At 47.5% G+C, this 71,723-nt stretch overlaps 1 protein-coding gene across 1 annotated transcript; it reads left to right on the top strand.

Moving 5' to 3' along the window:
* Positions 1 to 56,010: 56,010 nt before the first annotated feature.
* Positions 56,011 to 71,013, top strand: LSM6 (LSM6 homolog, U6 small nuclear RNA and mRNA degradation associated). The gene is made up of 4 exons (XM_006268528.4): positions 56,011 to 56,118; positions 62,272 to 62,375; positions 68,751 to 68,864; positions 70,760 to 71,013. Exons 2-4 carry the CDS (start codon positions 62,282 to 62,284, stop codon positions 70,792 to 70,794), a joined length of 243 nt encoding a protein of 80 aa, XP_006268590.1. The 5' UTR covers positions 56,011 to 56,118; positions 62,272 to 62,281; the 3' UTR covers positions 70,795 to 71,013.
* Positions 71,014 to 71,723: the final 710 nt, after the last annotated feature.

Here is a 71,723-nt window from a genome sequence, read left to right as displayed (position 1 = left end):
AGCACAAAATATAATCAAAATCAGTCTGTATATATAAGGTGCAAACGTCTAATATTTCTCAGATGGCAAAAGCAGAAGGTCCCCAATTCAACAAAGCACTTAAATGCATGCCAAACTTCAAGGGTCTAAGTAGTCCCACTGAAGTAAACTTATCGGTTAGCTAATTTGGGGTTATATGAACTTTATATGCAAGTGCCCATTGGCAATTTTCTGTGTCATATATGCTCATTAACAAGTAGGCAGAGGGATTACTTGTGCTTGTAGTTAAGTATTTCTCCGAATCGAGGCCTGAGTAAACAAATGAGTTTAGCGTTGTGCCCTAAAGGTCGATGAACCAATCACAGCTGAATACAATTTGCCTCCGCAGAAAAAGTGCTGTGTTCTCAAACTAACTAGGCTTGATTAAACATACTGAGAGCTTTGTGTTATCTACATAGTGATGGCTCTACAAGTCACATTACCTTACTATCCCTGTGTGGCTTCCCATACTTGTGGTAATTGCCACAGGGCTCTCGTGTGATCACAAATGTGAAAGACAATAGGAGTTAATTCATGAGGCAATGCATCATGGTATGAAAATGGTTTTGAACCAAGTTCTTGTGCAAGAAGATCCTTCTGATAGGCTACATAAAAACCTATTGATGATCTTACATTAGAGACTGAGCATCGTGTCATCCACGAATGCCTATTTCCTGAATCTTTTTCTACTCTTTTTAAATTGTCTCAAATCTTACACATGGAGAAAGAAAAACAAGTTCCCTTCGTTAGAAAGGGTCTGTCACAAGCCTTTTATCAATTCAATTTGTTCCCTAACTTCTCACCCAATGATGTTAGTCAATAAGGTGGTAAGGTTTCAGAGCTTCTCCTGTCTACCAACTTGTCCCCCTATAGTCTTTGCATCTTCAGGAATGTATTATTTTTTGAGACGTGTCAGTCTACTTTCTGAAACTGGCCTCTGCCAAACTCCATAGCCAGTTCATTAATGGATACAATATGGGCAGATCTAGGATTTTGAAAAGGGAGGGGCAGATGGTGTGCACATCATCACATATAACACAGCACACATTTTTCTTCAGTTAAAATGAAACTAGAACTTAAGTAATATGCTAGGGGGCTACCACTGTATTATTCAATTTAAAATTAAAGGAAAAACAAATATAAAAAAATACCACAACCTAGGCAAAAACAGTCAAAATACTAGTAGTGAAAAGATACTTTCTCTTTAGTCCTGTAGTCATTATAATTAAATATAAATCTCTTATTCAGATTCATAAAACAAAATCTAGTCTTCTTGAGCATCTTGACAGTGCCTCCAATACTTAACTGTCAGTCATTCCTATACCTGTGTTAATATTACCAATTCTAAGTTAAGGTTTTTAGCCCAAGCTAAAAACAAGTCTTCAGGGCTGGGAAATAGAAGAGAGGCATTACCAGGAATGGGTAACAGGACAGCAAAATTGCAGTAGAAAGGATAGTTTGGATAGTGAAACATCAAAACTATTAAAAAGCAAAGGGGGAAGTTAACACCTATGGAATGAAAAAAGATAACCAGGAATCAGGGAGGTGATAATAAGCCATGAAATCAATTGATTCCTTTAGTGCTGCCATCTCAGGCAGTTGTTTTTAAAGTCTGGGTAGAATAGGAGTCAAAGGGGGAAGGGTGCAACTGCACACTATACACACCCCTCTCTCCCCACCTTGGATCTACCCTGGATACAAGTTATCGGGAAAAGGGAAGATAGTTTAGGACTTGCTATAGTTTGTAAAAATGGTTTAATCCCTTACGTTCCTAGACACAGGATCTTTAAAAGCTAGGAGACTATTCAAACTAATATGTGACAATACTGGCTTCTGAATTTTTGCAGGAATCTATGAAACTACAGGAATGTCATAATACTTCATTCCTCAACCCTGTATTTCTGGGGGGGTTATTTTTGGCATAATAGAACTATGATATCTCCAACCACACACAGAATAATCTCTGAAACATTTCTGCACTGTCAGAATACTTTTACAGGCTTATAATGGAGAGAGAAAAATTGCTACCCCATAATTTTTTTCTGGTATTACCATTGTAATCTGGGTTGATTATGTCTATCTGCAAACTATATATTGCAGCTTTTCTCCTTACATTTTAAAGACAGCTGAAGTGAGTCAGCTTTTTCAAGGGAAAGAATCTATAAGGCCAGCTCCATGTCTACAAATACCTGTAAAAACTAAATTAAAATAGTGTGGTGGCATGGGCGGATCTAGGATTTTGGAAAGTGGGATGCAGATGGTGTGGCACATTGTCACATATAAAACAACACATATTTTCTTCCAGTTAAAGAGAAACTAGAACAGGGGCAGGCAATTATTTTGGGTGGAGGGCTGCTTACTGGGTTTTGGCAAGCCATTGAGGGCTGCATGACAGGCAGCCAGGGGCAGATTAATAAATGTTTTCTAAATTTTTTTAGGGGTCCTGTGGGTTGGATAGAATGTCCTGGCAGGCTGCATCTGGCCCGTGGGCCGCATTTTGCCCACCCCTGAACTAGAAGCTTTACTAATACGGTGGGGGCTAGCACTATGCATTATTCAGTTTAGGATCAAAGCAAAAAACAAATATAACTATTGGAATATGCACTAATTTGCTAGGGCATATTTAGGGACTGTCAAGACACTCCAGAAGCTAGATTTTGTTTTATGAATCTGAATAAGAGGCATACATATAATTATAGTGATTACAGGACTAATGATACAATAGCCCTTGACTATTTTTTGCCTAGTTTGTTGTGTTTTATATATGTATATATGCATTATATATATAAAACACAATAAACTAGGGAAAAATAGTTAAGGGCTATTGTATCATTAGTCCTGTGGTCATTATAATTAAATGTATGCCTCCTATTCAGATTTATAAAACAAAATCTAGCTTCTTGAGTGTCTTGACGGTCCGTCCAATACTTCACTGTCAATCATTTCTACACTTGAGTTACTCTTACTACACCTGAGTTAAAGTTTTACCTAGGGCTAAAACCAGGCTGGGTACTGACAGAAGTGATATTTGTCATGTGACCAGCCCCTTGAAAGTGCTCTACAGCCATGCCATAACAGAAGAGCACAGCTGCAGAGCACTTTAAAAGTGGCTGATTGTACGACAAATTAATCCTCATGTAACAAGTGATCAGATGAAGGTGCTCTAAAGCAGAACAGCATCTAATTTTTATCAGTCCCTGTGTACAATTGAGGCTGGGCTGATGCAGCCCAGCCCACCCCCAGTGGTGTATGTAGGAAGGCACAGGGGGTGTTGAGTGGGGAGGAGTGTGCTATGGGCTGGGGTTTGCCCAATCTGAGCTGGAGGGCGAGGGATAGGCACAGCTGGTGAACTCAGACTGGTGGGGTGGGTGGAACGTCACACAGGAGCAGGGAGGAAGGGGGTTTCCAGGTGGCTGGGAGTGGGGTGAAGTTTGCTGCTGACTGGGAGCAGGCTAGGGTTTGCAGCTGGATGTGCAGTCCGGCTGGGAGTGGGGAGGCAAATCCCACTTCACTCCCAGGAGGTTACAACCCCCACCCCCCTCCGCTCCCACGTGCTGCTCCACCTGCCCTACCAGTCTGAGTTCACCAGCTGCGCCTTGCGGGGGGCACATGGATTGGAGTTCACACACCTCATGGCCCCTTCCAGTCCCCTCTCCTCCACCAGCTCAGGCTGGGCAAATGCCAGCCCACAGTGTGCTTCTTCTCTCTCATCCCCACTCCCTTCTTGCAGATAGCACCAGAGCTGGTGTGTGTGTGTGTAGGGGGGGCTATGGGAGAGAGACTATAGGTAGGCAGCTCCTCCCCTGGATCGGTTTCAAAGTGGAACTCGATTTTCCCCTGCCTCTCCCCCCCCCCCCCCCGGCTCCCCCCCCTGGCGCAACCAAATAGCAAACATCTGTTGGGTTGCAGGGGTTGCTTTAACTCATGGTGCTTTCTGTGATGTACAATGAGTTAGAGTGGGGAGCTGCACGTCTGTTAGTGCCCACTGTAATGCTGTAAAATAGAGGAGAGACATTACCAGGAATGGCTGACAGCAAAATTGCAGAAGAAAGGATAGTTTGAGTCCTGAAACATTAAGACCATTCAAAAAAATAGAGGGTCATTAACAACTGTGGAGTGGAGGGAGATTAACAGCAATCAGGGAGACGATAATGAACCATGAAGTCAATTGACTGTCTGAGTGCAGCCTGAATAAAAATGCAGTTGCCCCTCTAAAGCACTTGGTTTTAAAGTTTGCATGGACCAGGAATCAAAGCGGGTGCAACTGCACCACTGCAACCACCCTAGGTCCAGCCCATATGGTGGTAACTATGAAATCTTCAGAGTAATTCCATGACACCAGTAATAACTTGTGGTACCACAGGAAACTGGCATATGTGAGTATATTGGCCTCAATACTCTCTCTAAGGATAATACTATGAAGGCTGACCAATAAATTGGCTTTTTGCCTTGTTTCTCCAGCCTGAACATTACTATTTTATGGTGGGGCTTAAGATGTTAGCACAGCCCCACATTAGGAGAATATGCTGGCTCATATCATGCAGAAAAATTGGGTCCAGTGCTCCTGCATCATGCATGCTGGATCTTTTCTTCTGAAAACTAAATAATCCCAGTTCTCCAAACCTTTTCTTGTAAATCATAGTTCCTTGAACTCCAATAATTTTTGTTGCTCTCTGCTGGATTCTTTCCAAATCACGCATGTCCAGAAGGGGAAGTAAACATCGCGGTGAATGTGCTATAAGTTCTCTGAACTTACTGGCTGGCCAGTCTGGCTGGTTCCGACACCAGTTGAAAACCATTTTTTTTCCTTTTTCTTCCAATAATAACAAGCATGTCTTGCATCTATGAAGGGGGTTGGACTAGATGATCTTTGAGGTCCCCTCCAATCCTATGAATCTCTGATTCTATATTCTATATTGATAATTTAATCTTCTGGAATTTTAGTTTAAATGCTTGGGATTTATCTGAAGGTATTTTGCCTAGATAGCTTATTTCCCCTGACTACCTGTTAGTTACTCTACTCACCAATTGATAACTAACTAATAAGAAAATACATATTTGGCATTGAGTCTAGTAGCTGTCCTAAGGCCTTTTGAGCTTGCTTCCATGTCTACAAGATATAAGAATATTTCAGCTTCGGGAGTATCTGATAAGAACCTATGCAGCTCAGTCAGAAGCAGGTAGCAGGTGTGAGTAGGAACTTAAAAGAAGACTATGTGAAATCAGACTCCATGAATGTAAAGCTGCCTCCAAATCACTGGCAATATTTCCTGAACAAAATACTAGACCAGCATATCTAATTCATACATTTGAAAACCCAGATTTTGGTATTTGCTTGCTGTTCTTTCTGTCAATGAAATAATCATTCACTCAGCTAATGACTGATTGTATTGCTGTCAATATTACTTTCAAGTTATTAGGTCCAATCAATGTGGGATAAAAGGAGAAGGGATGGACAACAGGCAATCCAGCCTTCATTTTAACACTCCCGTGAGGATTTTCATTATCCTTTCCTTTTCTGTTCTCAAGGTTAGCTCTAGCTAGACTGTTTCTAGCTTCAACTTCCTGCAGCTAATGCACATCCACAATGGGCTTACTACTCTAACCTCAGAGTGTGCCCTTCTACCTGAGTAAGCAGAGTCCCTTCTTTTCTCTATTATTTGTGACCTTTCCCTGGGTTAAAAGGTGACTCCTGCAGCAGGCAGGTTTCACTTGTTATGGTGATTGCAGTGCAAAAAGCTGCTTCTACCTTGTTAGAAGTGACATCACTGTACATTAAAGACATCATATCTCCTTTCATATTAAAATGCCTGTCAGTTCTCTTGCTCAAAGGCTGTAAATCTGCCACACTAGCCTGTACTTGGGGAGCTTTCATTATGAAAATACGAAGATAAGGACTCTGCTTTACTGTCAAAGGAAAAAGGTAGCCTGCAGGTAATGAGGTTACTTTAGAAAATAAATACACATTTTCTTAACTGTGGACTATATTATGTAGGGCAATTTTGAAAAGAAAACCTTTTATTTCAGTTCTTTAAAAATCCAGGCTTAAAAGCCATATGAGTGTAGCATGAATGTACAGTACGATAAAATGTATTAATGCATACATTTTACACTTGCTCATACAGTAAATCATTAGATTTTCCCTTTGACTTTAGCTCTCCAGCCTCAGGAGAAATGATATACAAAAATTTAACCTGTTTTTCATCCTTAAATCATATACATAGCAAAAGACCTATGCGTTTTGTAAGAAACACTGTAAGAGCCGCAAGCTATTATGTACACTATTTTTGAAAAAGTCTGGTAGAAAAACACCTCCTAAAGAGCAAGGAAAAATATAAATAATTATTGATTTCTTTGTCTCGTGGCATCTCTGAGATATTAATAATACTTAGCTGCTATCTAGTGCATTTCTTGCATTGATCTGAAAGCACTTTAGATATATCATTATCCTCATTTTACAGAAGGGAAATTGAGTCACATGGAAGTGAAGTGACTGGGCTAGTCACAGAGCAAATCAGTTGCAAAGTTAGGCATGGAACACCCTTTTCTTCGTTCTCCGCCTGGTAGTCCATCTATTACCTGACTCTGTTATTCTATAGTTACCATTTGCCCCCATTTGTGGAGTACATCTGAACTGTCCCTATGTTTTATAAGGACCCCATATCACAAAGATGGAATAATACTTTTCTTTAAAAGTGTCTTCCATTTTGACACAGATTACCAGTCTCATTGCTATTGTATGCAATATATGGGCTCTCTCTCAACCAGATAGAATTTTTTACAGAGGAAGAAATTTCTAATGTGACCTCTATATATACATTTTCAAATATAATCATCCCCTTGAAATATTCCATTGATCCTGCTCCATTTACAGAATTGAAATGAACAGCTCAGGGGGTTATTAACGGATTATGAAACCTTTTACCTCCAAGCCATTGGTTCTAGTATCTGAACCCCAGATTAGTAAGAAGAAAAATGTCCATGTTTTTTACTGTCTACTGTACTGTGTAGAGAGCTTGAATTCAGTTGGAGCTCTCAGTCCATTTCCAAGTGGGCCAATGTCCGGAGTAACTAACTTGTGTAAGACAGACTGTACCAGGGAATTCTTACCCTGTTATGGGGAAATGAAACAGGCCGTTTAAGAGAAGATTTTTTGTGAACCAGACAAAGGCAGCCAGCAAGGCTGGAGTTAATAAACAGCCCTGCGGTCAGACCAGCCAATTGATCACCTGACTGGAAGGCGGCAGGGCTTGGGAGGGATATAAGCCCAGAGCCTGAGCCAAGAAGGAAGTCTGTCCCAGGAAACTGAAGGGTGAAGAGATCTACAGACAGAGGGCCATGACAGGAAGACTGTTGCTATGGGGGACTACGGGCAAAGAGGAGAAGGTGTGCAGGGAGCCAGGACTTAGGATAAAGAGATTTCGGTACAGCTGGTGAGTATAGAGCTTTGTTAAAGGTAGAACATTTATATTTTGGTTTGTAGTGTAATCTGGTGGATTGGGTGGGACTAAAAAAGGAGAGATGTGGAGGTTGCATTGGTGCCCTGCTAAGGGTCAGGCTTGAGGTGCTGAGAGAACCAGAGGTTCTGTGGTGTTACAGAGGCATGGAGCTGTGTGGATACCTTTAAGAGTGTTATGTATAAGTTGTTACATTTGCCTGGGGATTACAAGAGGGAACAGGAGAACTGTAGGTAAGGTACTAGTCCCTGAATAAATAAGCTTTATGTTTCTATAAACTTAATTACTTGGTCTTTTGAGAATAATACATGGTACTGGGAGTGGGGTATAAAGAAGAAAAATGGAGCATCTCAGAATTCCAGAGGAGTTAAAGCTGCCCAGTACTGCAGCAGAAAACTAGAAGAAATTTAAGTGTCACCATATATGATAGCCAGTGGAGAAGGAAGATTCATTTAAGGCAGCTATTTTTGTAAATATAGCAGACCCAGAAGCTATGTCTCTTTATTATAGCCTACAACTGTCAGAAGCAGAACAGTGACGCTATGGCACAGTAATAAAAAAGTTTCATAGATTCATAGATGTTAGGGTCAGAAGGGACCTCAACAGATCATCGAGTCCGACCCCCTGCATAGGCAGGAAAGAGTGCTGGGTCTAGATGACCCCAGCTAGATGCATATCCAACCTCCTCTTGAAGACCCCCAGGGTAGGGGAGAGCACCACCTCCCTTGGGAGCCCGTTCCAGACCTTGGCCACTCAAACTGTGAAGAAGTTCTTCCTAATGTCCAGTCTAAATCTGCTCTCCGCTAGTTTGAGGATTATAGCAAACCCGAATAAAATGAAACCTTTGAATGGTATAATTTCTACATGAGACAACAGAAAGAATGCGAGACAATAGAGGATTTTGTCGAAGACCTCAACTGCTGAGCCAGACATGCAATTTTGGAGACCTAAAAGAGTCCATGATCAGAGAACAAATAGTATTGGGTATAAGGGATACTAGCCTTGGGAAAAGACTGCTAGAGGATGGATCCTAAGCTTAATTTGAAAAAAGGTGGTTAAAATGTGTGAAGCGGCTGAGATAACAAATGCCAGGCTGCAGAACCTGGAGGAAAAATCAGAAAAGCTGAACTAGACAGGATTACAAGACTGCAAAAACCTAAGGCAATACACACACAATACAGAAAGGAGGACCTCACTATGAAGCAGGCAAGTGGAAGCCAAAAAAAACTGCTCAAAGAAACAGTGGTCAGCTGTAGATGCTGTGGGGGTTACCACAAACCCGTGCAATGTCCTGCATTTGGTAAGCACTGCAGCAAATGCAAAAGATTCAATCACTTTGCGAGAGTTTGCAGAAAGAAGCAGGATGTAACACACAAGAAACAGCAGGTGCATGCTCTGTCCAATGAGGAAAAGGAAGAATTCCTCCTCCTCATTGTCACGATGCAAAAAGAAGTTCATTCTTCTGAGGATTGGACAATCACCCTGGACACCAATGGACTACTGGTAACTTTTAAATTAGATACAGGGGCACAGGTCAGTGTAATACCAGAATATATTATTCAAAAAATGAAAACTAAACCTGTGTACTATGAGAATAAGAAAGTGAGACTTAGAGCATATAATAGGAACATGATTGCAACCAAGAGTGTTTGTGCATTGCATGATAGATACAAGCGTAATATAGTAAAAATTCAGTTTGTAACAGTCCCAGGAAAACTAGTGCCAATTATTGAGTTGTGAACATGTAAAACTCTAGGTTTGATTAAGAAAATGGATGACATTGAGGGACTAGAAAGCAAGAACATTGAAGAAGAGTTTTATTATATATTACAAGGCATAGGGAAACTGTCAACTTCAGTACAAGATAGAATTAAGACAACCAAATACTCCTACCATACATGCTCCAAGAAGTGTTCCTCTTGTACTCAGGGAGAAACTGAAAAAAGGAATTAGAGAGATTAGTTAACATGAGCATAATAGAAAAAGTAGAGCAATCAAATGCTTGGTTCTTTCACTGGTCATAATAGAAAAAAAAAGATGGATTGTTGAGATTGTCTGGATCCTAAGCAAATGAACGGGTACATCAAAAGGGAGCATTTTCCCATTCGCACCAGGGAAGAGGTTTTTGGCAACATGGCAGAACCTAAATATTTCTCCACTTTGGGGTTTGGCAATTTCCCCTAGAAACTTCTGGGGTTTGGCAAGTTCCCCTAGAAAAACATAGCATTATATTATGTACCTGTACCTTTCAAGACCCGGCTAGACAAAGCTTTGGCTGGGATAATGGGATAATCTAGTTGCGGGTAGTCCCACTTTGAGCAGGGGATTGGACTAGATGACCTCCTGAGGTCCCTTCCAACTCTCATTTTCTATGATTCTACCTTCAATACATCCTTTGGAAGGTATTGCTTTTGTAGGCTTCCTTTTGGAGTATGTTCTGCATCTGAAGTATTTCACAGAAAGGCACAACACATTTTTAAAGGTCTTGATGGAACTATGGCTTATACTGATGATGTATTAGTTTGGGGAAATACTATGGAAGAACCTGACTTGAGTCTAAGAAAGGCACTAGAAAGAGCTCACAGAGCAAGTTTGAGACTAAACAAACAAAAATGCAAATTCAGGGTCAAAGAAAAGCTGGGAGAAATGCTCTCTGAGAAAGAGGTACAAATTGACCCTGCAAGCATTAAAGCCATTACAAACATGCCACCCCCTACAGATAAGGAAGGAATGCAAAGATTACTGGGAATGATCAGTTTTGTAAGGAAATATCTACCTAAGTTAGCAGAGCAGACCAAACACTGTAGATCAGTCCAGCAGAAAAATGCTCAGTGGATATGGGAACATGAAGATGAAGCTGAATTTAAAAACTTGAAGGAAAAAATAATGAAAGCTCCAGTACTAAAATACTATGACCCTAAAAGACCCATTAAATTGTCAACAGATGCTTCTAAAGAAGGCACTGGAGCAGCTTTGCTTCAAAAACATGGAGCTAGCTGGAGACCAGTAGCATATGCATCTAAAGCATTCTCTAAGTCAGAATGCCTATATACACAACTTAAGTAAGTTTAGCTCTGGTATATGGCTGTAAGAAATGTCATATATTCATCTATGGGAAGCCCATGATAGCTAAAACTGATCATAAACCTTTGGGCTAGGAACAGGCATTCAAAAAACTGAGCCTGAATTGATTCAATCTTTGCAGTTTAGCCTAACCTGCAAAGCTTGAGCCAGTTTGGAGGTGGATAGACATTCCCTTTTCATTCCAGAAATGCAGGCACATGCCTGCAGTGGCCCAGGCGAGAAGCCGGGAGGCACTAGAACAGCCCTCCCTTCCCTTTCGTAGTGCTGAGCAGGGGGTGGGGGGTGGAATGTGCAGAATGCAGCTCATTTATCAGCTCTGTTATCAGTATTTAGCATCCCATCAGAAAACAAAGTCTCTCTCATTAGTTCAAGCTCTTCTCAAACAGCTTTTTCCAAGGAAGGAACATTACCAATAGGGCTGTGCAAAATTTTGCTGGGTGTTTTGTTTCAAAGGTGTTTTGATGTGTTTCAAGCTCAAAACAGTGAAATTAAAATGAAACAAAAGCCTTTGAAGCAGTTTTGATACAAAACAAGGGCACTCAAACTGTTTCGAAAGTTTCAAAATGTTTTGAGTTTCAAAGCCAGGCTTAGTTGGCTTCAGTTGGCAACAGCAGCCTCCTGTCATCTGGCGGGCAGATCTGGGGGCCATGACCCCTGGGACAAGTCTGGCACAGCCCCACAGCCCTCCCAGGGGTGCAGGCCCCCAGATCTGCGCGCGGGATGACAGCTTGCTGTGGCTGCCAGCTGGGATCAGCTGCAGCAGCAGTCTTTCTGGCGCTCGGCACAGGCTGCATCCAGCCCCAGTCCCAGCCAGCAGCAGCAGCCTCCTGTCATCCAGTGCACAGATTGGGGGCCCACCCACACCCCCAGGAGGCCCCCAGATCTGTGTGCCAGATGACAGGAGGCTGTCACTGCCAGCTGTGGCCAGTGGCAGCACCAATCTTTCTGGTGCTCAGCATGGGCTGCGCCCAGTGCTGGTCCCAGCCAGCAGCAGCCTCTTGTCATCTGGCATGCAGATCAGGGGCCTGCACCCCTGGGAAGAGTCCAGAACAGCCCCACAGCACCCCAGGGGTGTGGGCAAGCCCCCAATCTGCGCTGCCAGCTGCGATCAGTGCTGGGTGCAGCCTGTGCTGAGCACCAGGAAGATTGGTGCTGCCACTGACCTCAACCGGCAGCAACAGCATGCTGTCATCCCGTGCACAGATCCAGGGGCTGCACCCCCAGCAGGGCTGTGGGGCTGTGCCAGACCCCTCCTGGGGGGTGCAGGCCACCAGATCTGCATGCCAGATGACAGGAGGCTGCTGCTGTTGCCTTGAGACAGCAGCAGCACCAATCGCCCTGGTGATGGGCACAGGCTGTGCCCAGCAATGGTCCCAGGCAGCAGCAGCAGCCTTCTGTCATCTGGCATGAAAACTGGGGCCTGCATCCCCGGAAGGGTTGTGGGGCTGTGCCAGACTCCTCCTGGGGTGTGGGCCCCCAATCTGTGTGCTGGATGACAGGAGGTATCCACTGCTGCCTGGGGCCAGCAGCAGCACCAATCTTCCTGGTACAGAAGTGGCCTGGCCGGATGGCGTAGGGCTCATGCACGCAGGACCCAGGCCGGTGTGGCTGGTGGTCCCCGTAAGCGGTGCGCAGCTCCGGAGCTGCCTGAAAGCACATGGCCCCACACCATGCTGCACTGAGCTGGGCTGCAGCAGTGCACTGTGGTAGAGGCTACATGGATTCCTGGTGACTTGGGGCAAGCCGTGCTGCCCCCTGCTGTGCAGGGGGGCTGTGCCACAAGGCCAAAAGCATGGTTGTTGTTGCTGGTAAGCTGTGTGTGGGAGGAACTGGATCTTCACTGGGAACAAGTGGGGGGGTTCCAGCAGGGTGGGGAGGTGCATGGGGGGGCTGAAGTTGGGCAGGAGCCATGCGGGGGGGTGGGGGTGGCTGGAGCTGGGCAGGGAGCATGTGGGGGGGTGGGGATGGAGCTGGCCGCAGGCTGAGTGGGAGGGCTGGAGCTAGTCGTGGGCTGAGTGGGGGGCTTTAGCTGAGCAGGGAGGTGAGCAGGGGTCCCTGGTGGGAGAGACAGCCTGAGCCTCCTCTTATCTGGGGTGCAGATCCGGGGGCTGGCACCCCTGGGAGGGCTGCCAGGCTGTGCCAGACTCCTCCTGGGGGTGTAAGCCCCCAGATCTGTGCTGGATGAGAGGAAGCTCAGGCTGTGGCAGCAGCAATCTTGTCTGGTGCTGGGCACAGTGAAACTCCAAACAGTTTCAATGAAATGAAATGGGAAAATGCTTTGAAACAAAACAAAACGATTAAACAAAATGCTGTCCCTTTGAAACGGTGAAACAGATATCAAAATGAAACGATGGTGCTTCACACAGCCCTAATTACCAGCTACCTGTTGCTTAGCTCCAAAAGGCCCAAAGTGGGCACTGTCCTGTCTGCCTTTGTCCTGTCTGCCTTACACAGACACCTCTCAGCATTAGCTAGCATACCACATGCTGGCTACGGTCCATGCTATGGGAAGGGTGGGGGGGAACCTCTGCTTGAGCAGTGAGCAGTGGCAGGGATGGAAGGGGGCAGGGGTAGCCAGGCAGACACTGCCAGGCTGCAAAACAGTCTATGCCAGAGCTCCAGCAAGGGAGCAGAGGGGAGGGGTCAGCCCAGCTCTCTGGAGCAGGCAGCCCCACCCAGCCCAGAGACCATGCTGGGATGCTGGGGTACTCTGGTTTAACTTAAACCAGGAAGGGGTCTGGGACAGACATTGCATAAACCGGTTTGACCCAAATCAGTAAAGTCTGATAGTACATTCAACCAGGTTTATCTCATACCGAGTTCAGCCATTTTCAGACTGGTTTATGTATACTGAATGTCTGTTCTGTTACAGGTTTAAATCAGTTTCTGATAACTATAGCAAAGAAAGGGTTATCAAACATGCCACCCAGATTACAGAGACTTTTCTTTCAACTGCAGATATATGATCTAGACATACAGTACACGCCAGGAAAACATTTACTTATTGCAGATACACTGTCCAGAGCATATGACACAATGGGAAATGACAGAATTCTAGACGCAGACATAGAACATATTAATCTAATTAAAAGGGTGCGTCTTGTCACAGATAAAATGTGGGCACTAATTGCAGAAGCTACTGCTGAGGACACCACATTGCAAAAAGTGAAGCTATTTGTGGTGGTTGGCCTGGAAAACATATACCTAGCCCCTGCTTTTAGTTCAAAGAAGAGCTGTCAATACTGGATGGCATTTTGTTCAAAGGCTCACAACTTGTTGTTCCAGCAGTGCTAAAGAAAGACATGCTAAACAGAATACATGAGGGGCATCTAGGCACTGAAAAATGCAAAAGGAGAGCAAGAGTTGTTCTATGTTGGCCCAACATAAATAATGACATAGAAGATGCTATAAAGGCTTGTACAACATGCCTAAAGTACAGCTCAGCACAAAGAAAAAAGCCCATGATGGTCATGGAGGAGCCTATAGGTCCGTGGTATCAAGTGGGCATTGACTTATTCATATATGCAGGAAAAAATATGTGTAAGTGTTGGATTATTATTTTCACTATCCTGAAATTGAATTGCTTAAAAGCACAACAGCAAACTGTCATAACTCACACCAAATCAATTTTTGCTAGACATGGGATTCCACAAATTGTGAGAACAGACAATGTACCTCAATTCAAAAGTCTTGAGTTTAAAGAGTTTGCAAACAAATATGGATTCCATCACAACACTTCAGGTTCTAAATACCCACAATCCAACACTCTGGTGGAAAATGGAGTACAAATAGCGAAGAAATTGTTGAATAAAGCTATGGATTTACACACCGATGTTTACCTGTCACTCTTAAATTATAGGGCAACACCCATGAAACATGGATTGTCCGCAGCAGAAATGCCATTTTAACAGGAACTCAAAACCAGGTTGCCCAATTGTGGAGGATGCTCATCAGAATGAAAAGCAAGATGTACAAACATTAAAAAAATTAAACAAACTCAAACACAAATGGTACTATGTCTAGGGTTTCAGGGAGTTACCAAAACTGCAGAACAAAGATATGGTGCTTATTTCAGATGGACAAACATGGAAACAAAAAGCACTAATCATGGGCGACTGGTGCCTCCTGGGTCAGAGGGGGCATGTGCCCCCTCAGTGGCCAGTCAATGACTGGGTGGGGGTCCCCCCATGGCCGATCGCACTGACCCAGAAGTGCAAGTGGAGCTCCCGGAAGTGCCAGCGGTGCTTCTCCTGGTTTGTACTCACAGGTTGGTTGCTTCTCCTGGTTGGTTCTCCTGGTTGGCATTCCCTGGCTGGTACTCATAGGGGGGCACTGGCGCTCCCTCCTGCCGTCCTGCCCCCCTGCCTATCACCTCACTGGGGAGTGCTGGCTGTCAGGGTTGCACCAGCACTCTCAGGGGGTGCATGTGCACCCCCGTACACCTCCTATGCATCGCCACTGGCACTAGTTTCCCATCAAGTAGCTCCCAGATCCTATAAAGTAGTCACACCGGAAGGACAGATGTTAAGAAGGAACAGACATCACTTGCAGCTCATAAAGGGGAAAAAAGAAGCAGCATCATCAGATTCATCAAAGGAAACAGAGTTAACATCAAAGGAACAAGAAACAACAGAGGAGACTGAAAATGACACAGAAGTAGAGACACCTGAACAAGGAAACCAAACAAGAACTGAACAAAATGACACAGAAGTAGAGACATTTGAACAAGGAAACCAGACAAGAACTGAACCAATAAGGATTGAGAATGGAGAGAAACTGAAAAGATCATTTAGAATTAAAAAGCCAACATACAGACTAATACAGACCTGTTAAAATGTGCTTTAACTATGGGTTGAACTAAACTGCCAATGTTAGGGGATATGTTACATGTAAAGGGGGAAGATGTGTGGATACCTTTAAATTGTTACATTTGCCCAGGGATTGTAGGAGGGAACAGCAGAACTGTAGGCAAGGTACTAGTCCCTGAATAAACAAGCTTTATGGTTCTATAAGATTAACTCCTTGGTCTTTTGAAAATAACACAGAAGCTTGGGCCTTCCAGGGCAGGGCACAAGCTGTTGCAGCCCAAGAGGGGCAGAGACAAGGGCCATGGACACAGCAGCCCAAAAAGTGTCTGGGACCCCGTCTCTGAAGGGGTGAGATCAGGTTTGGGGCATGGAAGCCAGGTTCAACATAGCAGACCTAGGCTGAGAGGCACCCAAATAGATAAGAAGGGCTGAAGCTAGAAAGTAGACACCCCAACAAGGCCATGTTGGCTTCAAGTGGCCTAACGGGGTGATAATAGGTAACATCTACAAGGCATAGGCATAGCTAAAGGGGTGGAGGAGGCCACAAAGTGAGCCTTTGAGGCAACAAAGACCTTAAGGTGTGGATGGGCCTGGAAGGCTCACTTAGCTCTTGAGAGGTGTGACCAGGAACTGTGGGGTCCAAGAGGGATGAACTATCTGAAAGAAGGGCAAGGGCATAACCTGGGGCTTGGGGGCAGCCTCCTTTTTTCATACATTAGTTGATGATATCAAGGCATGGCGGGAAAGAGAAAAGGAAGGGTATCCAGGAAGCATGTAGCTCAGGAGCTAGTACGTGACATAGCTACCCCCAGGGGATATGATCCTGTTGCACAGACCATCTCCCTTTCTAGCCAGTCTTGTGAGATTCTCCTATTTCCTTCCCCTTATGGTTCTGTAGAACATTGAACTGGTGGGGGTTGGGTGCTGGGTTTATTTCTTACCTGCTTCTACCTGTCAACCTTGAATTGTAGGTCCTTGACTGCTACAACAGAACCTTCCAGCCTCCCCATTGATGTTTCAGTAGCCTCCTGGCTCACCTTTTCTTTGTTTTTCATTGTTGCCCTATGATTTCCCTTTCCACTTCCAATGCCCTTTCTGAAAAGGAAATTAAGTTAAACTATAGACTTAGTGATTTTTTAACTAAAAAAAATTGTAACTTTATATAGCATTTTGTGTGTGTGTGTGTGTGTGTGTGTGTGTGAGGGTAAATTATACATATAGTATATATGTATGTAATGTTATACATATTACATATATCCTACTATTCATGCTGTACTTGATTCTACACACTCTTTTTACTAAATACCAACCTGGTATTAATATTTAGTGTTGCTGTCTTAACATTAGAAGTAATGATTTTGTGGTAACTGACCATGAATTTGGTCCCCTTAAAACAGTGGTCTCCAAACTTTTTCAGGAGTAGATCACTTTTGGAATTTAAAAGCAACCCAAGATCTACCCCCACCCCTCCCAGTGGGTTAATCTGTGGGGGAAGGGGCAGGGGGAGGAGAAAGGGCCAAGGTGGGGGGGGGGCATATCAAGGCCCCAGACCTAGCTCCACTCCTTCTCTCACCGCTGGGGCCTCGATCTGCACCCCCCCCACAGCAGTGAGGTAGAGAGTGAGGCAGGGGCAGGTCCTGCAGCCGAGCTGGGGAGGGACAGAACCATGAGCAGCTTGTCCAGGGACCTGGGGAGGGTGGTGCAGGGAGGGGGACATGCACCCCATGAGGGCACTGGGGCTGTGTGCCCATGGATCTGCACGTGTGTGCAGGGTGGGTGGGGCAGGCTGTAGCTGCAGGCTGGAACCAGGCTCTTCTCAGTGGGGGGCAGGGGCTGGGCCACTGGGAAGAGCCTGGCCCGTGGCTGTGGCGCTGGGAACAGGGCTATGGGAGTGGGGCATGTAGCCCCCCAACTCCCCCTCCCAACGCTGCAACTGCCTGCCCTGAGGGCAGCACAGCCTGGCATAGCCTTCCAGCCCCAGCCTGCAGCAGCAGTTCCCTGTCGCATGCAGATCCCAGGCACATGGCCCCTGTGGCCTCAGGGGTGGGAGGGACAGGGGGAGGGGAAGACTGAGCCAGAGTGTTCCCAGCAGAGGCTGGGCTGCGCTGCACTCAGGGGGGGTGGCCGGTGGTACTGGGAGGGGGGATGAGAGGGGGGCTACTGCGAATTTTCAGGAGGCTACAGCCCCCCTCCCCCACCATGTGGCCCTGCTCCCAGCACTGCCGCTGTTGCCGCAGGCCAGGTTCTTCCCAATGGGCCAGCCCCCCTGCTGGGAAGAGCCTGGCCTCGGCCCTCAGCTACAGCCCACTCTGCCCCATGTTCAGATCTGGAGGCACACGCCCCCTGTGCCTTCCTGGGGTGCATGTCCCACCTCCCTGCACCCCCTGGATGACCCGCTTGCCGCTCTGTCCTACCCTGGCTGCAGGGCCTCCTGCTGCTCCATCCCCATTCCCTCCCTCACTGCTGCTGCAGCTGCCTGCACTGCCCCATGTTGGGTGGGGGCACATGCCCCCCCAATCTGTGCACAGGGTGAGGGGGCTGCCACTGCATGCTGGGCTTTGCTCCCTGGGCAAAGTCCAGTATGCAGTGGCAGCAGCCTTGCCCTGCACACAGATTGGGGGTGGGGGGGCATGTGCCCCCCCCCACTGAGTTCAACTGTCAGGGGCTCCCCAATCAACAAGTCAATCGGGATCAACCAGTTGGTGACCACTGCCTTAAAATCTATGCTCATAAGTGACCTAACCCTGACACTAAATATAATTTCCTTTCTAAACAAACTGAACTATCTAGCACTTCAGGTAATAAAGGCACTGCAAGAACAGAAGGATTGTATTACAGTATCTGAGATTTTGAGTATTTAGTAGATTACATTTTTTACTTCCTGGTGTATCACTGGATTAAGTCTTTACATTTAAACATACTGCAACTAGGAATATAAAGATTTTCCACATATTTTTAATCCATATTTTCCCATAACCCTAATAAATGTTAATCCTAATACTAATGCTAATATTGACCTCTGTTAGATGAGTATTATACTGATTTTACAGTGGAGAAACTGAGGTAAGTTCCTTAACCAAGGTCACATATAAGTCTATAGAAAGACAGGCAAGAACATAGGCATTTAAAGTCCCAGCCCTTGTACTTTTCAATAGACACCATACTTCCTGCCCATTTTCAGTTCTTTACTCACTATTTTCCCCAGCAGTTGAGCAGCTACTTTGCAGCTACTGCCTGTGGCGGGTGGGCTGGCTGATCTCCAGAAAAGCTGTCTCTAAACACAGACAGACTCAATATCATCCTCATGCACTTTTCTCTTCTAACATATTGTTGCAGGGCACTGGCATGTGCCTGCTCCTTTAAGAGAACAACCAGCCTGAGATGCTGTATGCTGGTGTCAAGGGGGAACTAATGAGGGACTCACCTGACCTGAAGAGGGCTCAGGCTTGACCTATATAAGCCCAGAGACTATATGGGTCAGGTAGTCTCTCCCCCAGGAACTACAAGGTGAGGAGCTTCTGGCTGCAGGGCAGCAGGGCTGCCGGATTGAGCTAAACAACTCTGCAGGCCTGGAACAGAGGCAAGTTTCCTGGGCAGAGAAAGACTGGCTTGCAGGCAAATGTAGGGTTACCATACGTCCCGGTTTACCCAGACATGTCCTCTTTTTAGATCTTCTGATCTTATAGATTCATAGATGTTAGGGTCAGAAGGGACCTCAATAGATCGAGTCCAACCCCCTGCATAGGCAGGAAAGAGTGCTGGGTCTAGATGACCCCAGCTAGATGCATATCCAACCTCCTCTTGAAGACCCCCAGGGTAGGCGAGAGCACCACCTTCCTTGGGAGCCCGTTCCAGACCTTGGCCACTCGAACGGTGAAGAAGTTCTTCCTAATGTCCAATCTAAATCTGCTCTCTGCTAGCTTGTGGCCATTATTTCTTGTGACCCCCGGGGGCACCTTGGTGAATAAAACCTCACCAATTCCCTTCTGTGCCCCCGTGATGAACTTATAAGCAGCCACAAGGTCGCCTCTCAACCTTCTCTTGCGGAGGCTGAAGAGGTCCAGGTGCCCCAGTCTCTCCTCATAGGGCTTGGTCTGCAAGCCCTTAACCATACGAGTGGCCCTTCTCTGGACCCTCTCCAGGTTATCCGCATCCCTCTTGAAGTGTGGTGCCCAGAATTGCACGCAGTACTCCAACTGCGGTCTGACCAGCGCCCGATAGAGGGGAAGTATCACCTCTTTGGATCTATTCGTCATGCATCTGCTGATGCATGATAAAGTGCCATTGGCTTTTCTGATGGCTTTGTCACACTGCCGACTCATGTTCATCTTGGAGTCCACTAGGACTCCAAGATCCCTTTCCATTTCCGTGCCACCCAGCAGGTCATTTCCTAGGCAGTAGGTGCGCTGGACATTTTTCCTCCCTAGGTGCAGCACTGCATTTCTCCTTCTTGAACTGCATCCTGGTCCAGGTGTTTTGGGTATTTTTTAATATGATCAAATGTCTGGGATTTTGGCCAGCACAGCTTCAAAGTTTTTCCCAACACTTGCTGTCTTGGCCTAGCAAGGAGCTGCCTGGGACTGGGGACAGTGTTATTAGAGACAGGGTGCACGCACATGTAGCTGGCATGTAGCCAGGCAGGGGGTGGGAGCAGCTTGGCAGCTGGATACAGGTAAGTCTGTGGGGGGTGGGGGTTGTGTGTGTGTAGGGGATAGGTATGTGGGGGGGGGTGCTTGCCAGCAGTGGGAGAAGGTATCTGAGTGCTGAGGCTGCAGCAGGGAAGGCCCTCCAGTGGGGGTAGAAGGGACCTTCAGGGGCAGCAGGGAGATGTGGGGACAGCCTGCTGGCACTGGGACCAGTGCCTGTGCTTGCAGGGGCAGGGCTGGAGGGATCAGGGGGCTGAGCGTTGGGAGTGAGTAGCACTGGCAGGGCTGGGGGAGCTATGGCTTGGGAGTAAGGGGCACCAGGGTGGTGGGGCACTGGCAGCACCAGGGAGCTGTGGGTCAGGAGTGAGAGGCACCAGCATGGCTCAGGAAGGCAGGGTACTGTGGTTTGAGAGTGAGGAGCACTGACAGATCTTGGGTCTGTGGGTCAGGAGTGAAGGGCAGAAGAAGGGTTGTGGGGGCTGTGGCTTTGGAGTGAGGGACAACAGAATGGGTAGGGGCAGGACACTGGCATATCACTGCCCCCTGTCCCCCAGTCATATACCCTCCCTGTGCAGCAGGCTTTCTCTTTTTTTGGGACTGGAAATATGGTAAGCCTAAAAGTGGTCTTTGTTTTATGTTAGCCTCTAGAAGGTTTGAGGTGCCTACCAGTGGTCCATGTGCCCAGGGAAGGGCTGAACAAGGACCAGGGGGTCTGAGAGCCCAAGGAGTCTGAGTGTATAGGCTAGGGTATAGCCCCAGGCTGGAAGGTATACCCACTGGGAGATAAGGAAGGTTTGTTTTCTTAAAAGGACAGAGAGATGCTTCTGCCATATGAGTTTCTGTTATAGCCCAGGGGCCTATGGCTTATATTATTGTTTAATCTGGTGGTTTGGGTGTCACAGGCTGGCTGGGCACTGTGAGTGTATCAATTTGGTCGCAAGCCAACTGGGCCAACAATCGGCCCTGTGCCGGAGGAAGCCCCATGCAGCAAGCCTTCAGTCAGGGCGGGCCCTGTGAGCCGGCAGTGGAACGGCAAAGGGGTGGCCGGGGGAAACTCCAGGCGGAGGATCAGGTAGTAGTTAGGCATCCACAGGGGGACAAATGGGAAGGGGTGTTAATGGCATGGGAAATGCATCACTCATGGTGGGTATCAAAGTCAGATCCATCTAATGGGAGCCAGACTCCATTTTTCCTTGTTCCTGCAGATTGGGTTCATCCGCGGGTGCAGCCATAGCGGCCTTGAGGCGGCCTGGAGTCATCACCCTGCTCCAGAGCAACACCATCACCCTTGTCTAACAATGAAGGGGTGGAATGCCATTATGATGGAACTGCTGGTCGTTTGTTACTGCTTGACTGATGTGGGGCATTCCAATGCTCCCATGCCCCGGATTGCACCCGCTGCCAAGGCCTCAGACATGCTGGGATACTGGGAGTGCCCAGCTACAATTGAAGAAGTGAGGAACTGGCCTTTCAGTCGCCAGTGGTGGATTGTGGACTGGCAAGGGGGAATCTGTCAATGTTACTGTGGGACAGGGTGGTTGCTCGGTTTCCTCCCGTATGCTAGGATCGGGGAAAACGAGTGTGGAACAGGAGGGGTTTGTTGTGGTTTCTTCCAATGGTCCTGGTGTTGTTATATTCTGCCTGCAGGTACCTTACCCACCCCGAGCCCTGACGTAACCACTGCCGCTGCCACGCCTGCAGCCCACAATTCTACAACAACCCAGAGCCCAAGGAGGCAACTAAACCCTCCAACCCCACCTCCATGGGAGATGATAGCTCCAGCGGTTCCCCTGCCCGATGACACTTTAGGACAATGGTGTGCAGCTCATCAAATACACTGGTCCTCCAGCATTTCCTAACTGCTCTGCCGGCGCTTGGTTGGCAGAAAATATGTTGTGCTGGGCTTGGCCAACTGTTTTCCAACCTGCAGCCCAGCAGCCTCCAATTGCCTGGGAAAAAAGAGGTGTCCTAGACCACTTATGGAATGGGCTCAATTCATCCATGGGAGTTTGGAACATAGATAAATCTCAGAAAAACACCCAAGGAATCATGGATATATGGGTAACAACTGTAGGGTAAGACTGTGAGTGGCTCTAAAGCCAATAGATCAGCATAAGATAAGATATAAAAGAACATGCACGTCAGGTGACCAGTAGGAAGGATGGAACAGAACGGTCATTGCTGTTCCAAGCCTAGACTCCAGACGCCTGGTGTGAGTGAGGACCAGATCCTGACCAGGGACTTTCCCCAGTGCTCCCTCCGACACCATGGATTGGGGATGCCTGACTTCGCTGGAACAACTTGACGTGCACCTGGCACTGAGGGACTGTTGATAAGTTGCCAACCAAGTGGGAACTATTTTTCAATTTGTCTGTCTGTTGTTGTTATTATCAGCTTTGTATTGTTGTATTATCTGCTTATTAGATTAACCTTTTGTTAACTGCTATATGTGTGTGTGGCAGCAAAGCACCCCCACAGGCTAGTGAGGGAGAGAAGAGGGGACCCACAGACCCCAGACCCCAAGAGCAAGCCCCCAGAAGGGCATACGTACCGGCTGAGGAGCAGCGGGAGGAAGAGCCGCATCCGCGGCTGCAGCCGCGCAAGCCGCCATTACACCGGCTCTGGCAACAGCTGTTCCCCGCGCGGCGAACAGCTGAGCCAATCCCAGCGGCCGGAGCGGCCGCTGCGGGAAGGTTTAAAAACGCCGGCAGGACAGGGAGGGGAGGAGAGCCAGGGAGAGAGAGTATGGGTGTGCTGCCACTGCTACAGGCTCTCGCACAGAGCGGAGAGGACCCCGCCTGCGGGTCTCAAGCAGGCAGCTTAGGCAAGAGCTGGAAGCCTTTCGCAAACAGCAAAGTGAAAGGCAGTCAGAGAGTGCAAGCCGAGGCACTCTCTCTGCATCCTGAAGCGGCAGACGCCCAGGAGGCAGGGGAGCGCTCTGCGGACGAGAGGAAAGGGGAGACAGCGGAGGCCCCAGGAGGGGGCTGGAACCAGGGGGAGAACCCACCAGCTCCCCCTGATTTGGAGGAGTATTATCTGTAAGAGAGGAGAAAGGAGGAACCCCTCCCAGCAGGAAGGAGGGCGACCGGGAACCGGGGAACCAGTCAGAGGCTATCATACTGGGCCTGGCAACATCTGGAACGCATCGCCCAGCGGTTGGCGTGTGGACGGGGTGTAGGGGAGGCGGAGCCCCGTGGATCACCGCATCCGATAACCGTGAGTAACACCGTCTATCGGGAGGCCCCACCCAAGATAAAGATCTCCACTGTAGACCCCTCTGAAGGTAATTGAGTACATCCAAGTCATGGCAGGCGAGTTGAGGGGAGGGGCAACACCCCGATAGGCCAGGCGGAGTGAGGCGCAGGCTCCACAGTGGTGCATTGGCCGGGAAATGGCGTCATTCTCGTACGGTGGTAAAGGGACAGTGTCCCGACCCGGGACCCGATAGCGATGCAGCAGCCAGCCCTCGCGCCCACGGAGCTGCTTACGCAGGCTATCCAGGCCATAGGGCAGGTGCTGGCAGTGCAGCAACAACAGGGCGCACACCAGCAGGAGTGGATACAGCGAAATGCTGCTTTATTTAAAATGTCCCAGATGACTAGGGAGGATGACCCAGAAGCTTATATCGAGGCATTCGAGAGGACAGCCATCCAGACAGGGTTGGACCGTGGTCAGTGGGGCCACCACCTGGGGGCGCTGGTGATAGATCAGGCCCAAGCGGCCTACCGAGCGCTATCAAGGGACGAAGCTCGTGATTACGAGACAGTGAAAGCAGCAATCCTCTACAGGCTTGAGATTTCACCAGAAAGTCATTGTCAGGCCTTTAGAGCCCGAAAGTCCAAGGAGGCCAGGCGACCCCGGGGGTTGTTGCAAGCTTTAAGGGACTCACTCTACAAATGGTTGCCAGCCGGCAAGTTCGACCGGGCGGGCGTGATGGACCAGATCCTGTTAGAACAATTCCTATGGGATTTGGAAGAGGATGTCCAGAGATGGGTACGCAGACACCAGCTGCAAAGTAGCAAAGAGGCACTTCGCTTGGCTGAGGCCTTTGCGAATTCGGAAAGGGAACGGGGATACGGACGAGGCTCCTGAGGCACGAAAGAGGGACCCACAAGCGAAGGGGAAAGGCGAACGGTCTCCAGACAAGGGCCACCGAAAGGGGTAGTGTGTTACCGCTGTGGGCAAACCGGACACATCTCCCGTGAATGTGGGGAAGGCCTGAGCGAGCTGAGTCGCACCCCTACAGGATATCCACCCTCCCGGGATAGAGGCAAAGAGGCGGAGAGGGGGGAACCCATGGATTGCAGTTTCGGGTCGGCAACCCAGAACGAGGGATGGAACCGGCCCGTAGTAACCGCATGGGTTGGAGACAGGGTGGTTAAGGCCACATTGGACACGGGGTGTTCCCACTCCCTACTTCAGGCAGACCTCGCTCCGCAGAGGGAACGGAAGAGTGAGGGGCCCCTGACGATGACTTGCATACTAGGGGGGGAGATGCGGTTCCAGACTTGCTATGTTCCGCTTAGGGTGATGGAGATTAGCGGAGAGCTACGAGTTGGAATTGCCCCGACCCTGGCATGTGAGATGATACTAGGCCGAGAATGGGGCCCATTCTATACAGTCCTTGAGCGAGTGAGGGCTACGCAGGAGGCGAGGAACCGGATCAAGGGGGGCGATGGATGGGCCGGCGAGGGCCCAGCCTGTCGCAACGAAACAATGACAGGCGACATCGACCTAGAACAGTTCGTGAGTGCGGCCCAATTTCGTAGGGCACAACATGAGGACCCGGAACTGCAGCGGATGTGGGACGCCGACCCCGGGGAAGGACCCTCACAGGGGCGTCCCGGCTTCGAGGTAACAGGGGGGCTATTATATCGGGTCCAATGGGGTGAGGAGGGTACCATACGGGGGAGACAATTAGTGGTCCCGACCTCACTTGGCCAAGTGGTGTGGAGACTGGCCCATGACTCACCCCTGGGTGGCCATCTGGGATGTAACAAGACCCGGGCGAGGCTGGCCCAAGAATTCTTTTGGCCTTGTCTCCAAGAGGATGTGGAAAGGTGGGGGGCCACATGCCCAGAGTGTCAGAGGGCCCAGGAATGGAAGCCCCCAAGGGCACCCCTGAAGCCCATGCCAATAGTAGAGACACCATTCTCGCGGGTCGCCCTGGATATAGTAGGACCCCTCCCCAGGTCTCATAACGGATACCAATATATCCTGGTGATGGTAGATTATGCCACCCGTTTCCCAGACGCTGTGCCCCTAAGGTCCATAACTGCCACTCGAGTAGCGGAAGAACTTCTTAAGTGGATAGCACGGGTGGGCATACCTCGGGAGATACTCACAGACCAGGGAACAAACTTTATGTCTGGGGTAATGAAAGCTTTATGTAAAACCCTCGGCATCACCCAGCTAAAGACCTCGGTCTACCATCCCCAAACTAACGGTTTGGTAGAAAGGTTAAATGGGACCATCAAGCGGATGCTCAGGCGGTGTGCCCAGGAAGACCCATGGAGGTGGGATACTATCTTGACACCCTTGTTGTTCGCCATAAGGGACGCGCCGCAAGAGTCAACCCAGTACTCCCCATTTCAGTTGGTGTATGGCCATAGCCCTCGGGGACTGCTACAAATCATAAGGGAAGAATGGGAGAAGCCAATAGGCTTAGGGGTGTCAGCAGAGAGGTACCGGGAGGAGCTACAAGACCGAATCTCCATGGCCCAACGGCTTGCCAGGCAAAACCTGAGGGACGCCCAAGGCATACAGGAAAGGCGTTACAATCAGAAGGCGAAAACACGGACGTTTCAGTCGGAGGACAAAGTTTTGGTATCGCTGCCAACCTCCTCCAGCAAACAGCTGGCTATGTGGCAGGGGCCATTTACCATGGTGAGACTAGTAGGGCCCGTGGATTACGAATTGCTTAAACCAGGTCACCGCCGGGAACGACAGATTTACCACGTGAATCTGCTCAAGGAGTGGAAAACTCCTCAGGGCTGGTTGGCCCTAGACGAGGATACAAAGGAGGACCTGAGACCGCTGTGTCCTGGGTTAGGGAGACCCGGGAAGGAGGGGTCAGTACAGATGGGTAAGGAGGGGAGGGGCAACCTTTGATAGAGGAATTTAGGGCAGTGTTCCAAGAGATCCCGGGACAAGTAACGGGAGTAGAACATGAGATCAGGACCCCTCAGGGAGCACTGGTGAGGGAGAGATGGAGGCCGATACCTCAGCAGTGGCAACAGGAAATACGGCAAGAGATCATGAGAATGCAAGAACAAGGGATTATACGACCGTCCCGCAGTCCATGGCGGAGCCCCATAGTCCCCGTCGTCAAACTGGATGGGTCATTGCGCATATGTATAGACTACAGGAAGCTCAATGCCCTGACTACGTTTGATGCCTTTCCGATGCCCCATGTCACTCATCTCGTTGAGAAAATCGGGGAAGCACAGTATATAACCACGCTTGATTTGGCAAAGGGATATTGGCAGATCCCGATGCGACCCATGGATTGTGCCAAAACAACCTTTGGGACCCCATGGGGCCTATTCGAATTCACGCGGATGCCCTTCGGCCTCAACGGAGCAGCTGCGACGTTTCAGAGGTTGATGGACAACCTATTGGCACCCCATGCAGCATACGCAGCGGCATACATTGATGACATCATTATATTTTCTGCCAGCTGGCGACAACACCTCCAAGACCTCAGAGCAGTCCTGGGGGAACTCCGAGCAGCAGGGCTGACTGCCAACCCGAAGAAATGTAAACTGGCGGGGAAAGAAACAGCATACCTAGGATTTCGAGTAGGCCGAGGGACAGTTCGGCCACTCACAGATAAGATTGAGGCTATAAGGCAGTTCCAGGAACCGAGAACCCGCAAACAACTGCGTTCCGTCTTGGGACTCGTTAACTATTATCGGCGATTTATACCCTGCTTCGCGACGCTCGCCACACCTGGGAAATCTGTGATGCCACTGAAATGGACACCAGGGATGCGAAAGAGCTTCCAGAATTTGAAAGAAGCAATGCGCCATGACGTTGCCGTGCACACGCCTAACTTTAACGCCCCTTTCGTTTTACAGACGGATGCATCAGGACGGGCGCTGGGAGCAGTGTTACTGCGGAAACACGGGCAGGAGGAGCGCCCAATTGCCTTTGCCAGCAGGAAACTCAGTCATGCAGAAACCAGGTATGCCACCATCGAGAGGGAGTGCCTGGCAATACGCTGGGCAATAGAATACTTTAAGTATTACCTGATGGGGAGGGAATTCGTGGTAGTAACAGATCACGCACCACTACAGTGGTTAACACAGAAACAGAGCATGAACACCAGGATCACCCGCTGGGCTTTGGCTTTACAGCCATTCAAATTCACGGTGATACACCGTCCGGGCCGAGATAACTTTGTGGCTGACTTCTTGTCCAGGTGGGGAGGCGCAGACGACGCAAAGGAAGGTACAGGCCACATCCATAGGGAGGAGCCGCAGGTGACACATGCCGTCACGAGAGAAAATCAGCCGCCACAAGGCAACTTAAGGGGGGAGGTCTGTGGCGGCGAAGCGCCCCCACAGGTTAGTGAGGGAGAGAAGAGGGGACCCACAGACCCCAGACCCCGAGAGCAAGCCCCCAGAAGGGCATACGTACCAGCTGAGGAGCAGCGGGAGGAAGAGCCGCATCCGTGGCTGCAGCCGCGCGAGCCGCCATTACGCCGGCTCTGGCAACAGCTGTTCCCCACGCGGCGAACAGCTGAGCCAATCCCAGCGGCCGGAGCGGCCGCTGCGGGAAGGTTTAAAAACGCCGGCAGGACAGGGAGGGGAGGAGAGCCAGGGAAAGAGAGTACGGGTGTGCTGCCCGTGCTACAGGCTCTCGCATGGAGCGGAGAGGACCCCACCTGCGGGTCTCAAGCAGGCAGCTTAGGCAAGAGCTGGAAGCCTTTCGCAAACAGCAAAGCGAAAGGCAGTCAGAGAGTGCAAGCCGAGGCACTCTCTCTGCATCCTGAAGCGGCAGACGCCCAGGAGGCAGGGGAGCGCTCTGCAGACGAGAGGAAAGGGGAGACAGCGGAGGCCCCAGGAGGGGGCTGGGACCAGGGGGAGCACCCACCAGCTCCCCCTGATTTGGAGGAGTATTATCTGTAAGAGAGGAGAAAGGAGGAACCCCTCCCAGCAGGAGGGAGGGCGACCGGGAACCGGGGAACCGGTCAGAGGCCATCATACTGGACCTGGCAACATCTGGAACGCATCGCCCAGTGGTTGGCGTGTGGACGGGGTGTAGGGGAGGCGGAGCCCCGTGGATCACCGCGTCCGATAACCGTGAGTAACACCGTCTATCGGGAGGCCCCACCCAGGATAAAGATCTCCACTGTAGACCCCTCTGAAGGTAATTGAGTACATCCAAGTCATGGCAGGCGAGTTGAGGGGAGGGGCAACACCCCGATAGGCCAGGCGGAGCGAGGCGCAGGCTCCACAGTGTGAACCATATTTTTGCTGCTATAAGTAAAATTTACCTTTGCTGCTATAAATGAAACTTGTCTTTGCTTCGCTCCCAACTTTGCCTCCTCGATCCCAAACCAAACAGCCCAGTGGCTGATACATTCGCAGCGCCCAGTTGGCTTGCGACCAAATTGATACACTAACAGTGCCCAGCCAGACTGTGACATTTGGGTTGGGACTGTAAAGGGAAGTTATGGAGGTCCCATTAGTGCCCAGGAGGCACACGACTGCCTTGAGCTGTGCCAGGGTCAGGCTCAAGGCCTGAGCTGTTGTTGGGCCCAGAGAGGGGGAGAGTGCAGGAGCCCAATGAGACAGGGGCCAGGGGCTGGGTGCCAGACAGGTGCAACCACACGGGGGCTGAGGGCCTGACAGACAAAGGTCAGGGGCATAGTGAGTGAAGCTGATAGATTGAAGCTAGTGCCTCCAAGCCAGGTCCGATGCAGTGGGCTTAGACTAGAAGGCCTAGCAAGATTAAAGGGGAGGAGGCCAAGAAGGCCAAGGCTCCAGAAGAGGCAATAATGTTATTGTACACCCATGAGGCATGGGATGTTGTATAGGGGAGGATTTACAGTCATGCAATTAGCACATAAGTCTTGAGGTGCTCTGCGTGGCATAGTTATGAAGTGAGGCCCAGTGAGGGGCCTGAGGACCAGTGAGGACTAGTGGGGGTTCAGCGGGACTGGGGCCATGCAAAGGCCCATGGGCAGCCTCCTGATTTATCGTTTTACCATCAAGGTGTCTCAGACAAGAGAGGAAGGCGCCCAGGGCCAACTCACAATTTTTTGGGGACCTCGTGCAAGATATAGTTTTGGGGCCCCCTGATCCATCGGCAGAGATGACCATAGCAGGGTGCAGGGCCTGGGGCAAATCAGCCTGTGTGGGGCTCCCTTTCTCTTCCCACAGCACACTTACACTGGTAAATGAATGTCCCGGCACACTGAATGCACAGGGAGGGGTGGTGGCTGGAATTTCCAGCTGGAACAGAGTTAAACAAACATCCAACTGACTGGGTGCATGGGTGGGCTACAACACAAACACAGCGGCCACCACCAAACACGGGAGGGGTTTTCCATCCGGCTCTGCAGGGCCCCTTGGCTGTGGACCCTGCCTGCGGCCACAGGTTCCACAGGATAGGATGGGCTGGCCCTGAAGGTGCCCTAGGGGGTGGAGTGGGAATGGTCGTGGAGCCACCAGGTGGTGTCACGGCATAGACAGTGGAAGGCCGGGGCTAATGTAGGACAGTGGTGGCAGCACAGAGGATTACAGGGCAGCCTGGGTACAGGTTCCGAGCAGCTGCAGCAGGGTGGAGAGGGGTAGACACAGACATATGGCTGCAGCCTGCTGCAGGCTGCCAGAAATGGTCTGGTGGCATGTGGAGCAGTGCCCAACAGGTAAGTGTGTGAAGGGGTAGGAGCATAGGGGAGGGAAGGGGCATGGGGGACAGACTGAGGCCCCCATGGTGAGGGAGGGAGTGGGGCTGAGGCAGTGGCAGGAGATGGGGTGAATGGTGCCCTGGGGCAGGTCGTGGGATGGTCGGAGACCCAGGTGGTTCATCCAAGGGCACAGTGGGGGGCTGCCACCACTCTGGGGGAGGTATGGGGGGCATGTATGGGGGGCACCCCTGGGGGAGGTATGGGGGGCATGTTTCCCTAGGATTTGTGCACAGGGTGGAACAGAGGTGGGCTGCTGCTGTAGGCTGGGACTCTGCACCTTGCTGCCTTTGCCCTGGAGCCACGCGATGCCATGTCCCTCCCACTGTATGGCAGGCAGGCAGGGGATGCGGTGCAGCCAGGGCCCGGCTCCCAGGACAAAGGTAGCAGAGTGCAGAGCCCAGTGCGCAGCCCACCACCACTCCACACACAAATCTGGGGCAACATGCCCCCCATGCCTCCCCTGGGGGTACATGCAGGAGCCCCCCCTCACCACTAGATGAGCTGCTTGGGGTTCCAACTGTCTCATGACTCACCCTGGGGCCCCATTCACCTCAGCCCCTGCCCCTGCCTATGCTCCACTCCCTCCCTTATCGTGGGAGGCCTCAATCTGCCCCCTCACATCCCTTCCCTCCCCCATGCCCCTTCCCCCCGACAGACTTACCTGCTGGGTGATGTCTGTGTAGGAGCACAGTAGAAGTATCTTTTAAGTTTTACTTAGTCGTCCCATCCCTGCCCAAATAATATTTTCTCCCTCCACCCATGGCCACCCCTGGGACCCTGATGTTACACATATGAATATGATATTTGCACTGCAGATTTGCCCAGAGATTCCAGTTTCATTGTGCTAGGGATTGTGCATGTATATACATGTATGCACAAAGAGGTGGTCCCAGCCCTGAAGATCTTACAATTTGTGGTCTTGCCCTTTCCACTTCTTCACTTTCCTGTATTTTTTCTTGACATTTTTCAGGTACACTTTTGCAATATCACTTAGCTGCTCTGCTCATGATGTATTCTGTCAATACAATTCAGTTCACAAGTTCTAAAGCTAGTATTTATCTAAGTTGTAGTAACTCCTCTAACCAAAGAAATAACACCATTGAGTTTAGGCTTACATTTCCCAGTCTCTAGAGACAGGAACTTTAAGGATGAAAGGAAGCTATTTACACCTTATTTTAGGCCTCTTCCCTGCTCTCCAGCTTAGTTAGGGTGGCTTTGTCTTGTTATATGTTATTAATTAACATTTGTTGAACCCACATTGAATACACTGCTTCAACTGCTGGGCTGGGAATTCAGTTTACACAAACTAATTATCCTATAAGTAAATAAGTCTAAATTCCCCATATGTTTAGTTTTGGACATATTCTGTTGTTATCTGTATCTCCATTTTTAAAATTTGTTATAAAGAAAGCAGGTGACAGATAACTGTGTGCTCTGCTCTAGCTCTAACACAGTGGTCTCTAACCTTTTTAAGTAGATCACCTTTGGCATGAAAAGCAACCCAAGGTCTACCATGAACCCCCACAACCTAGCAGGTAAGTCTGTGGGACAGGAATGGGGGGGGGGGGGCAGATTGAGGCAGAGGGAGAAAAAATGGTTTGGGGGCATATCCCCCAGCAGGTAAATCTGTGGGAGAAAGGGCCATGGCAGGGCAGGGCAGGTCAAGGCCCCAGCCCTAACCTCACTTCCTCCCTCACTGCTGGGGCCTTGATCTACCACTCCCCATCCCCAATGGCGGTGAGTGAGAGAGTGGGGCTGGAGCAGGGGCATGTCCTGCACATCCAGGGTGTGGGACAGAGCCATAAGCAGCTCACCTGGGGGGCGTGCGGACAGGGGGCACACACTCCGGAAGGGTGTTGGGGGTGTGTGCCCCCGGATCTGTATGCTAGCCAGGCCAGCTGCCACTGCAACTTGGGGCTAAGGCTGAGCTTGGGCTGGGTGGCTCTGGCAGTGGGAGCGGGGCTATGTAGGGGGGAGCTTCAGGCACCTGAAAATTCACTGTAGCACCCCCCATAGCCCCCACTCCCAGCGTCACCACTTCCACTCAGCCTCAGCACAGCCCCACACCGTGAAGAGCATGGTGCTGCCTTCTAGGCCTGTGCGATGTAGCCAGTATTTGATTTGTGTCACAGGGAGAGACAAACGGGGGAAACCCCAAAGCCTAAGGGGGGAACCCTGGGTCCAGAAAATGGGGAAAGAACAGAAAAAGCAAAAGTAAAAAAAGAACGCTTACTTGCAGCAAGACCTGCGGCAAAGCAGGAACACCGGGAAGAACCCACACAAGCCATTAGCCGCGCTTTCATTCAGTTGCGGCTGGCTGGTGATGTCAGCAGCAATTGCCGGCCGGCAGGGATAAAAAGGACGGCCCACAAAGAGGCGAGGGATCGGATGCTGGGAGAAATTCCAGCCAGAGGGGTCAACCAGAAGTCCAGAGCAGAGCAGGAGACGGCAATCTCCAACAGAAGCGGATCTGACGCCTCATGCGGTGAGGGAGAAGCCGTCGACAGCGGTAAAGGCAAACCTGTGCTCGAGGCAGGAGCTCCGGTGCAGGGAAAGCTGGGTGAGGAAGACAGAAGCTGGAGAAACCCCGAGCCTAACAGCCTCTGCAGAGAAGGGGGAGGCACTGGCCCTCCCTACAGCTTCCAAACAGGTGGGATGGTGGAGGGACCCAGGGGACCTGAGGAGACGCCCCAGAGAGAGGGGCAATATTGAAAGGCCCCGAGAGAGGGCAGCCTTACTGCGAAGCCCCAGAGAGAGGGCAGCATTACTGAGGAGCCCCAGGGAAGGGGAGCAGCATTACTGTGAAAGCCCAGAGAGAGGGCGATGACACTGTGAAGGCCCAGAGAGAGGGCAACGACATTGTGAAGGCCCGGAGAGAGGGCAACGATAGCCAGGGCTGTAGGGGCCAAGCCAGGGGGCTAGGTGAACAAGAAAGGTCCCTAGCGGCCAGATAGGAGCACGGGGTGTATCTTGGGCGCATGCAGAGCGTACAGTGTCGGTGGTGGTTTTCTTGCGTTTTTCTTTTGCCGTAGAGTATTTTGTGTTTCCCCGTGCTGGAAGGGGTTGAGTTGGAGGGAAGTGAGGAGAACCGAACGAGGAGCGGTATGCTTATGGATTGAAAGACACTTGTGGTGCACAAGATTGGCCGCAGGATCAACAGTGACCCGCCAGGCTGGGTATAGGGCGAGGTAGAGGGGAAGTGGAGCCTTGCAGAAGACCACAGAAGGAATGAGTGGCCAGCGAGGGAGACTGCGTAGTACTGAACCCCACCACTGAAGAAGATTCAAAGTCATGGCAGGCGAGAAAGGGGTGGTCTGCATCATGTGTAAAGACCTCCTCGAAAGACCACCTGCGACAGCAGGTCGGATTCCGGTGGGCACTTGAACCAAAGAGGTATGGAGCAAAATGTTTGAGGCCAGGAGGGCACAATTTGGAGTTGGCCAATTTGGGGGACAGCGATTCGATTCAGTGATTCGGATCACTGTCCTGAATTGATTTGGCTGAATTGGATTTGAAAAATTTGGTGGTGATTCGGCCATAGACTATAACGGGGAATCACTAAAATACCTATAACTTTGTCATTTTTTTGCAGAATTTGATGAAAACAGCAGGCATGGTAGCCCATTCTGAGGGCATGAAGCCTGCCAAGTTTCAAGATGCAGGGGTTTCTGTGAAAGTGCACCTCAAACTGTTGAAAGTGAAACTCGTGTTGTGTGTATGTTAAGGCAGAGTGAGATGAATGCAGTAGGGATGGTAGCCCCTTCTGAGGGCATGAAGCCTGCCAGGTTTCAAAGAGATCGGGGCAGGGGCTAATGTGAAAGTGCACCTCAAATTGTTGAAAACAAAACTCATGTCACTTGTGTGTGTTAAGTGGGTTTCTGCTTGTAGCCTGTTAGTCTAAGGAACAGGCAGGCAAGGTTCTTTGAGTAGATGTGATATCTTTTATTAGACCAACTAAATAGTTGGAGAAATATATCTTGACAAGCTCTCAGGTTTAAAACCCCTTTGTCAGGCTGAGGAAGCATCTGCAGTTTGTGTGTGTGCTCTTCCTGTACGGAATGAATAATAAAGAAGCCAGAGGCTTGGCTGCAGGCAAGAAAGCCAGACAGTGAAAATGTAAATCGAGGTGTCAGCAGGGGATGAGACACAAGCTGGGGTGGGGGGGTGGGGGGGATTCGGGGGGGAAGGAGAGTGTAGCATGTAAAAATGGAGGGGTACATGAGGAGTCAGATGTCAGGCAGGTTATAGTCTGTCATAAATCCAATGTCTATATTGAGTCCATGAGTTTTTGTATCTAGGAGAGTTTGTATCTAGATCACTTCTCACACAGCCTTATATGTTGTTTCTACGTCCCTCCCCCCGAGCACTGTGATTGGAAGGGAACTCAGGGAAAGATCACAGTCACTGGCCAGCTACAGATATCAATATCTTCCCCCTCCCTCTTCTCAGTTTCTGTTTGCTGCAAGCCTGCCTTCTGAATCTCTGAATCTTTTCTGAATTGATTCGGAGGCTTCGATTCGATTCAGACCTTTTAATGGGTCTCTCAATTTGATTTGGATTTGGAGATTTGGCCGTTGAATCAGGCTGAATCTTCTCAGAATCAAATTGGCAACCGAAGCTTCGCACACCCCTACTGCCTTCCAGCCCCAGCCCATCCTTCCCCCGCATAGATCCTGTGGGGGAAGGGGAAGGCAGTGCTGCACTCTTCATGGCAGGGAGCTGGGCCATGCTGTGCTTGATCAGAGGGGCATGTGCCCTCCGGGGCCTCTGTGGGGGTATGCATAGTGGCAGGAGACCCCTGGTGTCCCTGGACAAGCTGCCCAGGCTCGATCCTCCCACCACCTATCCAGCTGGGGCTCCACTCACCTTACCCCTGCTCCTCCCTCTATAGCACTCTATTCTCTCACTGTGGGGGCCTCGATCTGGCCCTCACCCCTTCCCTCCCCCACAAACTGATAATCCCTGCCCCCCAGCCTCAGATCAACTCTAAGAGGCTTCGAGATTAACTGGTTGATTGACACTGATGACCACTGCTCTAACAGGTTCTTCTAGAAGAGGCTTTAGACCAGTAGACATGTAGACCAGACTTTATGATCCTCTGTGGCAAAATCCAACTGTAGAATAACTAAAATAAAATCTCAGAGTACAATTATGAACTAGTAAAAGTTCACACTGGGTAGATCTATATGAGATGATATGTCACTGTAGCATTGGTGCATTGGTGCACTGGAACCGTGATGCCACTGCTACTGTGCAGTAGGGTTGGAAATGACCTGTGCAACGTTGAGACTGTGCAGTACCTTTGGGATTGCACAGTAACAACTGCGCAGTCAGGTGCACATGTAGATGTGCCCACTGCTAACTAAAGACTTAGTCCCTGATCCCATATCCATTAAAATCAATGGAAAAAGTTCTTGCTGAGAACAGAACTGTCTACATGTAAAGAACCTGTGAGGGTTCACAGCAGTGGCAAAAGCAGGCTGAGTGACCATCTTCAATGATAATCAGGTCATGGTAGATCTACTTCTGAGTTCCCAGAAAGAGACTTGTTATTGTATTTACTTAAATATAAGGTGAACCCCCCACCAATAATTAGATTTTATATATGGAAAATGTATACATTTGTTATAATTTTCCAGGTATAGAATCTACTTATTGGATACTTACCTTGAATTTGTCCCCTCTCTCTGCTACAGCAGGGAAAACAAATCTGAGGGGATAAAGTAGCCCTCTTACCCTCTGTCCCTCCTAGGTTCTTCTCCCTACATCCCTGAATTAAGTTCCAAATTTTGACAGAGCAGAGCTCAGTTGTTCAAGTCTTTGTGGTGCTACCACTGGCAAGTATCCTACCTCCCAGAGTCCTCAGTCTGAGGCTTCAGACACTCCCAAATCCATGGTAAGCATCCATACAAGCCCCAAGCCTAGAGACCTTGGAGTTCAGATGCCCCCTAGTCTTGCTTACCTTAGTCCAAAGTCAAAAGGCTCATGACTCACATATAGTACACTGGGCTGGGCCCCAGCAGAGACAACAGCGTTTCAAGCCATAGTGACCCCACAACTCGGCACTTCTCAGTATGTGTATGTACTCCAGATGCCTTCCACAAGATCCATGTCCTAATTAGCCCCCTTTTCATGACTGGAACCAGGTATTCTTGTCACGAGAATGAGATCCCCCAACAATTTATATGCAGATGAGGCGCAGAGCAACCTGGTCCAGCTCTACCTCATGGAGGCTAGGGCCACACTATTCATAATGTGACAGGCTGAAAGAGAGGACCCCATTTGTTGATGTTTGCCAGACATTCAAGGCTGGTTAAAAATAGGACTCATTGGAAATGGCAAAGGCACAGCTAAGCTGTGGAAGTGAAGATAAAAGTTTAAATGTATTCAATGCAGTGTCTTACCATGACTTGAAAAACAGTCAGTGCTAAGGGGAACTTTGTGCAATGGCACTACAACATATCTCAGTCACATGGGCTGCATTGACTTGTTCTACCATGATGATGGTTTTGGCCCAGGTGGCTTTACTGACCTGGAAGGGGAGATACCTTTCTCCTCAGCCTTGAATGATTCAGCGTATTTGAGAGTGAAGGCCTGTCCCTCGTACTGTGGGCAGGCTAACCCCAGAAAGGCTATCCAATGTGAGGAACTCAGCTATACAATTTATGGTGATGGGGGATTGCTCTTGGGATTTCCCTCTAGCTTCCCTTTAGCCTATTGACTAGGGGCAAGTGAGACTAGGGGGCATTTGAACTCTGAAGCCTCTGGGCTTGAGGCTTGCATGTAGGATGTCTGCCATGGATTTGGGAGTACAGTATCTGAAGTCCCAGGTTGAAGAGTCTGGGACGTAGGATTTTTGCCGGTGGTAGCACCACATAGGCTTGAACAATTAAGCCCTGCTCAGTTGACAGAGCACAATACAGACTTGAACAATTGAGCTTTGCTCAGTCAATAGAATTTGAAACTTGGGCTGATTTGGCCCAAGACACTAAATAAAAAAAAAAAAAAAAAGAAAAAAAAGAAAAAAAAGAAGACCAAATGTAGCATGAGGTACCATGGGGAAGATGTCAGGGCTGCCTCTGGCCCTCCTGGTGCCAGCCTGGTATTGCAGTACCTCCAGGCCCAGTGCCAGTTCCCTGTGGAGAAAACCCCTGCCTATCTTTTTTAAAGGCGAGGGGGGAAAAAAGGATCCTATTAGCATTTTTGGCACCAGGGAGGGTGTCAGAGCTTGCTCTGGCCTCTCCAAGTGCCAGTCTGGTATTACAGTACCTCCAGGCCTGATGCTTATTCTCTCCTGGGAGAACAACTGTCTATTTTTTTTAAGAGCCACACAGAAAAATAGGTTTCCATCAGTATATTTGCTCAGTATGTTTTCTAGTCATGCTCAGTGTTGGCTGTATTTACTCAGCTTTATAGTTGGTTTCCATTACTGAGCACATGCTGTTTTTGGCAGTGGTATTTAGTATGCAGTATTTAGTATGACAATGTATTTAGTAAGATTTCTTGTATGTGAATGTAAGACATGGGGCTTTTTCCTTCATGCTGGTTGGGGAAAACCTCATCTTGTATTCAAGTAAATAGGATATATTTATTCTGCGGGTCAATGACCTATTCACCTCGTGGCCTGGTTTGGGTGGTTTTCCATAAGGCTATAGATCAGTGGTGGGCAAAACGGTGGATCCAGTGCCTGCATGCCCCTGCCCAAGGAGTGCGGGCACTGGATCGCAGGTCTGCCCCAGCTCTGGGCCATGCTATCTCGACTGCAAGATCTCAGCCCCAGCCCAGGAGCACCTACCTGCCTAGCTCCGAGTCCTGGCAGCATTCCTGGTGCTGGTCTCCATGGAAACCCCGACCCTGTGCTGTCATGGTGTGGCTGCTCCTGGGGTCTCTATGGAAACGTGCCACAGAGGCATGAGCAGGGGCTCCTGGGAAATGGAGTCTGCTGCTGGCCCGATCCATCCCGTAGGGTGGAATTCGCCCACTCCTGCTGTAGATTATCAGACCATGCTGACCTCTACTGAACACAGGACACAACTGTATTTTATTTGTGGTGGGGAAAAGGTGGCCAAACACTTTTAAATGTCTCCCCAAACTGAATATTGGAACCAGCTGGAGATTGGTTCAGCCCAGTCAAACTGGAGAAATCTCAAGGTCAGGTCTCATTTTCCCAAGCTCATATTCCCTGCATCAGGGGAACCCTGAAGTACGATGAATTTTCAGCTGCTTTGCATAAGCAGTCCAGTCCAAAGTAGCCATAGTGACCTCCCAGTCGGTTCCTGAGTGTGTTTTCCCCCGAGTTTTAAACATGAAATATGGAGCCTGCATCATCAAACAGACTGTGGAAAACAATGAACAAAGTGAAATGACATATGGATTTGATATTCCACACAGGAACAAACAAGCACGTGTGTTTCTTTAATGTAAACATTTTAAACGTTTGTCTAATTTGTGTACATTTTGGATAGAATTTAGCTATGATGTACACCATAGCAGAAATCAAATCGAGTTGCTATCCTTTATTCAGTATAATAGAAAACATGATTTTTCATAGAATCTTTTAAACTGTATTTTTACCAAACAGAAAGTTGGGGAGAAACCTATGACATATGTTAATCACATCACTGAGTGCATTACTGGAAGCCATTCATAGGCAAGGGTGGTGAGTGCAACACAAAAATCAGAGAAGTTGCCAGACTTCTCTAACTGAAATACAGTGCACAAAATGGATATTTTTTATTAAGCTCCAATTTAAAAATATACTACCTTTTTAATTGGGATCATGGCTAGTAATCAGCTGTCGCAGTGATCTTAGCATACCATAGCAAATAAATGCTGGAGAAGTAAGCTTTAATTTAAGGAAAGAAAGTCTCAACCCTTCTTCTTTCCAGACATATGTCTTAAAGAATAACTCCATTGCTAAGGAGACTTATATTTCTTCATTAAAGGGAGTTACTGTGAATGTGTGTGTTGGGGGAAGCAAAGGAAAACACTCCTAAGGTTTGGGAGGGAGTCAAAAGCTTGCTGAGGATTTTCCCTCTCTGCAGACCTGAGAAAGTTCATGAGAAGGAGGGAAATATCCCTTGACAGTTTCCCTTCAGCAACCCCAGATTTTAGTCTTTCACCCTAAAGACCTCCTAATATCCTTCTGCGATTTGCAGCCACAGGGGTTCTGGCTGCCACGACGTACATGAAAGAAGAAAAAGGAGGAAGTGCTAATATCTTTTCCCTGTTTTCTTGTCTTGCGTCCTTGCAACTTCCTGCCTCACAAATGCTCTGGGGCAGCGAGTCTCCAAGGGAAAAGGAGGAAAAAAAACTTATGGGAAAGACATGTAGAGTTGAAAAGGAATGTGTTTCAGGAGGACATGTGGAGAAGATAGGGGTTATAATGGTTAGAAGGACTTTGAGAGATTGGCTGTCTTGCTGGGAGGCATGAAGTGCTGCAGGTAGAAGAGTGGTCTAAGTGAGGAAGTACTCAAGACTAGCTTCACAGAGGAAAAGTTCTGTTGCTATGAACCATAGAAAGCTAATCTGCTGCAGAAGCTAAGGAAGTGTTAATGCTTCTCCCTTCCTTCTTCAGCTGCTCCTCAACAAATTTTGTTCCTTGCATCCCTGCACCACCAAGAGCTCACTCTCTTTCCAGCACAGCCTCAGTCTCCTACAAGGGGCTCACAAGTAGGACTATGGATTGATTGGAGTACCCTGACAATCCAATTCAGACAGAAATGGAAGAAGCTTGCTTTCCTCCCCTATTTGAGAAATGAGGTTTAATTGCATTTCCTGGTTTCTTCAACTTATTTTTCTTTACTCTCTTGAAAGTAATATGCACTCACATCACTGATTATGTTGACATTATTCCCTTGTGTGTGTTTTACCAGAGATCAGGACTTCTCTAAATTGAAATGGCATACAGCCTGAGGAATATGTTAGAAACACTGGCAACATTTTTTCTCTAAAGAACCCTCCCAGCCTTCTGTCCAGATCAGAGAAGTCCTTGATGAGTAACATATACCTGTCCAAAATGAGACCAAACTGTTTTTCAGTGGTCTTTCTATCAGGGCTGCATACAGAGATTGAGAACTACTGATTTCCGTTTGGATGAATGGACTGCAAGGTGGAAACAAAACTGGCTGGATCATTGGGCTCAAAGGGTAAAAATCAATGGCTCAATGTCCAGTTGGCAGCCAGGATCAAGAGTGGCCCAGGGGTCAGTCCTGGGGCCATTTTTGTTCAATATCTTCATCAATGATGGTGAAGATGGGATGGAGTGCACCCTCAGCAAGCTTGCAGATGACACAGGGTTCATCACAGGGGCATAAGTTCATCACGGGGGCACAGAAGGGAATTGGTGAGGTTTTATTCACCAAGGCGCCCCCAGGGGTTACAAGAAATAATGGCCACAAGCTAGCAGAGAGCAGATTTAGACTGGACATTAGGAAGAACTTCTTCACAGTTTGAGTGGCCAAGGTCTGGAACGGGCTCCCAAGGGAGGTGGTGCTCTCCCCTACCCTGGGGGTCTTCAAGAAGAGGTTAGAGAAGCATCTAGCTGGGGTCATCTAGACCCAGCACTCTTTCCTGCCTATGCAGGGGGTTGGACTCGATGATCTATTGAGGTCCCTTCCGACCCTAACATCTATGAATCTATGAATCTATGACACCAAACTGGATGGAGTAGTAGATATGCTGGTGGATAGTAGGCCTGTGCGAGTAGGCAGGTATTCGATCTGGCTTTGGATCTGGTTGCTTTGGATGACAGTGATCCGATCTGGAGCTCTGGATTGGTTTGCTGTTTCAATCCGGCCGAAGCGGCTCCGAAGCTTCAGAGCTGCCTTGAAGATTTGGCAATAGTCTATAATGGGGGATCAATTAAATATCTATAACTTTGTTGTTTTGTCTCTTATTTGAGTGAACCTTGCAGGGGTGGTAGCCCCTGGTGAAGCCACACAGCATGCCAAGTTTCAAGAAGATAGGTGCAGTGGTTTGGGGGGAACTGCACCCCAAATTCTTGAAAGCAAAACTCATGTCACGTCTACATGTTACATCACAGGGGGGTGAAAGCTGCAGGGGTAGTAGCTCCTGGTGAGGCCACAAAGCATGCCAAGTTTCAAGAAGATAGGTGCAGGGGTTTGGAGGGAACTGCACCTCAAGCTGCTGACAGGCAAAACTTATGATGTAGGTGGGTGCTTGGGCAACTGTGTCTGTCTTGGGGCACATGGGGGTGGAATCTAGTGTAGGCCTGGGTACGGGGCCCTGCCAGGCCACGAAGCCTGCCAGCTGTGTGTGTGTCTCGCTGGGGGAGTGCGTCTTCTGGAGCCCTGCACCTCAAGCTGCTGACAGGCAAAACTCATGATGTGGGTGGGTGATATTGTGTGTGTGTTAAGGTGCACCCTTCCTGGTGCTGGGGCCTCTGCACAACATGGCAGTGTGCCCCAGTGAGGCCTCCTCCTCCTCCCCTACAGTCTCACGTCCGGTCCACCACTTTGCGTGACAACAGGTAAAATAACTTAGCTAGCTCAACACCAGTAGCATCAGCAGCAGCATCAAAGGTACCCACACGGAACTGTCACAGAACCTGTCTTTTTATAAAGGAATTGACATCAAGAAGTAAAGATGTTGTGTTGTGTTGGACATATGGTGTTACTCATGGTGTGTGATGGCTTATCTTGTGTTTTTATGTCTATATGTATATTATGAAAAAAAAGGAGTACTTAAAAAAATGTATCTTTGGAAGGTTTAGGGTTGAAAACCCCTTTCTCAGGCTGAGGGAGTACCTGCAGTTGGTCCTGGATGGAAGAAATAGTAAAGAAACCAGAGGCAGGCCTGGCCTACAATGCAGGCAAGAAAGCCAGTCAGTGAAAATGGAAATGAAGGCATCAGGGGCTGAGGGACAGGGGGATGTAGTAGCTGCGCAGGTAAAAGTGCAGAGATGCCTGGGGTGTCAGATGTCCGGCAGGTCGCTGTGTGCCAGAACTCCACTGTGCATACTGAATCCATGAGTTTCTGTACCTACTACCTAGGAGGCTGATGAAGTGCAGTTCAAAGGCCCAGCTCTGAAAAGTGGTTTGTACATTCAAACAAGCACCTAACCTCGTCACCAGAACTGAAGCCAACTTCCTACAGCTCAAACCCTGCCAACTATCTCCAGTACCCCCACAAACTGCACACCAGAATCTATCAAAGACAACAAAACCCAACTACTTGTGGGGGCACATGTCTCATCAAAAAACACTCTGCCTCCAGTCTCACAGGCCTGCCTGATCCTGAGAGGGAACAAATTACAATGCAAACCACTTTTCAGAGCTAGGCCTATGAACTGCACTTCATTAGCCTCCTAGGTAGTAGGTACAGAAACTCATGGACTCCATATACACAGTGGAATTCTGGCACACTGCGACCAGCCGGACATCTGACACCCCAGGTACCTCTGCACTTTTACCTGCGCAGCTACTACATCCCCCTTTCCCCCCTGCCCCCCACCCCAGCCTGTCCCTCACCCCCCGAGGCCTCCATTTCCATTTTCACTGACTGGCTTTCTTGCCTGCATTGTGTGCCTGACCAGCCTCTGGCTTCTTTACTATTCCTTCCATCCAGGACCAACTGCAGGTAATTCCTCAGCCTGACAAAGGGGTTTTCAACCCTAAAGCTGGCATCCCAGGCAGCTAAGCTGAGCTCACTGGGAGCCTCATAACTCCATTGCAACCAGTAAGCGCCAGGTCTGGGCATTCCCTGCCAGGACTTTGTGCGTGCACGTGTTAGATGGAAGTTATGGCACCTCCTACCCACCTTTCACCAGGGGATCATTGGTCCTGGCATTTATGGGGCTGCTGCACTGCCAGCAGTCCCACCAGGCCTCCCTACCCTGGCAGGGTACAGTTTTAGTGGTCATGCCCAGGACCTGGGGCCTCCTCCTTCCCCATACCCCCAATCCCATACCTCCAAGTTTGTCCTGGCAGGAGAATGAGCTCAGCAGGGACATGTTCTTCCCCTGCTGGCTGGTGATGCAGTTAGTGCCCCCTCCAGCTGAGAGTGTGGCATTACTCAGCTTTTAAAAAACTCAAAAAAGGAAATTGGTGCAGATGGAGTGAGGAGGGTGGCACTCAGTCTGTCTGCGGGTGGAGCTTGGGGAACCCCAGCAGCGGGAGGTTCACCTTTAGGAACACCAGCTGCTCCACCAAACCAGGATCCAAGGAGGTGCAGTGTGGTGTCACAACATCCCCAGCAGTGCTGAACACCCTCTTACTTGGAGCACTGGTCAGTGGACAGGACAGGTGTTGCCGGGCAACCATGGCCAGATCCTGCTGCATCTGCCTGTGGTTTGACCAGTAGGCCAAGGGGTCGCAGTCCTGTAACTCCACATCCTCAGCTGGATAGGTAGCAACCGAAGCCTCGGCGCTACCTGCCCGAGGCTGGGATCTGGTGTATTTGGACCCAGCACTGAAGCCATGCCCATGGCCCACATTGGCAGTGGCTGGAGTAGAGGAGACTGGCTGGTGCTGGGAGTGCTGGCACGGGAAAATGAATCCCCCTCTTCCACATCCCCTCGCCTCTGCACTTCGGCCTCCCTGACCTTGTTCACCCGCACCTGCATCCAGTGATTGAGGGTTTTGGGACTGCCAGTGCACATACTCCCCTTCAACCTCAGGTCGCACATGCCCACCATCATGTGGACCATACTGGACTGCAAGGGATCCAGCCATCTCCCGATGCCCTCCTTCAGCCACCTCACCAGTTCCAGCACGTCTGGTGATGGCGGCCTGGCCCATCCAGGAACACTGGTCCCTGGAACTTCTCCATTTGGTTCTCCAGTTCCCTCACTAGGGAGATCACCTGGCTGAGGAGGGCATCACCAGTGCTAAGGGTCTTGGTGGCCTTGAGGACCACCAAGATCTGGGAGATGGTATCCCACTCAGCTCTGTTCAGGGGGCCGCTGATCCCAATCTCCCCAAGCAAGGTCATCTCATGGATGGTTTTCTGTTGCTCCACCAACCTTTCGAGCATCAGGTATGTGGAGTTCCACCGAGTCTCCACATCCTGCATGATTTTGTGCTGCAGGATGCTCAGCTCTTCCCGTTTCTCCCACAGCATCTTGTCCCCCTTGATGCTGCGGTGGAAGTAGCTCACCACCCTCTTGCATTTTGAAATCAGCTGGCTTGTAGCAGTAGTGGTGGCGGTACCAAAGCATCCCTCACTACTAGGTGCAGCCTGTGTGCCACACAGTGGATGCCAACAAAGTTGGCATCATGGACAGCCTTCACTATATTGGCCCCATTGTCGGTGTCCCTGCACCATGCGATTCATGGCCCCCATGATTTCCCTTGCCGTGTGGGACTCATCCAGCACCTCGGCTTGCAGTAGAGCACACCGATGGCCTGACTGATTGCACCAGTACCTTGTGAGGGAGAGGTAGGCGTGATCACCACCCCGGCTGCTCCAGATGTCAGAGGTGAAGTGCAAGGCTACCTGTGGCCCTGCCTTGTGCAGCTCCTCCCTCAACTACTCCCTGCATGCCTCATACAGGAAGGGCACCACTGTCCTGCTAAAGGTGGTACATGTGGACATTTTGTAAAATGGGGCCAGAAGTGCTACGAACCGCCTTGTAACAGGGGGCCTGCTCTGGGCCGATTTCACTGTGCCCCACCCACCTGTTTCTGGGCTAACCGCCCGCCTTCTCATCTGCCATGCCTTGTTGGTAATTAATTAATTGATGTAAATTAAGCGGGAGGCTGCCCATTTCCTGCTCCGATGCCAGGGGGTGCTATCTGCAGCTCTGTTCCTCCCCTACACCGCAGCTCAAGCCTCGCAGATGGCATCTGTAGTTCTTACAATCACCGGCCCCACACTTCTCCGATCAGGACCCCTCTAAGATCCCTCCATTCCAGTGGCCTATTCCGCCTTCATTCTCGGTTACATAGCTCCCTGAGCCGCTTCCCCCTTCTGGGTGTGGTCCCCCCGGGACCTTTGGCTACTAGCCCTGGCCCACCTCCAGGCCAGTCAGAACCCCAGGCCCTCAGCTCTTGGGCGTTCCCCGTGGTGGGCCCCTGGCCCTTTGACCTTTCCGGTCCTGGCCCCAGCATTGACCAGTCAGGGGATGTTCAGACAGGGTCTTGAGTCTGTGGCCTCACACCTTCTCTCTGGGGGTCCACCTTCCAGACCCTACAAAAGGGGTAACCCACCTGGTGGTGGGGGATAGGGGTTAAGGCACCCTGACTGCCTTTCACTGGGGTGGTATCTGGCCTGGTATTTCCTGGGGGCTCCCACACCACTGAGAGCCCCACCAGGCCACCCACTCCCAGCAAGGTGCAGTTTTAGGTCATGCCCAGGCCCAGGAGCCTCCTGACCATCCCCTACAGCTCATCCTTTACCTCCAGATGATACCAGCAGCCCTGAATCTAAAATGGCTGCCCTAATCAGGCACCTGCTGGCTGCTGTATTCTGGCCCTTAAAGTGGCAGGCACAAACAGTGCCCTGCCACACACCTGAATCCCGGCCGCTCAACTAGGGAGAAGGGCTGGCTATCCAGAGCAAGTATCTCCCCAATGCCCTGGGTGATCTTGCTTGCCTTGGGAATGTGCCCCCTTTTCTGTCCACCTTTCCCCCACTGGTCCAGGGTGGCCTGCCTCTGCTTTGTGGAGAAGGGGGCTTTGGAGCAGGCAAGGGACTTCCCTTTCAGCACACTTGCACTGGTTCCAGGCTGAGCAGGAAGAAGGGCAAGGGAGTGCTGCCTCCTCAGATGCAGCAGCATCACTGTGGTGGAAAAGGGCCTCACATCCTTGCCATGGCTCATGTGCTTTTGGTAGTCCTGGCAGATGGCAAACCTGGGATCATGTGCCGGCTCAAAATGCTCCCACACTACACTACTCCCCCATTTCTGGGTTGAGGCTGAGGATCTGGCCTTATCCCTCTCAGCAGGCTGAGGCTCAACACCAGGAAGAGCTGCCTCAGCTGAGCCATTTGCCTCTACAACCTCAGCCTCCTCTGAGGTGCTGCTTTCCAGAAGAGACCTGGGTCTAGGGGAAATTTGAGGGGTGTGGAGCACAGACTCTGATTCTCCCTCAGTTCCCAGAATTGCTTGAGCCAGCGCGCTCAGCATCCCTGGTTCCAGCTCCAGCTCCTCCTCTGGCAGTGGGAGGCTCACACTAAGAGATGAAATTGGGGTGGAGGAGACAGTGATTCCACTGCTGGTGCCTACTTCTTGACTGAGCAGAGGTGGTGCAGGTGCAGGGATGTCAGGTGCAGACACTGCTTCCACCTCCTTGCTTCCACTGGCAGCACTGATGTCATGGCTGCTTGGGAAGAGAATGCATCTGTGTTTGGGGGTGGGGGGGCTCTAGCTCTCCCCTTGCCCCCTCTCCCTCCCTTGCCAGAAGACCTAGTATCTGCCTTTCCAGCACACTTCATATTGATCTTTCCTGTGCTGCAAAAGGTCTCTGTGTGTGTTTCAATCCTTTTGTATTGTGTGTTTTATTCCCTCTGTTGCGTGTGTGTAGTGGCCTCTTCTTTAATTGTTTGCTTCAGTGTTAAGAGTTATGTAAAAATTGTGTGCTGTCTGTCTGTCTTCTTCTGTGAATATCTGATTTTCCTTTATATTGTGTGTGTGTGTGTGCGCGCGCGCGCGCATGCACACGCACGCATGCACGCAATCTGTATGCCTGCCTGCACAGTGATGGATCACACTGGCAGGGAAAACACAGCTTTCTTTTTTCAAAGTTTCCAAAAAAAAAAGAAAAAAAGAGCAAATATAAATTCAAAGAAATGAATTGAATGGTAATAGTAACTGAATAGCTAAACTAAAATAAGCTAAATCCTACCCAATCCTCTCTAACAAGAAAAAGGAGCAGGCAAGTTCAACTACTGAGTACAGAAAACAAGCTGAAATGCTGAGGGTTCCTTTCTCATGCAAGCAAGCTGAGTCTGAGGGTTCCTTTCTCACGCAGTTCCTGACAGGGAACAAGCTAGGAAAAGGCATAGCACGCCTCCAAACAGAGGCTTTTATGCTGTTTCTAGTCCCTCCCCACAAATGCTGCCATTGGAAAGGCAGCCGGAGAGAAATCCTTCTCACTGGCCACCTACACATGTCAGTCTTCCCCTCAGCTCCCCCTCCCTCCCTCCCCTTGCACTCTCCCTCCTTCTTCTAACTTTTAGTTTCAGCATCCAAAGCATCCAAAGCATTTCTGAAGAGTTTTGGAAGCTCCGAACTGCTTCGGACAGTTTAACTGAGCCCGCATTTCAATCTGGGCATGCTGCTTCGGACGCCAAAGCGCCCAAAGTGTCCCCGGATCCGAAGCGCAATCCAAAGCCTCGCACAGCCCTAGTGGACAGGGCTATGATTCAGGGATACCTGGACAAATTAGAGGATTGGACCAAAAGAAATCTCATTAAATTCAATTAGGACAAATGCAAACCCCTGCACTTACGATGAAACAATGCCATGCGCTGGTACAGGCTGGGGACTGACTGGCTAAGCAGCAACTCTGCAGAAAAGGACCTGGGGGTTACAGTAGACAAGAAGCTGAATACGAGTCAACAGTGTTTCCTTGTTATGAAGAAGACCAATAGCATCCTGGGCTGCATTAGTAGGTATGCTGCCAGCAAACTGAGGGAAGTGATTATTCCCTTCTATTTGGCACTGGTGAGGCCACTTCTGGAGTACTGTGTCCAGTTTTGGGCCCCCCACTACAGAAGAATGTGGACAAATTGGAGAGTCCATCAAACGCCAACAAAAATGGTGAGGGGACTGGGGCACAACCTATGACGACAGACTGAGGGAACGGGACTTATTTAATAGTCTGCAAAAGAGAAGACTGAGGGGGGATTTAATAGCAGCTTTCAACTTCCCAAAGCATGGTTCCAAAGAGGATGGAGATAGACTGTCCTTAGTAGGGCTGTGGAAAACGAATGTGTTTCGATTTGGTTAGAATTTGGCCATTTTGGAGTAATTCGTTTTGGTGTTTCGTATTGCTGACCCATTTTGTTTTGGCTGAACTTGTTTCAAAGCCCAGCTGGGTGGGGCTGCAGGGCCTCAGCGGCGAGTAGGACAGGGCCATGAGTGGCTTGTCCGGGGGAGGGCCACTGCCCTCTGTGCAGGTGAGGAGATCCCCACGTGGATCTCTGATCCCTGCAGAGCCAGGTCATGCAGCAGGAACCAGCACTGCTGTGCCACATGACCTAGCTCTGCACAGAGCAGAGATCCATCCCAGGGATCTCCTTCCTGCCGCTGCCCACCCCATGCAGCCCCAGATCTGTGCTCTCTGCAGAGCCAGATCATGCGGCAGGGACCAGCACTGCCCTGCTGTGCAGCCTGACTCCACAGAGAGCAGAGATCTGCACTGGGGATCTCCTCCCCACTGCTGCTCACCCCATGCAGCCCCAGATCTGTGCTCCCTGCAGAGCCAGGTTGTGTGGCAGGGACCAGCACTGCCCTGCTGCATGACCTGGCTCCACAGGGAGCAGAGATCCATGCTGGGGTCTCCTTGCCGCCACTGCCTGCCCCATGCAGCCCCGTGTCACTGGAGTAGCGGGGGGCAGGCAGTGGCGCGAGGAGACCCCCCTTGCGGATCTCTGCTCCCTGCAGAGCCAAGTCATGCAGCAGAGCAGCAGCATACAGTTGTTTCCCTGCAAGCCTGGCTCTGAAACGCTGAAATTTTCTGAAACATCTCCGAAACATTTTGGATGTTTCGCTTTGTTTCGGAGATGTTCCTGGGCCTTCTGTTTTGATTTGGATTCAGTGTTTCAGGCACCAAAATGGCCTGACACACCTCCAAAATGAAATGGCTGCTGAAATTTTGCACAGCCATAGTTCGCAGTGGTGGTAGATGACAGAACAAGGAGCAATGGTCTCAAGGTGCAGCAAGGGAAGTTTTGGTTAGATATTAGGAAAAACTCTCTCACAAGGAGGGTAGTAAAGCATTGGAATAAGCTATCCATAGAAGCTGTGGAATTTCCATTAAATTCTTGGCTGGGATGATCTAGTTGGGGATGGTCCTGCTGTGAGTAGGGAGGGTGGACTAGATGACCTTCTGAGGTAGGGATTCCAACCCTAATTTTCTGATTCTCTGATTTTTTGCCACAATTTCCTCTGTTCTTTGAACAGCAGAACAGATTCAACTTCTAAGACCCTACTGTTGCCTGTATCATCCTGTTTACTCTATTTTCCACTAATTATAAACTGGAAGTGCTCAGACTGAATCCAAAATCAGCTAGTGAAATCATCTTGTCGTCATAATTGTTGTTCTTGTGTATTTAAGTATTTCTTCTCATAAGCAATAGACAGTGCAGTGTTTAGAACTCTTTAAAACTCATTTTCTGAGTTGTGCAGCCCTCTGTGGAAAGACTTTTCATTTTCAGCTGGAAAAATCTTATCTTTGAATCGGTTTTTACTGTATTAAAAGGAGAGCGAGTGAGTTGAGTGTGTCAAATATCACTTTGTTTTTTAAAGTTGACTGTAACGTTTTAATTATGTCCTCTGCGCAAAGATTCTGAAATGCCTTGTGTTTAAGGTTTAGAATAGGAATACGTACCACAGATTTCCATCATTAAGCGTAGTTGACAAAGGCCAACACAACTCTTTTCCTTGTAACCATTTATATTTGAGGTGAAGATGTTAATATGGAAATTTTGTGAGCAGGGAATGACTACGAACTCTATCACTGTAATTTATGACCTTTCAGCTAAGGCCAATGTAAAGGCAACTGCAATTGTTTTATACCTCAAGGCCAGCACATAGCAGATGTATGAAATTTGGAGTGTTAGACATAAACTTTTATTACCAAATTATAAATAATTTCTACCACTTACAGTGTTCACCTTTCAAGTTCATCGTGATTAAAACACAAGGGCAGCTTCTCACTGATTTCATTGAATTATAAAACTGAAAAAGCTTTATCAAAGTTCACTGTGAAAGGCTAAAGCAATATGGCATTTAAAAGAATCTACTGATAGCAAAACACACAAAGTTTTTTTTAGATCTAAATCCTTCTTCATCTGAAAGGCTGAGACAAAAAAAGATGTAATCACTAGCTGATTAGGTCTTAATTTTATTTTCACTTTGAAACCTTTAAAAAGTAAATTAAATATGGATTATGGAAATCTTTCGAAGACCACCTTTCTGAGGTTATTTAGATTTTGTCACTCAGGCAAAGTAGCATTCTTTTAGGTTGCCCATTAACAGATGCGCTTACATAATCCCTCTGAATATATTAGCAGAGGTATTCAACAGCTTTTCATCCCAGGTGCAAATCACACTACAGCAAAATGCTTGACAATAGGGGTCGTATTATACAGAGGGCAATTTATCACAAAGAACAACACATAAAACACCTTCATACCCTAAATACTGCACGTTATCAAGGTCAAGAATGAGGCTCTGGCTATGTGACGCAGTCTCTTCAACCCTAAATGATAGGAGCCAAGTGTGCTGTAGAGTTAGCAAGACTCAGTTCCCAGGTCTGAAAGTGGTCAAGTAGTGGATGGAGTTACCTTCAACTTAATTCATAAGATCACTAGGATATTAAGCAAGAACTCAAAGCTATTTCAGAAGGTAGCATCAAATATACGAGCATTCTGACTACAGAGCACCCAAGAGGTTAACAGACAGTGTATGTCAGGATTCCGAGGACTAAAGGTAAATGCACAAACCCCATCTCCTTTAAATGCAATTCACACAGAGATACTAGTGTAAACAGCAGCAATGGAAGGCCCACCAATCACAAACACCCTTGAGCCAGGCTTGCAAAAGTGTTACAAAAATTTACCAGTCCAGGCACAAAATCTATTTGCCCAGTCTTTACCCTGGTGATTAAAGATAACAGAAAAACTAATACTTCACCATCAAAATTATTGCTCACTGAAGACTAGTGGCCAAATTAAACCTTGTACGGCTGCTCCCAATAGTAACAATATTAGGTTCTTTTTCTGCTTCAACTACTAGATATAATCAAGCACAGTTGGAGGCTCCTGATTAATATGATGGTTGCCTGGCAACCTAATCACAATGTGGCTCCATTTCCCTGGCCTTGCCCATTCCTGAACTCCTAGGACAGTAAGGTGAACTTTATCCCGTTCATAGACCACGCTTGTTAAATCTCTCTTACCTAACCCTTTGAGAAAAGATATCACCAAAGAGTATAATAAAAAGATATGGGAAATGGCTCCAGACAGTAGAGAGAGGGATATTCACTAACCTATATTCCTTCACATTCTGCTCTCCTTTCTTTATTTTTATTTATAGTTTTAATAATATACTAATATAAGAATTATTTAAGAGTCTGGATGAGAATAAAATCCAATCTGAGAACATGCATAAATGAATCCAAGGCATACTGACATGATATGAAAGCCCTAAAGAGAAGGAAAGATTGCTCACTGCTAGGAGTAGAAGCCTGGATCCAGCAAAACACTATTTCAATTCACAAGCTTTCTGGGTGACCTTGTTCAAGTCACTTAATTTCACATCTTAATTTTCTCTCTCACATTAACAGAGTCAAGACTGAGACATTCAGATGCTTTGGTAATAGGAATCATATAACGCACAAAAATATTCTGGTATTAATAGCATTCCAGTTATATAATAGAATAGGCTATGATACCACTTCAGATAATTTTTCCATAAAAAAATCTATAAATTATTTTCTAATATAAATGTAAGGCATAAAAAAATACAGCCACATCAACAAATCAGAATTTACCTAATAAAGATTCAGTAGATTTGAAAGGTGAATTACCCTCAGAACATGCAGGCACATTTCTTAGTGGCTTTGTGTGAAATCAATAATGCTTTTGCATTGTCATAATTCTAAAACAGATATGACTTATGGTCTTTAACAAGGCAAAGTTACACGTCATATATAACAGAAATGCAATGCAGTATAAAAATCTCAGATTTAAGCGGTAAGAGTTTTTTCCTATGAGCCTGAGTAGCTTTCAGCAAATCAGGAAATAATGCACATTAAAATTCTGACAATTATTTTTTCCCCTCCTATACCTTTCAAATTTGTGCATAATTCTCTTTCTCTTAATGGGAAAATTGAGCAGTACTGTTCCTTTGCTGTTGAAGAAGATGACAAGAGAACAATTCTGGGAGATTTTTTTTCAGAAGTTTGCTGTTTAATTTAAATACCTTGGATATCTGATGAGGAAGAATCTTTGGGTCTCTTCTTAAAACCCTGTATAGCTCAGGTTGAAAAGCGGGATGCTTCATATCTCAGTTTTGTTTCAGAACAACTTAGAGCATGCTAGATTCTGTTGCCCAACATATTGTGGAAAAATTCAAAGGGAACTGCAGCAGATGGATTCAGTACAGGCACAGCTGTGGCTCTGCTTTAGAAGAATGACAGAGATTAAGGGTTATGCATACCTGGGGAAAAACTGTATTTTGGGACAAGTTTAACTGGGAGAAGATGCTAAACAAGTAGCAGCCCCTCCCATCCAGTGATAATGATCCAAGACCCCTAACTGGTGGAGAGGCCTCCTACTGGCATGCCATGCCTTTATAGAGTAGGGATGTTCAACCTCCAGCCTGAAAGGCCATGTATGTCATTTGGTCCGTGGGTGCTGCCATGGGTCCAAAAAATTTGGCAGTTGGGGAGTGGTGGCAGTGTTAATTGCAGCTTCCTTGCTGCCAGATTTCCAGACCCATGGGGAGCTCTGTGCCAGATGACATACCTTGTGTACTAAATTATGCTGGTGTGTGGGGTCAAGCCAGTTTGCAGCCAGATCTGGAACATGGGGTCCGGTCACTATGCAGCAGGATCAGACCGGTATCAGACACTATGCAGCAGGATCAGACTGGTCAGTAGCCAGATCTGGTGCATGGGGTCAAGATGGTGAGTGGCTGGATCTGGTGTCCCAGATTGGGACATGTGTGGTGTCAGGCCAGTATACCAGATGGTACCCACAGACCAACTCCATGCATCGGGTCCAGCCCATAGACTGGTCCCTCACCACTCCCCAGTCTCTCACCACTCCCCTGGCCTGAGGGGCTTAAAGATTAAGCACCACTGTTATAGAAGTACTACTGTTATATTATTTCATAATAACAAGATCACTGTTACAGATGTTGTGTGGGCAGTCATGGCATGACAACTAAGAATGGGATGCTGAATAGACAGAAAGAATTAACTAGACTAGATGGCACTAAACCTAGAGTAGACACCTCCAGAAAAGCTTGAAAAGCATGCTGTAGACTCAGTAAGACGGGGTGGGCAAAATATGGCCCTTGGACAGGATCCAACCTACTGAGGGATTTTTTTCTGGCCTGTGGCAGGTCCCTTGGTTCCACCCAGCCCAGGGGCCAGCCTGGGCTGTGGTGCTTATGCCCAGTCCTGCCACCTCTGGGCACGCAGCAGGGCTATGTCCAGGGCTGAGACCAGGATCTTGGGGTGCTGACAGCATGGGGCTGGGGCCTGCACACCCCTTGCCTGTGGAACCCATGCCCGGGACGCAGGGCAGTGAGAGCAGTGGATCGTGGCTTTACCCTGGCCCCATGCTGTCAATGCCCCACAATGTGCCCTGTGATCCCAGTTTCACCTGCCTGTTTCACTCCTGGACACTGCTCCCTGCTCGCTCACGGACCCATCCCATCCACCCTGCCATGTGCAGAGCAAAGCCACATAAGGAGTTTTGGTGAGATGTTGCACAGGCAGGGGAGTGCTGACCCAGCTCACAACAGCTCACCAAAACTCCCAATATGGCCTGTGGGCCCAAATAACTGCACACCCCTGCAATAAAAGGAGCTTGAACGGCTGCAACTTCTGCTTTGAAAACAAAAGAGTACATTCCACTGCTATCAATCAAGCATCTTTCATAAGCATGGCACCCACACAACACATAATAAATAGAAATAAAATATTTGTACAAATACAGTTCATCTTAAGCACCGTTAGGCTAATGGGTGAACAGTGCATGAGGGAGATGTTCTAATATCAGCTGTAAGCAGGTATATGAACCAAACATGAGCATGGCTGGAAGGCATTCACATCACACCACCTGCAATGTTACCTTTCCTCTGGCATTCCAGCACCTCAGGTATGACCAGCTATAGTAAAAAAAGCAAGACAAAGAAGTCAGTGGTTTGGAAAGTTGACCATCATTTAAAAATATTTACAGCCTCTGAAAAGAGAAGCATGGGCCAGGATGCACATTCTGCAGGGATCTAAAATTAACAGTGTTGCAAGAAAGCACCAGCAAATTGAATGGGAGGACACCCTTCCTTACTGGCTCACAGCCCCATGTTAGGAAGGGCTGATTTACCATCCTCTTCTAGCAGAAGTCTGCCCGTGGAGAGGTGGTTGCAAACATGCCCCAGCACACATAGCTCAGGGGCAGATCCGAGGGAGTGCACTCACACCCCACTTTGATTCCTGCTCTACACAAAGTTTAAAATGAACTGCCTGGCAGTAGCAGCAGCATTTCTAGTCAGGCATTGCTCAGGGAGTCAATTGACTCGATAGCTCAGTATCATCCCACCTGGTTCCATCTAAATTCTTCATTCCACAGGTGTTAATGGCTTCTTTCCATGGGTCTTGATGCTCCACCAAAAACGCTATCCTTTGTTCTGCCATTCTGCTGTCTGTTCCCTGCTCCTGATACTGAAGCTCCTAATTCTCAGCTTTGCAGACTGTTTTTAACTCATTCCTATGAAGTTAGGTTTGCTTTTGCTTCATTCTTAAACTGAGTAACACAGCCCTAGGCCTGTAGTGTCTACATGAAGCTTCTAATTTCTTTTTAACTGAAGAAAGATAAATGCTGTTATATGTGATGATGCACCTCACCGTCCCCATGCCCCCTTTCCAAATTCCACGTCTGCATACACTTCACAGCACAAAGAGAAGAGGGAGCTTTAGGGGCAGAACGTGCGACTTTAACCTTGGACTCTAATCTGAGGCCTTCTGTATTAAACCAGCAGCTGACTATGACTAAGGTGACTGCTGGCATCCACGTCTTAGCAGCAGGAGCAGGCAGAGAGGGAGGCTGAGGTCCTCAACCTTTTTAGACTCATTAGCCTTTGGGAAATGCCAGCTCTTCTGTATCTCATCCAGCACACTACATGCCCTGATGGAAAATATGTAAGAGAAACCAAGAAATAACTGTGCACCAGAATGAACACACACCAGAAATCTATGAGAGACAGAAATACCCAAGCACCTGTGGGTGCACACTTCTCACAACACACCCACTCTCTCTCCAGTCTCTCACTTCTCATCCTCAAAGATAATGTACAAAACACCTTTCACAGACGAGCCTATGAACTTCACTTCTTCAATGTACTGGATACAAAAAATCATGGACTAAACAGACATTAGATTTACAGTACATTATAATCTGCCTGACCTTCAATAACCCCAGGTAACCTCTCTACATTTTACCAGCTACATTATCACCAGGTCAATAATCCCCCACCCCTACACCTGCCTCACACCTCTTGTCCCCCATGGCCTCTGATCCTCGCTGCCATTGCATTTGCATTTTTGCAGGCCTGCATTTTACACGTTGGCTTCTGTTCCATCCAGGAGAGCACGAAACATCCACAGACTCTTCCTGTGCCTGAAGAAGGGTGCTTGTGCCCAAAAGCTTGCAAAGAACAATTTCCCTAACTATTTAGCTGGTCTAATAAAAGATATCATTTATTGAAAAAGCCTTGTGTGCCTATGTCCTTAAGCTAACACGGCTACAACACCCCCCCAGCTCTTCGTTTTCGCTCTTTATTTAAGGACAGGAGAGTAGCAGGGCAGGGTTTCTGCTGCACAACCACAGCCAGGGCTTCCTAGGGGCCATCCCGGGGCTCAACCTGTGAAGCAGCTTGGACAGGATCCCAGGTACCACTGGGCCAAGACACCCTGGCTGAGCACCCCTGGACTAAGAAGACTTGCTGGGCTGGGCTGGGCTCGGCTTGGCTGAGCCGCCGTGCACGGAGCCCAAGGCAGCAAAGCAGCGGCCTCAGACCCTTAAAAAGGGCACTGGAGGGTGGGTGCGGAAGCTTTGCAATGGGCAGATCCCATTGGGGCGGGGGCGGGACCCTGCCGAGCGCAGAGCAGCGCAGCGGCTTCACGTGCTGGCCCCGCCCCAAGTCCCCAGCAGAACGCGTTCTTGTCCAAGCAGGGAGTTCTGGTCCCGGCAGCTCGCCGTAGCAAGGCGTTGATTGGCTGTTCGTGCGCCCGGCAGCTTTCCTAGCCAGCGGGTGGAGCAGCGCGCGGGTGAGCGAGCTAGGGCGCGCGGGGCAGGGGCAGGGGCCGGGCCGCTGCCGGCCAACGGCAGTGAACTGCCTGGCGCCGTAGCCTGGGCGCGGGGCGCCTCAGGCTGGGAGCGGTGGCTCGATGCTGTGGCGCGGTGCTGTGGCGCGCAGGCCGAGCTTGCGCATGCGCATGCCGCGGCGGCGGCAGGGTCGGCTGCTGCGCGCGCACCCCGCTGGGTCATGACCTGCCCTGCCCTGCCCTGCCCTGCCCTCCCTTGCGCGGGCGCTGACGGGAACGGGTGCGCGTGTTTGTGCATGCGTCTGCATGCATGTGTGTTGTGTGTGTGCATGCGCCTATGCTTTACATCTGTGCCGCACAGCACAACACGAGGATCAGGCAGTTTTCGTCCAGTTTTATTTTAGGAAGGTGCATTTCGGTCCCCCCCCCCCCACTGCAGCGTCCGACAGCAGATCCACGTCCCGCTCCCCAGAGCTGCCCCTTTCTTCAGTCTCCTGCTGCCCCTTCCGTCTCCTGGGACAGCCGCTGATAACTAACCCCTGCTCCTTGCTTTCCCCTGCCAGCTGCCTGGGGAGCTGCACCTCAGTGTCCACTTGGATCATCTCACATGTGTCATGGAGGGGCTCTGGCTGTTGCTGGCTCTGTTTTGCTAATTTTTCTCCCCCGTACTGGTCCGGAGGTGCCCAGCATTAGGTGCACAGTGGCCTCTTTGAGACCTGTGCAGGCAGTTTGCGACTGGCTCATGTCCAGCTTTGTGTTTACTGCCAGCCTTGGGTTTCTTCTAGGATTTTGGCTTTCCCCTCAGCTCTTTCCTCTTCTAATAACTCTTCCTTTAGTGCAGTGTTTCTCAGCCTGGGCCCTGCGTCACCCTGGAGTGCCTTGAGGCCCTTTTAAGGGTGCCGTAGAGTGTTAGCACTGTTTGGTGTGCAGGCAGCGTTCATACGATAAACACGGAGATTTCAAATGGAAACCCAGTGTCAAAGCCGTTCTGCCCTGTTGTGGTCTTGCAGAGGTCTTTGCAGCAGAAGAATTGCTCTGTTATTTTTCTCTGGTGAAAAAATAGTGAGATCTAAGAGCTGGCATTTTCCCAGGGGTGCCTCGGGTCTATCAAGGGGTGCCTCAAGCCTAAAAAGGTTGAGAACCACTGTCCAAGCCTGTTTAGTAAGGGTTTATTAAGGACCCCCCAAAAAAAATCTGTTGATGAAAAAACTGATTGAAAGGTTTAGCTGGTGTTGTCAAGTCACACCTGAGCTTTATCTTTTATTGCCTTTCATCTTCTTGTGATGACTTCTTTCATGTGCCCCTGGGGGGTCACAAGAAAGAATGACCATAAGCTAGCAGAGAGCAGATTTAGACTGGACATTTAGGAAGAACTTCTTCACAGTTAGAGTGGCCAAAATCTGGAATGGGCTCCCAAGGGAAGTGGTGCTATCCCCTACCCTGGGGGTCTTCAGGAGGAGGTTAGATAGGCATCTGGCTGGAGTGATCTGAAACCAGCACTCTTTCCTGCCTATGCAGGGGGTCGGACTCGATGACCTATTGAGGTCCCTTCCGACCCTAACATCTATGAATCTGTGTTTATTTTCACATTGCAGAGTAATATGTTAATAAGTTGGTAGGGAATTTCATTTTTCAGCAGCTTGTCACAGACTATGTATTTTACAAACTAGTCTCTGGTGTTCACCGGAACCCTTGTCAGTAGTCTGTCTAGAGTTGGCTGTCTTTACTAATATCCATTTTATTACTATCAGTAGTAGAAAGCTTCGAGCATGTAAAGCAGCTAGGTATGAGCACATGGCAGCTGACTCTGTTATAGGGTGTCTGTAGATGTGCTGGGAAGCTGCTCCAACATGCTGAAATTACAGACTCGATTAATTGAGTCTGATGGAGTTTGCCAATTAGTGTGCGCCATCCAGCCTCCACCTCTTGTGTACTGGTGTCCCCACACTTCAAAATGGCAGCAGGGGCACTTTAGACAAACTTTTGTTAACTGAGAGCTGTTCTAATTGAAGCCCTAATTAAAGCCCTTGGAGAGCTGCTCTAATTAAAGCACCCTGGAGCACGTGTAAAAATGCCAGTAGTTTTCAACTACTGAAGAGGAAGAGAAATGAGGCATCTACAGAGCTGCCATCCACTAGTACCTGCATCTGGTCCATGGGAAAAGGGAGTTAAGTTGCAGGGGAGAAAGTGTCCAGAGAAGAGAGAAGAGGACTAATCATATGTTGAAAAACAGAGGAGGAGAGTTAAAGTCTCTCAGATTTTTTCTGGTTTGAAGGTAGAAGATTGTTTGTAAGTAAATTCCAAAATACTCCTTCAGATTTCCAAGTAAGCGTTGTCTTGTCCTCCCCACCCCCTGCAGAACACTGACTTGGTGGGACTTTTCTATCACTAAAATTTACCAAGCGTTTGGAAACTAGCCATTGATTTTAGAGTTGTCATCTTTCAGATTTTTGCAGTTGTAATTCCTGCAGCCGTTAGAAGATGAGTGAATAATTCCTTGTGACCTCTGTAAGTGCAGAGTTCATAGGAAGGTTCAACAGGAACACTAAGTGGTTATCTTGTTAGTTGGCATCCTTTTATTTCCTTCACCATGTCTCCAGCCTGCTTCCAGAACAGTCTGATTCTGGGACATGTGCATCACATGTAGTGGAATGTTCCCCAAACAACCACACTCCCTCCAACATTTGTCTCTACCATAAAAGCATTAAATTTTGAGTGGCGTGAGAGAGCACTGATATAAGGTTTTAAAATAATTTTCTTTTATTATTGTGTGGGACCATTATTTCAGATGGTCTCCCATTTTTTCAGTACTAATTTCTGATCCAATGGCGTAAGCCCACTTTGCCATAAATTGAGTTTATTCATTTTCTGTAAGGAACAAAACATGGGTAGCCATGAACAGTTACAGTACATGAAATACATTTCTCATATTACTTTTCTGTTGAGCTTTTGTAGTGTGTGAGGACTACAGGTGTGTTATCACAGTACAAGGAAAAATGCTCTATTGAGACACTAGGTTTAGATGCCATCCAGCCTTTGCAAAAAGTTGAACCCTTGATTGAAGGGACACAGACTAAATTCTAATTCCTTGATCTCTAAGATATGAGGATGTTCAGAATTTTTTTGTAAAAGGACTGTGTTCATGCTGTTGGCTTCCATCAGGGTTGTACAGGCCCTATTCTGCTATGATGAACAGTGTTAGCATTGCTACTCTTCACTGAACTCATTTTCTGGAAGTTGAGAATGTAGAAGGGTGAAAAGCAGGTGGGTATTAGAATTGCCTTAAACTAGATACAGGAACATAGCCCAGAGTTAAGAGCATCTTGGATAATTTTTTATGGCTATTAATGAGGTATAGGAAGGGCCAGCTGATATTTTTTTAAACAATATTATATGAATGTAGACAAATCATTAAAAATGTCTTCTACAGTCTAGAATTTAGTGTCACTGAAAACAGCACACAGAGATGTTAAGGTGTAAACAGATGTTGCGTTGAGACACCAAAAAAAAAATCTTATGGCAGCACAAAGGCCAAGCCAACAGATATACATGCACCTTGTTGCGCCACACGTGCCCAACATTTGTGGTGTGACATAAGTGGTATGATTTTGTGCCACTGTTTTGCAGCAAATATCTGTTTACTTTAAGGCAGGAATTCCCATTCCTGGGACATGGAGGATCAGGCCTCTGAAGCCTCAGGAATATCTACCTGCGTTCTTCTGTTTGGGATTCCCTGGGTGCGCATCAATCCAGTATAGTCCCAGGCCTGGGACTGTCAATCAGCTGATCTCCTTCATTGAGTGAAACATGTTGCCTGTTGTCCTGCCTACTGCTCCTATGGGACACGGGGCAAAGTGTTGCCCACTTACAGATGCACCCTGGGAATCAGCAGTCTCAGCCCTGGCACTGCGCTGGAGCAAGTTCAGTGCTCTGGTGTGGTCCTGGGGCTGGGACCATCAATCAGCCAATTTCCCGCACTGGCCTTCTCTGCTTGCAGAGATTCTCCGGGGTGCATCTGCTATGCTAGTGGGGAACATATTGCCCATTGTCCCGCAGAATCAGTAAGTGGGGCAATAGGTGATGTGTGTTTCACTCAGTTATAACAGATCAGCTGTGGCAAGAGATGCATGATGTCTGTGTATATCTTTATATGTTAAGAGGGACTTTAATCTACATTTAGAAATACTGAGCCAGGTAGAACAGCTATTTTTTTTCATATTACTTTTCTGAAAGCAGCCTAGTTTGCATGGTTAAAACTGGCACAATTTTATATGAAAAAGTGTTGATATACCCGAGATGTTTACTACAGTGTGAAGCATTGCACTTGGAAGCTAGTGATGAAATATGCAGAAATGCCTATAAATAAGTGCAGTCATTAAGGACAGAGTCTATTAATATACATCAAATAAATGATTGGGAAGGATACTTTTAATTCTTTAAAATATTGTTCCTGCGAGGTTTGTATTAAAGTGAAACTTTGCAGATGAGAAGCCTTGATGCAGATTAGTCCTATATATGATTTTTTAAAAACTGAGATTATGTCCAGTGTACTATGTACAATCTATAAAAATACCATATGTACTCGATTAAAAGATGAGGTTCCCCACCCACCTATCTAATATGGGAGGTGGAGTTGGGGAAAGGCCCCTTGGCTTACAATTGAGTGTGAGGGGCTGGGGAGGCAGCTGCTGTGGCTCTGGCCTTGGCCCTAACCTGGGGTTGGAGCCAGAGCTGCAGCTGCTACTACAGGGCCAGGCTGGAACCAGTGCCCAATCCCCCTGCCTGCAGTAGTGACAAGCTGTCAGCAAAGGCAAATGGAAGGGCAGGCGAGGGGTAAAGACTTTGGGGAGATGGGAGGAAGAGGGGGTAGGGACCCAAGGCTGCAGGGGGCAGAAGCTGTGTAGAGGGGGAATAGGGGAAGGGGGATCGGGGCTCTGAGGCTGTGGCGGGCAGACACAATGGGGTATGTAGAGGGAGGGAACAGACAGCTGGAGGCCTGCCTTTCTTACTGCCTGTCCCCCCACTTCTGCACTGCATGTCCCTTACCATGTGTCTACCTACTGCCTGTCTCTCATTGGTCCTTCCCCTGCCTGCCCTATTACTGTCCCCTCATCGTGTCTCCCTGCCCCTCCCCCAGTAGTTGGGGGGGGGGGGGAGGAGGAATTTAAGATCTACAGTAGTTAGATTCCATACATGGAGAATTATAGTAAACTTATACATATTCTGTGTGTAGAATCTAATTATTGGGAGGAGTCATCTTAAATTCAGGGTCATCTTATATTTGGGCAAGTACAGTAATCATGGCTATACGTGGTAGAAAGTACTCAGAACTGCTTTTCTCATAATGATTTATGTACCGAAATGGTGCTAGCAGGTCTTTAACATGTATTCCAGAATGCATTCCAATCTGAAAAAAGAGGGCAATTGATAAATAGCTTTAAAAATCTTAACAAGCCTATTTCCTTTGTTTAGGATGAAACATTCCCTACCAAACTGCAGCCAGGTTTGGATGTCTTAGTAGATGCAGATGCTGCATATGTACCACTGTGCAATGGATTTAAAAAACAAATGAACATGTCTTGTAGAAAGAGAATACCTAAATGAAAGAATAAAATCAAAGTGACTTAGAAGAACGTCCAGAAAAAACCCAGACCAGCTTCTGAGTTCAAATTGCCCCACATATATAAAATTAAACTTGTACATTATACCCTGTATTATGAGATGATAATATTCTCCTTGATCTCTGGACTAGTAAATGACAAAGCTTGATTCTGAATGCTCACTCTAATTTTATTGAAATTATTGCTCCTGCCAGGCAGCAAAGCCATCTCTGTATGTTAAAGGTATGGCAATTCTGTATTTTTTTGACGTTGAAAATACTCATTAACAGTTCTCGTTCCCATAATTCTCGTAAGACTACTATAGTAAAAAGTTGTTATGAACTTCGTAAATTGCAATAAATTAAATGGAAAGTTTCATGCTGTGGCTCTAGTCTTTTCTCCTTGTTTTTTTTATCCACTTGGGTAACTTTTCCCTGGTAAATGCCTTGAGAGCCACAAGTCTGCCTCTAGCTACTGAATCTTTAAACTCTGTATTTGAGTTGCTTATCTAAGTACTTTCGCCTCTCCTCTTTTTTTTTCCCTCCCAACCTACCAGGACTGTGAAAATGAGCCTGCGGAAGCAAACCCCTAGTGACTTCTTAAAACAAATAATAGGAAGGCCAGTTGTCGTAAAGTTAAATTCTGGAGTGGACTATCGAGGTAAGTCTTTCTTTCACCCCTGCAATAAACAAGTAATATTTAGTATTATTGTTGATGAGAGAAAAAGAAATATAGTCTGTTACTTAAAAAAAAGAAAAAACAAGATAATGCCGTAATTTAGATGGGCAAAAAAACCTTTGCGGCAAGGTTAAATTCTTGGCAGTTTGTTTGTTCTCTGGGGTAATGTGGTATTTTGGCCTTCCTCAAAATAGAATTGCTCCTATAGTAGTTGCTACTTACGTTAGAGTCTGACAGTTGTGTTGTAATGGTGCAATTTCCTTACAATGACAGTGTATCTCAGTAATAATTAGGTTTGAGAGAGAGAGTGGGTAATAGTTCAGTGATTTGAAGGTACTGGTTGAGGTCTAAATTCAGAAAAGCGTGTAAGTGTGAGTTGCCCTGTTGATATAACAGAACTGGTCTTGCCATGCAGAGCCTTAAAAAAATCACGTGACTGAGATTCAAGTGACCAGGATTGAAATCTGTGAGATTATTCACATACTTAGTCAAGCAGAGACAATATTTCTTTTTTGTTCTTAAATTGAGGGTTCACTTCAGTGTGTTGGAAAAATCCCACTGAGTTAGGAGCAAATGGCCCAGTGACTTCAGTGGGATTGCTGTTTCTTCATCCTTTAACATGCTTTTTAAAAACCTATAGCTGGTCCTTGACCTACCTGTATGAGCTACAGGGTTATGGCTTCCTTTTGTGGAAAGTAGATCTTTTAATGGTGTACCATCTCACTCTCACCTCTGCAAGTTTAGATTTGCCAGCCCCACCTTTCCTAGAAGTAATGTCATCAGTTAAATGCCTGAAATCAAAATAGCCTGACGAAGGGTTTTTGAACCCGAAAGCTTGCTTAATAAATATTCTTCAACTATTTGGGTTGGTCTAATAAAAGATATCAAATTCACCCAAGGAACCTTGTCTGCCTGAAATCAAAATACACATTTCAGATGTCTCCATTTCTTCCTGTATTAGGTGTTTTATTCAGTACTTCAGATATTTAAACATTATAGGCCTAATGCACATTGCCACTCTTTATGAAGCTGTTACTTCACAGGCTTCAGTTTACAGAACGGGAGGCATACTGTGGTGTCAAAAACTGTGTGAGATCAGCGATTGAGTACAATGCATGAAATATTCATGTGCAACCTGAGCTGTGACCTGTTCTTGTCACTTCAGGTGACACGTTTTGCCACCTTTACCTTCTGGAACAGCAAGGATTAACCAATCTCAGATTGGCTTGTTGGAATCGGCTCCTTTGTTTCCTAGTGGTGTTTGGCACTTGTACCCCTTTTTCCTCTAGGAGCCTGTAACAGGCTCCTTAAAATGATCCAGAGATCTTTCTTCAAAACAACACTTCTGTTTATTTGAAGGTACATAACACTCAGAGAACCAGATGAAAACAAATATCTGCATACATTTCCAGTTGCCTACAATTTAATGTTTCCTTGCAAGCTTTTTTAAGTACCACTGGCTGCATCCAGATGAGCATAGACATTTGGTTCCTTGGGGACGAGTAGCGGTGGTGCACCTTGCACCACCATGACTTGTCCCTGGGGAATGCCCATGCCACGCGTGCTTTGGTACATGGCAAGGTGGCGGTACAGGAGGCTGGGTGGGGTGGGGTGCAGGAGGCTGGGGCCAGCACTTGGCTGGCTCCAGCAGCCTTACCTGGGGGTCTCCTGGGGCTGCAGCAGCGGCAATTCTGCTGCACAGAGCCTGGCTGGCAGCTGCAGTGTGGCTCTGAGCAGCCTGGCTTTGCTTTTGAATGGCATACACTGCTCTGCTCTTTTTTCCCCATAGGTTTTTTTGTGGGTTTTTTGACCCCTGCATATCCAAGGGTCAAAAAATCGACGGGGGAAAAAAATATCGGAGCATCACACACATGGGCAGTACTCCCTTGCAGCACGAAGAACATCAGAATGTGTAGTATGTGGTGCTGCAGATGCATTTGTGGCACCACGTACCACATGGCCATGCTTGTCTGGACATGACCTTTGAGTCTATCCCTGGCCTGCTGGAAATGGACCAAACTTCTGTAGCTTGTTTTCTGGGGTTGGAGCTGTGTTGTAGTTGCTGTGGTGGTCCATGAAATATGTGCAAAGCAAGGCTTTTTAATTCTGATGACTTCTTTTATTGAACCAACTGTATAAAGTTAGGGGAGATTTTAGATAATCCTTGGTTCTGTATCTCCCACCAGATTCATCGCCAACTGCTGTTTACAGACTCCCTCTGCTTCCTTTTCTAGACCAGATTCTTTAATGGGTTGATATCCCCTTAGGCCTGACTCTAAGATTTAAGAAGCATAAACTATTGTTCACTTCAGGAGTCTTATCCTTTTGTTTTCTGTTCGCTTCCCTTTGATTTAATGCTACCCAGTCATGCAGGTTATATACATGCAGATTACCTGTTTTATCCCTATAAAAAATACACAACTCCCTCATTCCCACACTAATTCAAGCTGTATTTTTTCTAAAACTTAAAAAAAAAAATGGAATTCAGGCTCTTGTAATATTCTGTCTATTTCTGCTTCTAGACAGTGTTGCTAATTGTATGTTGTTTCGCAAATGTGGCTGTGTAACTGCAGAATATCTTGATTTGTTGCCAGATCAATGTGCATATTTAAGGAGAGAGGGCTTGAAAATGCACAGTCGTAATTGGTACATTTTAACTGCATGACTTGCATGCCTGTACTCATGTGAGCATGTATGGAAAACTTCATACTCAGCATGCAAGCAAGGCTGGGTAACAGTGACACTTAATGCCAGTTGTGGCATTAGAAGAGAGAAAATACAAAGGGAAGGGGAAAGGAGAGAAGTAAACAAGTCTGAATTCACAGCCTCTTTTGTTCTGGGTGTGCAAATGCTACTGTTTAGTATCTGCTGAGTGATACCTTCGAGATAGACTGTCCACTTAAGCCTAATTTTTCTGGGAACTATTTTTCCCTAAGATTATTAAACTGAAAGAAGACAGCTGGAATAAAAGGAGTTCTGACTTCCATTTTGTTCATTTAAAGCCTTTTGTGCATAACCAGTCAAGTTCTCCTGTTTGTGCAGAAACAGAGGAAAGAAAAACACGGGAAAATATGATCTTAAAACCATAAAAGTTGGCAGGAGACTTTAAATTCCCAATTATTTAATGGAAGGTCTTGCAGAAACGTGGCTGAGAAGTGAGAATGTGTCCTAGAGGAGAGTCCTCTGCCCAGATATTTTTCCACATTGCTATTTTATAGGGCAGTTATGCAATTAAATTATAATTATTTTAGCTTGTGCTAGACCCAAGAAGTGCTGGGTATCATCCAAACAGAGAGGAACGTATGGTTCCAATTCTAAAGACATTATCATCCAAAAAGGCAAAGATGAGATTTAGATAACAAAGATACAAGAACCTCAGGGTGGGAAGGTTAAGGTGACCTTTTTACTACTTCCCTTAGTGTGTGCTGTTAAAAATTACATTTTTCCAATTATTCCTAAGCTACAGTTCAGGCCTCTTTTGTTTGTGTGTGCATGTGTATATTTTTGCTCTTGTTATTCTTAACATTCAGTTCATTCCCTCTACATAATTGAATGATTTGTTTATCAGGTAAATAATGAATAGAGCACTATGGCCCTTCTTCTCTTCCATAATTCCCTCATAGAAGTGAACCCCTCTTGTAGGACCCAGGCCAGTGTTATAGGAAAAAAAAACACTGAACTGGAAGGGGCCTCAGGAGGTCATCTAGTCCACGGTTGTTTGACCCTGGCCCAAATCTATCACCTGTCACTGTCATCCTGCTTGCAGCCCTCCCCCAAGTCCATGGAGAGCCCTGCAGGCCATGGCCCTGAGAGCTAGATTGGGCATGCATGGTGGCATGGGCTCCAGTACCAGTGGGTGGGCTATGATCTGACTCTGTGCCACCCATGGGGCCCAATGGTTGAGTGCCATTGATCTAGGCCCCTGAAAGGCAGGATTGTCCCTGATGAACTTTAGTCAAGAGCTTGTCTAACCTATTAAAATGCCCAAGGACTGAGATTCTGCAGCCTTTCTTAAGTAATTTTTTCCAATGACTAACAGCCCTCCTAGTAAGAAAGTTCTTCCTGATATCCAGTCTAAATTTTACTGAAATTTGAGACTGTTACTCTTAGTCCTGTCCCTTGCAGCCACAAACAGTCTGTCTTTTTATCCTCTTTATAACCACCTTGTAGATCAGGGGTTCTCAAACTGAGCAATTTAAAAGGGAGCCGCAAACTTCTCAGGGGATACGGTGGGGAAGCGGTGCGCGGCGGCGGTGTGCAGGGGTGCATGGAGGTGGCTGATGCGTGTGAACTCCCCATCCCCCACCACCACCATCCAGCAGTCGGAGTCGCAGTAGCACAAAGTTTGAGAACCCCTGCTCTAGTTATTTGAGGATTTATCAGATTCTCCTGAGTCTTCTCTTCTCTAGACTAAATAATCTCAGTTCTTTCAGCCTTTCATTGCAAGCCATGTTTCCTGTAAGTCATGTTTCCCATCTTTTCTGCTGCTTTCAGTTGGACTCTAACCAGTCCACATCTTACTTGAAGTGCAGGGCCGAAAACTGAAGTGGTAATCCAGATGAGGCCTTACCAATACTGAATAGATTAGAAGGATCATTTCCTTTGATTTGCAAGTGAGGTTCCTGCTAATACAACCCAGTATGCTGTTGACTTTTTTGGCAACAAAAGTGTATCCTATTGGCTCATTCATTTTATGGTCCATTAACCCCCAAGTCTTTTTCTGCAGGACTGCAGCTTCACCAGTCATCCCCCAGTCTGTATTTGTGTATAAAATTGTTTCATCCTAAGTACAGGACTTTGCACATGTCTTTGTTGAATTTCATTTAATTGATTCCATTTTATCAAGGTCATTCTGAATTATAGCCCTGCTCTCCAAAGTGTCTGCAACTCCACTAACTTGGTATCATCTGCAGATTTGCTAAGCATGTACTCAGTCCCATCCTATTTATTAATGAAGATACTGAATAATACCAGACCCAGGACAGACCTCTGAAAAACCCCACTCAGTGTCCAGTTGGGATGATACATTGATGACTACTTGAGGATAATGATCCAACAAGTTATACATCCGTAAACTTGCATCCTTAGCCATTCCTCTGTTATGGCTATGTGAATCACAAAAGAAGTCTGATGTAAGGAGAGAATTAAGGTGTGATTATTGTAACATAACAGTCAGCTCAGGAAATGCATTCGGTAAACAGAGCAGAATGTGAGAGAGTGTGACGGAAATGGGGACTGGGTTGGAAGGAGGAATAGGATTTTTTTCCCTTTAAATCTTTTGACTCTAGTATTCATTTGCCTAAACACAAGAAAAGTTACTAATGGGCAGACTTATTAATCTAAACTGTGTAATACCGTCTGTGAGAATTGATATGTAAAACTTTTTTTTCAAAATAGTTTCAGTTGAAAAATGGTGCAAAATGGGCATCTTTGTTTTGTTTTGTTTAAACCTGGTATACTCCGATACCCTATATCAGATTGATTACCCTTTGGATACATCTCCAAGGCATCATTCCGATGAAAAACTGAACCTCTTTTATAACCTTCCTCTCTGTTTATCTAGTTGCAGCTGAAGTTCCATTTTAAGACACATAGGTTCCACTTTAGCATGCCACTTTTTGGTAGACACGGTTCTTTGGGTAAATCCGATGTCTTTTATTAGACCAACTCAAATAGTTGGAAAAATTTTTCTTTGCAAGCTTTCGGGTACAAACAGCCTTCATCAGGCTGAGCCTGAAAGCTTGCAAAGAAGAATTTTTCTAACTATTTCAGTTGGTCTAAAAAGATATCAGATTGACTCAAAGAACCTTGTCTGCCTGTCCTTAGACCAACATGGCTACAACTTATACCCCTGAAACTTTTTGGTAGTGCTTCTGTTCATTTACATATTATCAGCTTTCAAAGCAGAAGTCATTGACTGAATAGCTAGCTGCTACTCTGAGTGATAAGGTTGGTGACCATTATTCATTGTTTGTGGTTGACCTTTTTTTTTGATTGGCTGAGAATAGGCTGCATGTATATGTCATTTTTCATCTATGTATAGCGTGGTGTTGTACAGAAGTATTCTGTATCACTATCCCATTTTACAGTTGGAGAAACTGAGGCATAGTGATTAAGTGTCTTGTCCAAAGTCACCCAACAGATCAGTGACAGAACAGGGACTAGAACCTGGGTGTCCTGGGTTTCAGTCTAGTGCCTAGTTTGATAGGTCTAATCAGATTATTTTCTCTACAGAGAAAATTTGGGTTTTAGTGTGGTCTGTTCAGTGAACAAGACAATCGGATTCACAGTTCACTATGTAATTTTGAAATCTAATCTGTTTTAAATATTTTTTTAATTGGCTTTTATTTTCTCCAGGTGTCCTGGCTTGTCTGGATGGGTATATGAATATAGCTTTGGAACAGACGGAAGAATATGTAAATGGACAGTTAAAGAACAAGTATGGGGATGCATTTATCCGAGGAAACAATGGTAACTCTTCCCTGGAATACTCTGAATTAGAAAAACTATTTTTTATATTTGCAATTTTGAATCTGAGGCATCTGTAAGGACAAAATTAGGTGTTTCTTGTCTGTAGCCACATTGACATTCTTATGTTAAAAGCCTGTGTGATTTCCCCCCCCCAGTGTGTGTGTGTGTTCAGTTCCTAATTTCCCTTTTACAGATCCATGTTGGATTTTTCCATTGCTTGGCTTTGTGTTTTAATTTATATATGCAATAGCATGAGGATGAGTGGGTGAACAGGGTGCAAACCCTGGGCACTGGTTAAAGGGTGGAGGGGGTTGTGTCTTGCCCTTCTGTCCCTCACTCTCCCTCTTCCTGCAGCTTTCCAGTTTCGGCTCCAGAAGTGGTGAAGGAGGATGCAAGTGAGGGAAGGGCATCCTGGGAAATGTAGTGCTGTTGAGTGGCAGCAGGCAAGGCAGGAAGAACAGCTGGAATTTACCCTACTTGGAGGGGGGAACCTTTTTTTTGTTACTTAAAACAGTCAGCAAAAGAGGTGACTTCTCTCAGCAGCAGTGAACTCAGTCTGGTTCTCTTGTGCCACAGCGTGCTGCCAGGGGCTCTAACTCGAGAGGCCCTGCAAAAAAGGTACAGGAGGTTGATGAAGGGTGGACAGTGAGGGCTGTCCTGGGTGCAGTGCTGGCCAGTTACACCTCTGTGTGCATGTTTTGAATTCTTGGAAGAGAGCCCTTTCTTTCCTGTCCTCTTGGAAAACCTGCATTTTTTATTTTGTTCACACAACTGGCAGCACTTTCCTCACCAGTTCTAGTCCTGTACTTTTTGTCTGTCCAAGTATCTCCTGCAGAACAGTTTACCATGTCTTGCTCAATTAGCACTGTATAAACTTATGGTGTTATATAGATGCAGATAGTACTGCTCCATCCTCTTGTATGGTTATCTAGATCTGAGTGCTGGCTACCTTTGCTGTCCTGAAGTTCGTTAATACTTAAAAATGTGCTTGCAGATAGAGATGTTAACATCAGTCAGGAAGATGACAATAATTATTAACACTAATACTTTATATTTGTGCTGGGTGGAGTGTAAGATAGATATACATATGTGTGTGTGTGTGTGTGTATGTATGTGTATATATCTAGATAGATATAATTTTTTTCTTTTAGTTTGGTTCAGGGGAAGTTAAGGTCATAACTTCAGAACAGGGCAGGTTTGTGAAAGCTCTGAGAGAATAGGTTAAGGAGGGAAATGAGATCGCAGTTTGACAACATGTAAAATATTTCATAATTGACCATACTGGGCACCCAAGATGTAACTACCATAAATTCCTCCACCTCGGGGTAAACCATTTTCTAAAAGGTAGTGAGCAACATAGCATTATCTTGGTACTGGCTAAGTGGATGGAATGTGTCATAATTGTCATAATTTTTTTTTAATGAACTTTGCAATAATGTTTAGTTGAGAAAGTGGGAATCCTGAACTGTTTGTTGGAAGAGCATGTTATTTCTGACATCCTTAATCTCAGCATCCTAAAAGCCAGTTGCACTTTCCTGTCCATGTCATTGTAGATAAGACAAAGGAGATTGTTCCAGAAACCAATCCCATAGAGTTCCTCTCTGTAGTCAGGGTTCGTTGTGTGTAGTTACAGAAATGAAGCTACATATTTATTGCGAAAAAGTGGCATATTAAATATTACATAGGTGTAACTTAATTTTTAATATTGCTGTTGGAACTTTAACTTTTACATTTCCTGATTTCGCCTATAAAAACTAACTTTGGTTTGGTGTTGAATGGGATTCTTCACATCTTTATTTAACTGGTGGGATGAAAATGGGCTGTTCTGGGTAAACAGATTGCTGCACCTTATTTACTAGAATTCTGAAACATGTTCCACTTCTTCCTTTTCACAGTTCTGTACATAAGCACACAGAAGAGGAGGATGTGAAGATGCCAAAAAAAGGATATTTTGTACTGCAGAGCTTGTTTTTTTCCCCTGAATGATGAGACCTGTTTGATTTGTAGCTAGTTCTCTTTGGTTGAAAAATACAGCTGTTTAAATATTTCTTTATGTGCTGTGAAGCCAGATATACCACAGTGACTACTGCCGGAAGGATGTTGCTTTTTTTTTTAAATGCAAAGAAATACAATTGCATGTTTTTCTGGGTGCCTGATTTTTGAAGAAATGTTTTGTTCCACTGTGAACAAAGTGAAAAAAGTGTGTAAGGGTGGGGTAGAGCATGGAGAATATTTATTGCTGCAGTATTAAGTGAATGGAACATTTGGTTTAGTTGCAGTTTGAGAATAACCGTGCATTATAATCTGGTTGCATTGGCAAAATTACCTCCTCAGTTCCTCCCAGCTAAATGTGAATGGCTTGGTGAAAATAACCTGTCCCTTGAAAGAAGGGGAATAAGATCAGGTTTAAATTCCAAGCTACATTAAGAATCAGCAGGGTAAAAAGTTCAGCTGCTGACTGGTTAAATTAGCCAAAAAAAGCCCCCTTGAATTGTGTATTTGAATCAGGGGATGTAACCGTTGACACTTCAACAATGGGGGTAGGGAAAGAACTGAATCAAATGGAAGAAAAGCCCCCAGGGTTAGCACTGTGCCAGCTATAGAAGTCAGTCACAAGTGAAAAGCTCTTCAGTTGGTATGCCAACGCAGCCAGCAGTCACTTCAAATCCTAGCAACTTTATTCCAGATTGCGGTTACTTTTGTATTTGGTTCTTTTTTTTTCCTGTGTCTTCTCTCTACCAGTGCATAGAAGTTTTTAAAATAGAGTTTAAAACACTGAGTTTTATTTTAATACATCTGAAGCTTTAGTTGTTTTTAGATGCTTAACGGATGAAGCTGTTTAGTCTCCATGTGGGTTCT

The sequence above is a fragment of the Alligator mississippiensis genome, chromosome 2 (genome assembly GCF_030867095.1).
Source record: "Alligator mississippiensis isolate rAllMis1 chromosome 2, rAllMis1, whole genome shotgun sequence".
Classification (NCBI taxonomy): Eukaryota; Metazoa; Chordata; order Crocodylia; family Alligatoridae; genus Alligator; species Alligator mississippiensis.
This window is presented reverse-complemented; position numbering and strand designations above follow the sequence as displayed.

What these genes read in the sequence shown, in the direction of transcription:
- LSM6 (XM_006268528.4), top strand. Translation starts at nt 62,282, where the DNA reads ATGAGCCTGCGGAAGCAAACCCCTAGTGACTTCTTAAAACAAATAATA. An exon ending in TTCTGGAGTGGACTATCGAG is followed by an intron (nt 62,376 to 68,750) that starts GTAAGTCTTTCT and finishes TATTTTCTCCAG; the next exon opens with GTGTCCTGGCTTGTCTGGAT. An exon ending in ATTTATCCGAGGAAACAATG is followed by an intron (nt 68,865 to 70,759) that starts GTAACTCTTCCC and finishes TCCTTTTCACAG; the next exon opens with TTCTGTACATAAGCACACAG.